General features: G+C 40.6%; 2 protein-coding genes and 2 long non-coding RNA genes across 5 annotated transcripts; 1 reads left to right on the forward strand and 3 right to left on the reverse strand.

Annotated features, from left to right (window-relative positions):
* Positions 1–14,616: 14,616 nt before the first annotated feature.
* Positions 14,617–18,555, reverse strand: LOC307045096 (uncharacterized protein). Its single transcript, XM_079690600.1, has 2 exons — positions 17,343–18,555; positions 14,617–17,191 (listed from the first exon to the last, which is right to left on the reverse strand). The coding sequence occupies exons 1-2, from the start codon at positions 17,690–17,692 to the stop codon at positions 15,037–15,039; spliced, it is 2,505 nt and encodes an 834-aa protein (XP_079546726.1). The 5' UTR covers positions 17,693–18,555; the 3' UTR covers positions 14,617–15,036.
* Positions 18,556–22,769: 4,214 nt separating this feature from the next.
* Positions 22,770–30,800, reverse strand: LOC307043165 (uncharacterized protein). Of its 2 annotated transcripts, XM_079687449.1 has the most exons (6): positions 28,367–30,800; positions 27,379–28,004; positions 26,878–27,195; positions 26,368–26,422; positions 25,867–26,020; positions 22,770–23,681 (listed from the first exon to the last, which is right to left on the reverse strand). In XM_079687449.1, the coding sequence occupies exons 1-6, from the start codon at positions 28,557–28,559 to the stop codon at positions 23,555–23,557; spliced, it is 1,473 nt and encodes a 490-aa protein (XP_079543575.1). In that variant the 5' UTR covers positions 28,560–30,800; the 3' UTR covers positions 22,770–23,554. The 2 variants fall into 2 exon arrangements, with proteins under 2 accessions (XP_079543575.1, XP_079543576.1); XM_079687450.1 differs by lacking the exons at positions 22,770–23,681; positions 26,368–26,422 and having other exon boundaries at positions 25,885–26,020.
* An 11,504-nt stretch (positions 30,801–42,304) lies between these two features.
* On the forward strand, positions 42,305–55,450 carry LOC307043166. The gene is made up of 2 exons (XR_013809294.1): positions 42,305–45,615; positions 55,181–55,450. It is a non-coding gene; the product is annotated as an uncharacterized lncRNA (long non-coding RNA).
* An 8,359-nt stretch (positions 55,451–63,809) lies between these two features.
* LOC307044096 lies at positions 63,810–65,098 on the reverse strand. Its single transcript, XR_013809520.1, has 2 exons — positions 64,722–65,098; positions 63,810–63,872 (listed from the first exon to the last, which is right to left on the reverse strand). It is a non-coding gene; the product is annotated as an uncharacterized lncRNA (long non-coding RNA).
* Positions 65,099–72,089: the final 6,991 nt, after the last annotated feature.

Raw genomic sequence — 72,089 nt, forward strand, 5'->3', positions numbered from 1 at the left:
AGGACAGAGGGTGTCGTTTTCTTCTCATACTGATATTCTGAACAAACTGATGTTGTATTAGCTGTAAAATGTCTTTACTGTAGGGTATTTTTATTATTTGTACAGAACTCTGGCTCGACCAAAAATAGTTTATAAATGTGTTAAATAAATAAAACTTGATTTGATTGATTTGATTTGAAAGGGTGTGCGCCAAGGTTCCATATTAGGACCAATAATTTCACCATATACTGTATGTAAATAATCTCTAATAATTTTTCAAATGCTGCTTTCCATTTTTATGCAGATGATACTGTTATTTATTGTTCATCCTCTTCTATAGAGCAAAGTCTTGAGTTCCTCCAGTCTGCCTTTGATGTTATTCCATCCCATTTATCTCAACTCAAGTTAGTATTAAATGCAGAAAACTCCAAACTCATGATATTCTCAAATGGCAAAAAGTTAACTTCTTTTCTCCCCAACATTTGTACTGTTCAAGGGACTGACATTGACATTGAAACGGTCACTACATACACATATCTAGGTTTTATTATTGATCAGAACTTATCTTTCAAGTCACACACTGAAAATGTTGTTTTAATATTAGCTTTCTCCTTTCAGACAAGGAAACATTTGATCTCTGCAACGTTTTTACCAGTATTGGATTCTGGTGATCTGCTTTACATGAATGCCTCTGACCAGTGCCTAAAGAGTTTGGATACTGTGTACCATTGTGCATTATGTTTTATTACATATATATATATATATATATATATTGTGAGTTTGGAATAAATATGCACTTTATGAAAATTATTAGTTGGTTACTGTTAGTAAAAAACAGTAAGGTTAATACTGGATGTTTGTTACACTTGGATATGTTTTCTGTAACACTTGTAACATAATTATTCTCCAGTTTATGCATTTGAGTGACTTGCAGTTAATGCTCGACATTCAATTCAAAACCTTTATTTATCCAGGTAAAATCCCATTGAGATCAATGATCTATTTTTCAAGGGAGACCTGCAGCAGTAGGTTCCACATGAAGACATAAAAACATAAACAACAGAACAACCAAAGGACATCATACAGCAAAAATTACAGGGATTACAATTTACATATCTATCCACATGTACAGGTACCAACAGCATCTGACTGCGGAGCATCCAACCGAGCTTTAAAAACATGTAGTGGTACCAGCTTGGTAATTTTACATTCTTTTTGCAGACTGTTCCAAGTTAGTGGAGCTGCACATCTAAAAGCTTTCTTCCCTAAGACAGTCCTAGCACTTGGCACATTTAATAAAACCACAGCATGAGATCTCAGGCAATAAGTACTTTCAATTTGCCGAGAGATCAGTGAGCAGATATAAGATGGTACTTTATCCAACATGGCTTTGTAAATGAAAATGTACCAGTAACTGAGCCTCAGTACAGTAAGTGATGGCAAAACCGCCTTGGTTTACAGTGTACAGTGATGCGTAAGTGCTTTACAGTTTGTCACAAATCTCAGTGCACTGTGATAGTAAAACCTTATTGTGGTGTAATTATATATCCAAAGCAGTCAGAAGTCAGAAAATCATTAGTGATGTTTAACCACTCAGAAGACAGCCCATCAAAATGAACACATTGGGACCTTTCAGAGAGGTAGTTCATCTTCTACATATAATAACGGACAAAGTAAAGAATGAAGTGTAGGATATGTTTAAATGTTCGGAATTTGACCGTGTATGATGGTCCTCTTGAGTTGCCGTACAGCCAATGGCGTACAGCCATTGCTCCGTTTTCATGTTTTTTTAACATGTTTTTCACAAACATTTTCACACGCTAGGAGCATATGAATAATTCAATTCGGTTCGTCATGATCTGTAGATGTGATTTGCCCCCGAGCAACCCTGGGTAAATTACCGTACAGCCAATCACAATGCGTACAATGCGTGACGTCATTGGTAAGAGACGGCCCCCGAACACATATGGTAACCCGAACACATCTGGTACCGACACCGGCCCACTTCGGTACCACTAGTAAATTGTCAACGGGGGGAGTGGGGGATGTGCTAGTGACTTATCCGACCGGCCCACTTCGGTACCGGCCCATCGGGATTGGTCCCGATGGCCAGTCTGCCACTGCACCCAGCCCAGCCCACGTAAACTGTCAACGGGGGAGCCTCGCTGCGGGGAAACGGTGGACCTAGTGTCCCGATCGGAGTGGTAATAATAATAATAATCCGTGCATTTTATCCATTAATTTCCCCACCATTGTGGTAAAAAAACCCACACGTTTAATCCATGTTGGTGTACTACTACAACCAGTGGTGTAGTGGGGATGTTTTTACTGGGTGGACGGGGTGGTGGGTGGACGGGAGACACTATGGACGCGATCGTGAACTGTCAACGGGGGGGGGGGGGCTTGGGGACCTCTGTGTCACCTGTCAGCGCAACTTACATGATGCCGTTTAGACAATATAATAATAAAGGGCGTTGCCGGCTGTCAGCGAACCGATCCGGCCTTTCTGCGCGACTATCACTCAAATGCGGGACATAGTCTCAATGTGTGGGACGCGGGACAAATAATACAAATGCTGTGTGTGCAGTCCCGCACAGTGCGGGACACCTGGTCACCGTACACACACAGTTCTGCCCCTCACACACACACGCTTCAAATCAAGTTGCATAAATGCTTGAGCTACGTTTTTATTATAATTCCTGTGAAATCTGCCTATTATGTTTTCGTCATTATTACAACAAACACACACTTGCAACTGATAACACTGGCAATGATTTTAGATGTATTAGACTATTAAAAAAAGAAATCATGCTTCAAATAAGTGGGGGTACGGCGTACCCCCGCGTCCAACGCCCACTACACCACTGACTGCAACTACAAAAAGCTAAGGTTTGTTTTCTCATCAGGAAATGCAGACCGGCTCAAACAAAAGATTTTTAAATCATCATCCTCAAGATCATTTAATGTATCATATGTTCGCCGAATTGACATGAAAGCACTAATAAATGTAGTTTCATCCACTTGAGTTTACAACTACAAAAATAATCGATTTGTTTTTATATCACATCCGACGGGAGGAAATTCAGCAGCTCTCACTACCGATTTTTAATCCTAATTTAATCATCATCTTCACCACGATCATTTATGTTTATGTTCGCCGAATTGACATGAAAGCACTGACAAATATGAATATACTGTAGTCAACTTTATTAAAACGTTATTAACGTACCTAAACTCAGTAATTCACCATTTCTACGCATGACAATACACTTTGTCCGTGTTTGGCTCTCTCGCCGCACAGTGAAGCGTTCCTGCATTGACGTCACTTCCGGCTTCCCCCAAAACCTCAAAATGAGTCGAAGGAATTTTCCCGCGATGTTCGAAATTATTGATATTTATCGGAACGGTATCGCTTTTTCTTTTTTAAACTGACGGTTCGAGATTACTAGTAGCTCACTATTTCATTGCACAACAGTTGTTGGGTTCGTGTCACAGGCTCTTTAAGCCCTAGGGTCCCCCCAGTGGACCCCCCCCCACCGTTTTTTTATGAGACTATGTCTCAGGGCTTCTTAACATTTATGAAACTATTAATGTTCCATACCCTTTTAACGATAAGAAACTCAGCTAACTAACAATATGAACCATTTTTAGCTAAAAGAAACACAAGAGTAATACCAAGTCTTTGAATTAGCATGGAGCGAAAAAATGCTAACTAATGCTTACGGACTTTTGCACAGCACTCACGATAGCAATGCGTTTATTACTTATCGTCACTGCACAAACAAGATATCCGATTAAAGCTGAGACTCCACAGATTCTACACATGTAATGTCATCACTGTAGGACCCCGAATTGCGGAGCTATCAGCCAGAAAAGAGAAAGTAAACAACATCCGGTTTCAAAAATATTCCAATAATTACGTTTTACCTTTTTTTTTATTTGTGATCAAAAGTTGTGTTCACCAGAATAAAAACGCCGCTCAAGGTTAATCCAATGTCTTTGTGTCACGTAAAATGTGTTACTGATAATCCACCATCATATTTATGGCAATATACTTAGTATAAAGTTTTGCCGTCCAGGCTGCGTCTATCGTTATTCCAACCCAGTTTAGATTTAACCACGCCCACTTCCGCATTACGCAAGAATGTAGCTTTAGAGTCATAGACTTCATCTTCGGCAGTTATAGCGGTCGCAGTAAAGCAGGATATTGAATAGTTGTCTTTTACTTTTGTCTTTCCAAAGGATTTGTTGACTGAAAGTAAACGATCCTGTAATCAAAGCCATATCGAAGAGTCCTGAGATTGTATTACTGGTGTTTTATTATCTCAGCTGGTGTAAGTGCAGAATATTGAATATAACCTTGACTATTACTGTTTACTTCATTTATCTGAGAGCATTATTTAATGATACTATTTTATATATATACACACATTTATCAACATATATATATAAACACACACTTATATGTACTCACACATGTATTTATTCATTTATACACACAGATGTATTCATTCATACACACACAGCATTATTTAATGATAGGCCTACTATTTTATATATATATATATATATACACATTTATAAACATATATATATAAACACACAGTTATATGTACTCACACATGTATTTATTCACTTATACACACAGATGTATTCATTCATTTATACACACACGGCATTATTTAATGATACTATTTTATATATATATATATATATATACACACATTTATTCATTTATAAACATATATATATATAAACACACACTTATATGTACTCACACATGTGTTTAATAATTTATACACACAGATGTATTCATTCATTTATACACACACAGCATTATTTAATGATACTGTTTTATATATATATAAATATATATATATATATATATATATATATATATATATATGTATATATATACACATACACACACACATTTATAGACATATATATATAAAATCCTAAAACATTGGTATAGTTATGCTAAAATGTTTATATTCTCTTTAAATGTACTTCATGTGCTTGCATGTTATTCTTTGTAATGCCTTGTCTTTTATCCGGACAATAAGTCTGTTTTTAAGTGGTATAGTTTAGATGATGATGATGATGATGATGATGATGATGATGATGATGATGATGATGATGATGATGATGATGATGATGATGATGATGATGATGATGATGATGTGTAGGTAAGGCATTGATATGAGCAAACACATCCAATGTAATTTGATGTTCATCATAGTATTGAGAGATAGGTCTTATCAGATACCTTCAACTGCGGGTACTCCTCTATATTGTTCTGTGTGCTTCCAGAGCACACTAAAACACGAGGTCTGAAATGAAAGCAAAACAAAAAGAGCCTATAGTTATTCAGCTACTATTCTGATGCTAATACTTTAGTACTTATACTCAGTGGCGGGCCGTGCATTTCACACCTAGGCCTTCAGTGATGTCCTACACAGTCCTACCTGAATTATTCCACCTCTTAATACCATCATTATGACGCCATGGCTCTAGAAACTATACATTTAGACAGAAACGCAGTATAACCGGGCGTTGCATCACCTTAACATAGTCAAGTACAACAGAGTTATATTAATATTTCCGAAGCATTTATAATCAATATATCCGCATTTACAATTAAGAGTGTTAAACTACCAGCTTTAAGATCGCTTGGATACGGTCAAAACTTAAAAATAAAAGGGGCTTTTAAGGCATTAGTCTACAAAGTTTTATTAAGTCCACCAAACCAAGTTTGTTCACTAAACAGCGCATTGTCGCACCCAAAGCAGTTTCATTTAAGAAACGTGACGATAAAGACACAAACTATTCACTGAAAATAAAAGAAAACAAACAAATAATTTGCATTTGTTCATGAGGATATATTTGCGACAGGGGTGAAAGTGTATTCCTAGCACTGAATGTCCACTTTGATAAAGGTTAAACCAAAACAATTCAACAAGTCTCCTTGAGTACTTTTACTGCACAGCTGAGCCAGTGCGCCACACACATCTCTATATCTCTTGCAGAAGCATCAAACATTTATTTTTTATATATTTGTCATTTTAATTACATATATATTAATTCGTTAATATTGATTTAATATTAACGACATAAAATGACAAAAATATATTAAAATAAAATAAAAAATAAAATGCTTTGTACTCACCAAAACAACTGATTATTTGAATACAAAATCCATCCTCCTTTCTTTCCTCAAGAAGACTTCAATGACTCTGTTGTACAGTTTATCTGTGCGTTTCAGTTCCACCAATAAGTCATTTTCTATAGACATGAAGGCTAATGATGAAAGCCTAGTCTGTCCAGTAGAATTTCTGGCATAAGTTTTAATTCGCTTTAAGGCCGAGAATGACCGCTCGACAGAAGCAGTGGACACAGGGATAGTCACTGCCACACATGCCAATGTGTAAAGCTGCCCCATGCTCTCACTCAGATTTTTCTGCTTAAGGAAATCAAGGAGATCAATGGGACTTTTCCCTTCAAAATCAGTCATGGCATACATTACAGTCAGTTCTGTTTTTAGCCGGGACAGATCGAACAGTGTTCCGTGACTCTGTGTTAATTTGGCTAAGGCTGTATGCGGGAATTTTTTCCGGTAAGTCTGAAAGTGCTGGGGGTCCAGGAGGGAGAGAAACATTAATTTTTCGTGGTCTTGAAACCTACTCCGTATCTGGCAAAGAATGTTGTCCAGAATATTGCTGTGGAGTTGTTGGTAGTATGCGCGAAGGTCTCCTTGTGCTGTACGTGGGCCTCTGCGTGCGCTCGGACCACTTGAGATGCGCGCTGTGTCCTCGTAGATCTGACGAAACTGGCACCTCTCTCGCTCAATTGTGTCACAAAACTCGTTCATCCTTGTCAGACAGAATTGTACATCCAATGTTTGTTTCTGTAGTATTCCAAAGAGCACATCTGAATGCTTAAAAATCCCATTGAATGTTTCAAGCAAAAAACAAAACTCAAAATCATCCAGACGTGCATTAAATCCATCAGCGCTAAGCATAGTATCCCCATCATACTCCTCATGATGTTCCAGTATGTGGTCAAACACCTCCTTTAGGGAAACTCTCTTCTCAAAGACTGCATTGACCAATCTCGATGTATATTGCCACCGCGTTGGTGCAACATTAGGAAGACGACGCTTGCAAATGTCATCCAGCAGTTGCGTGCGCTTAGGGGATCTGGAGAAAAATGCTGCAAGGCCATTGAGGCTGGCAAAAAAGACCTTGCATTCTTTAAGCTTTGAGGCCCCTTGAGTCAGTACTCAATTTAGTCGATGTGCATAGCAGTGAATGAATAAGGCCATAGGTGCCCTCTCCTTAACTTTAGCCTGCACCCCGTTTAGTCCAGATGCCATGACCGCTGCGCCATCATAACACTGTGCCACAACTTTATCCAGACTACATTCATATTCCTCCATGAAACGGAAAATAAGAGCGGCAATGTCATCAGCTCGCTTGCCGCTTGTAACATCTTCAAATCTGACAAACCGCTCCTTGACACCTGTGTCCGTCACATAACGCAGGACAAGTGCCAGTTGTGCTACATTACCCACGTCTGTCGTTTCGTCCACCATAACAGCGACAAAGGGTGCTTTTTTAATCTCCATTTTGATCTCTTCTCCCATCACTTCAGCAATAGCATAAATCAGGTCGTTTTGTATTTTGCCTGACGTCCCAGTAAACACTTTGTTTGTGGACAGGTGGTAATGCAAGTCTGTGTTGTTCTCAGCAAGCAAAGAAAGAAGCTCCACGTAGTTTCCTCTGTTTCTGGACTCGGCGCTTTCATCGTGTCCCCTAAATGAAAGTTCCTGTTTACCCAAAAACAGGACACAATCAATCAGTCTTTTCAATATTTCCCTATTTTTGTTCACCCTTTCGTTGTGGAGCTCCGTTTCCCGGCGCACTTGTTCGTTGAGCTGTAGATCCACTCGGGTGTCCCCAAAGGTTTTCAAAAGCACCATTGCTTGTAAGTGCCCAGCCGTGCTTTGGTGTCTCGTTGCTGCCTTGGTTAGACAACTCAAGTTTGCAAATCCAGTGTGGCTCCAAACACCAAATCGATCAGTTGCAAATAGCAGGCATTCCCAGCAGTACAATTTGCAGTGCCTCTCGGAGGCTGTGAGCCAGGGGTACCGCTCGTAGTTAGTGATTTGAAAGTGGCGGACAAACCCTTTCCCCCGCTGTGATAGGCTCGCTAGCGTCGGGGTTGGCCGTTCTCTTCTCACGATGTCTAGCTTTTCTTGAAAAGTTCGTCTTGAAAATGGCGTTGTAATTATATCTGCGACCAAATCGATCTCTTCTCCTCCTTCAGCCATTGTGGGTTGAAAAAAAACAGCTTGTAGAAATCTACACAAATTAGCTCGTTCAAATTCAAGTTCAGTTTGCTAGCTCTACATAGCTCTGCCTCTCAATAGTGCGTATCCAATCAAAAGACGTGCACGTGCTAACGTCATCGTACGCCTGCTAGCTGGCCCGTTGTCGCCAACTCAAAATCTGATTGGTTAACGCCACAGTTTTGTTTCCGTTCACTTTAATCTACAGGCGCCCGCACTGTTGATTCTGAAGGCCTAAGGGCAGATTTCTTGGACCCTGGCAACACATTATGGCTGAAATATGATTGGATAAAAGCTCTAACATAAAGGCCAACCCTCCAAATCTCGTTCTGAGGCTGGAAGCAGCGCAACCAAGAGGAAAGCTATGAAATGAAGAGAATAGACTACAGGGAATAATTTAATACATATTTGTGGAAAAAATATATCAAAATTTAATTTATATTCTGATGATGTTTAGGCCAGCAGAGAAGGCCTTGCTGGCCCTGACGGCCCACCACTGCTTATACTGATGCTAATACTTTAGTACTTATAGGCCTACTTGAGTATTTCTACACTCTGGTACTAAGAGGATAACAGAGTATGTTTTTTATTTTTTTTATTTTTTCACAACAGTTGTTTTTGGATGGAATGAATACCTATAGTGATAATTCCAAGTAATACAATTATTTTTACAGTGAAAAAGGTCAAACGGAACCGATGGTTCCCAAATTATTCAAAGGTGAGTCCGCCGGGACTTTATTTTTCTAAACCTCTCTAAAAAGGTCAAATTTCACTTGTTTTGCATCAATCTTGATACAGGGTACTTATTATATGTTATAGTTTGGATTCCTAAAGCTTTTAGCAGTGGTGTAGTCTACTTTTTTGTAGTGGGTATACTGTAATAATTGTATTCATCCATCCTAGAGCGACGCATCGCGGAGCGACACTTCATGAACACCATCACACTAATGCATAGACTAGTCTTGAGACTGTGTTATCAACATGTCAATGTATTATAAACATTTTTATGTGACTTTGAACTACCAGTGACATTAACAATAAAAAAATAAAAGAATGAACAATGATGGAAAAAGCCCACTTATCTTCTAGGGTTGAACAATTAATCGAAATATTCATCAAAATCTCAATATGGCCTACTGCAATTTTCAAGTAATATACAATAAATATGGTCATGCTACAGATGTCCCGACCATCACATAATAATCTACACTTAAAAAAACATCTTTGTTTCGCATAGATCTGCACAAATATCACACAATAATCATTTTCAACATATTTTTCAATGCATTAAATATTTATTCAAACTTGTTCAGCCCTATTATCTTCCATAAATCATTGTCAAACTATGTACTCTATCAGCTTAAATGAACAAGCAAACATCCTTGAAGTGCAACAAGAGAAATTAGCTTCAAACAAGAAACCAATTAACAAATATGCTTCACCTCAATAAATGAGGGTTGAAAAAGCACTTAACATGTCCATACTGGGTTCACTGTGTTAGTCCACAAGCCCTGAAAAAAGGATGGAACACTTCTAGACATAGTCTGGTAGTCTACAGAGCTTTCCAGATATGTTTGTACTCAGGCATCTGAGGTGTGCATTGCCTCCTTGTTTGCGTGGCAGAGCGATGGCTTCTCAGCCATGTTGTGACATACTTCCTTGGCTCAAAAAGTGTTACAGGGGGCCCATTGATGCTGATCATCATCAAATGACTTACATTTGACAACAACAGTGTCGATCTCTTGTCTGTGCATATATTGTTCATGAGACTGAAGCCCCTTTCACACTCAGCAGTGCTGCAAGGGATGGTCTTCATGCATTGTATGAGTGGCTTTAAGCTTTCAGGCTCACTGTCTGGGTGCTCAAGGAAATCTCTCATACCATTAACTGCTTGCTCTTCACCAAGATTGAACCGCCTACAGAGTCGTTTCACTTGTGCCTCACCATGCCGTATGCCAGGGGTTGATGGCCAGTTGCCTGTATCCAGAACACTGAGATCATGAAGCATTTCACCATCAAATGAGAGGCGCTTCTCCAAGTTGTTGATCAGACTTTGTAGGAATTGTTTTGCATTGATTGGTGGGAGCTTTGCATTTGACTCCAAGGGAACAGATCCTAAATGTCCCAACGCTTGTGCAGTCAGTGCCTCCTCTAATTTCTCTCCTTGGGTATCTTTGAAAGATGCCAGCACTCTGATGGTGCGCTTTAGAAGATGGTCTGCTCTCAAGAGTGTGACAGAATGGGCCTGGAGTTGCTGAGACAGGTTTGCAAGTTCAGACAGTGCATCAAACATGAGTCCGAGGTCACACAGGAATTCCTTGCTTTGCATTCGACGTGCCAGGCCTCTATAAGTTTGTCTCTCTTTGCTGCTTCTTGTTTGGTCGCCTGCAGCATTTTCAAAGTGTCTATTGAGTGCTTCATATGATGTCCACACAACCTTTACAGAACGGAAACTGCTGGCCACCCATCGCGTACTTAAAACTCTGCCAATTTTCAGGACTTGCGAGCCCACTTCTTGTGCTGCTACCAGAAGCTCTCTTGAATTTTTATTTGACTGACTGTAGAGATTGTGGATCTTCTCTAGGAACACTTTGAAGTGGTTGACTGCCTGAACCTCATCCACAGCATCAGATACAGCCAGTTCCAAACGGTGGTTCATGCAGTGCCATGTGAAGAGGTTAGGGTACCTTGCTGTCAGCCTGGTTGCCACACCAGAGTTCTTGCCTAACATGACACTGGCTCCATCAGAAACAAATGAGACCCAGTTATTTTGAAGCCACTCTTCAGTGAAGCCTGCAGTGTCCAAACAGTTCAGCAGAGCTTCTTCTATATCCTTTGCCCTTTGGCTCTCCAGCTCAACCAGCTCCAGGAACAAAAATTCAGGAGTAGCTCTATCCACTGAGGCTTTCAAGTTGACAATCATTGCAGATTTGTGGCTGATAGATGTAGCCTCGTCAATGAGAACAGACAACTTGCTTGAAGACGTCAAAATACTGTGAACTATTTTTTTCTGCATCTCTTTTGCTATGTGTTCTACAATTTTTGTGGAACTGTACCTTGAGTGCAGACTAGTGCCCATGTTGGCACCATTTTTCTCCTGAAGCTCAATGAGACTATCATGGTCAGTAAAAGGTCGGTTCATCTTCGCAAGATAGTATGCTGTTCTGAATACAGAATCTGTCTCTGCAAACACAGTCTCTGACACAGCTCTCACCAAATTTCCCACTAAATCCTGTCCACCCTTCTCCGTGAGCTCCTGGGCTATTTTGTGTGCTCTGGACGTCTCATGTCGTCTAATCTTGTTTCTCAAAGAGGCCAGAGATGTTGATCTGCTTGAATCTGAGGACTGGATCTTAAAGTGCACCCACTCCTCAGACATAGACACTCGTTGTTCTGTGAGGACACCTGTTGATTTTGTAGCGCTGCAAAGAGCACAACCTGGAAATAAACAAAACCATGATACAAGTTTGTACCAATAACATCTGCAGAAAAGATCCAAGATTTACTCAAAAGTATTTAATAAACTGCTGACAATATTTACATCATGGCTAACAAATGCATGAAAAGCAGATAAAAGGAGAAAAATGTTCCACTTTTTCAATAGCTAATTATTTGACAACTACTGATAACTAACATATAGTAATATAATGGTGCAAATGTTTTAAATGCACTTTTAACATGACCATGAATTAACTCTCATTTGCATAGTCATATACTTTATGAATTTCTGTTGTTTAGATCAGCTTTCCTTTGCATGTGTGCTGACATTTACCTAACTTTCTGTCCCTCCTCTCTAACCAAGGATGCCTGTTCTTAAATTCAATAGCCTGACTTTCAGTCCACAAGGCTGGCCAGGAGCTCTCATCTGTGTCCGAAACAAGGAGATAATATAAACATTGTGTTCTGTACAAAGCTACACACACACACACACACACACACACACACACACACACACACACACACACACACACACACACACACACACACACACACACACACACACACACACACACACACACACACACACACACACACACACACACACACACACACACACACACACACACACACACACACACGTACACACAGACACACACATAATACAGAGAGGATAGTGTGGGTGGGTGTATGTATCTCACTCTCTTTCTCTTCCATTGATCCACCACACTAACGTTGATCAAGTTAGCTAGCAAGTTAGCTAGTTAGCTACAGTTACGTTAATGATAACCATGCTAATTTCACTTACCGGGTACATTTGCGGTAGCGCCGGGCTCGTTCTCTGTCACCTTTAGGACAGCCGCCTGACCTGGCTCTTCTTCTGTAGTGGTAATAGGGGAAAACTTTGGAAAACATTGAAATATTGTCGTCTGTTTTCGTTTCATGTTTACTTCCTGTTTAGCGCTCCGCAAACTTGAATGGTGGACGGATCCAATTCTGATAATTTTAGAGAAACGTGGGGTTTGTCAGAGCCGAATAGAGTATGTTGCTTTTGCCTAGCAACAGGCCACAGGCGACGGAAGCCCCAGACGTCCAAAAGTATTAACACAGAAGGGGCGAAAGCGTGAAAGCGCAGTCACAAAATGATGTTGTTACGTATCATCGCTCATTTTTAAGAGGGTATACGGAAATCACTGGCATTTTCTAGTGGGTATACGGCGTATACCAGCGTATCACGTAGACTACACCACTGGCTTTTAGTCTACTAACCCATCATTCAAGGCTGGTTTTCACTATAAGTAATGTTTTTTTTTTAGGCGGACATTATAATTTACATGTTCTTACTATGTTCCATCTGAATTTACTTTAAAATAAAAACATCTAGATTGATTCTGAGACTTCTACATCCAACTCACAGATGTAACCTTGCTTTGAGAGAAAAGATTATTAATTTACCCCTTTTAGAAGTGAAAGATATAGTCTTTGCTGTGTTAGTGGCATTTTGGAGCCTGAAACCTGAAAAACAGGCTCAGGGCTTAAGAGGTTTTAAACCTGATGTTCATAAGCTTCTTAGTTTTTGCAACGTTCTGTAAATATACACAACTTTATAATAAAATGCACACATTTACCTTTTTCTAGACTAGACACAGGTATGATCCTAAATTAAAAACATATGAGGTTATCATGAGGTTGTTAACATCAAAGTTTATCAGTGGATGTTTGCTGGAACTATTTGTTAACTGCTTCTTTCCTGACGGAAACACAGCGTGACTCCGGTCAGGTAGAGACCGGTCTCAAGTCAGCACCGCTGCAGACTCGCTGTTTGCGGGCTTGATAGCCCACTCCCTCTCCACACCGCTCCACACTCGTTGCTTTGGAACAGCCCTCAATATGGCGGACCCTCCGCGTGAACAGGCAAACGGAGGGTTAGGCTGTAGAAGAAATAGAATACAATGAAATATGTTTGGAGTTTTATTTGAGTTATTAATTTAAATGTTTTGTCTAAGAGATGCTGATTTGAAACCGTTGTTACATACAGTTACGCCATTTCCTGTTTCTGCCAGAGAGAGAATAAAATGAAATTTGTAAGTAAGCCATCTGTATGTAAAAAAAACACCTGTATGTAAATTTTAAATAAGCCATCTGTATGTCAAATATGTCTTGTATGTCTTAAATGATATGATGAATTGGAAATGTAAACAAGACGAAAGTCTTTTTCTGGTCTGCATCCCCTTAACAATTGTATGTTTTGAGCTGTAGGCTACTGTACTGTACCCAATATACAAGCTGTTAATAAACTTTTCAATCAATCAATCAATCAAGAGGGGAGTTTGTCCTAAAGCTTGCCGCTGTATTTGAGTCATTCTATAATTAGGGGTACATTTCACATCAACCAAAAAGTCAAGAAATTACTGTTTTTTTAAATAAATAATCTAGTTGTTTTCATAAAATACTCTCTCAACGTGCTAAATTCATCAACTGCCAAGCTTAAGCTTTGATGACTTTTAAAACATTTTAATGAAAATAAACATTCAATGCATTATTTTGTCAACTGTGTTACAGACAAATGATATGTCATATAAAACATGAATGAAGTACTACACATTTGATAAAACATTTGTTTGAAAGTTTTTAAGTCTATTCACTAGGGTTTTGGAGATGTTCTGTCTAACTGATCTGAAAATATGAAATTTAAGCTTAATGATGGACATTCTGTGAGGTGCTATCATCAAGGATGAATCCTTTTTCGACGTAAATCCATGTTAAATTGACTTTAGAGTTATTCACCATCCTTATGTAAAACTTCCCTTTCTAGAGAAATACCCCATAATTTGTCTTACAAATAAACCAACATTTCAAATATTTATTACACAAAAAAACACACGGAACACAGTTGACAGACACAGTAACACAGTTGATGAAGTAACACAGGTGACAGGACGCATTAAGAGAACAACAGAAACCTTTCTTAAAGATAACATTTTTATTTTGATCACAAAAGTGATGAATTAAGAAGATTAAAAAACATCACAATACTTAAACTCATCTCATAGCTACTGTGAACATAGTTAAAAAAATTATTTAATACATCTTTTCACATCCCTAACTTCTGTCCTTAACTCAAGTAGAATCCAAACATCTTCAACTTTAACATATTCTACATTTAAAAAACTTTTTTTTCCTTTTATTAATCTCATGCACAAAACATTTATAACTCATCCTCTTGTATTTCATTTTTATGTTTCGTGTTTCTTTTGTTTTAAGACAGTTCACATCGCTGAGATCTTTGACCATATGTCTCTGTTGATCTCCACATGTCGTGAGGTCACAGAAGTTGGTGGAGGAATAATTCTGATCATGTCCTCATGTAAATACCACAGAACATCCTCCCGCTTAGGCCAGAAAAAGCGATTGACTCCAATCCGGTGCATACATTTAACCTCAACATGACTTTCATTCACCTCTTGTATTATTCCAGGATAAATGTTGTCATCATAATTTAAGATACACCACTGGCCGATGATGTCTGTGTTTTGCCAATGTATTTGGGCCTCATGCAGACTCTCATCCTCCTGTGTGGGTGCTGTTGCCTGAGCCTCAAAGGTGAAGGTTTTCGTGTTGTAACACTGACACTCCAGGGTCTGTCTTGTTGAGCAAAGGCAGCTCACATCCCGGTAACTGATTCGTCCCGGGGTCACTGTTACCACTTGGTGAATGCGCATGGTTGATGGCACCACCGGGAGACGATCTGGCATGCTCTTTGTCGATTCATCTACTCTATCCTCACTGATAAAGAAGAGTTTGACTTTGGTCTGTGCATCCAGCAGTGAGTTGAAGAAGAGCTCAGGGTTGGGGATATCTTTCCCATGGCTAACAAGCCTGTCAGCAGTCCTTTTGAGGAGGCCTCCAACTCCATCTGGAGCACCCTTACCATGGCTTGCCTCAAAAAAGTTCCAGGTGCCTGACTGGAAACCACACTTTTGCAGCTTAGTACAAAACAGATAGAAATTGCCTTTCTGTCTGTATTGTGTGCACGGCCCATCACTAAAGAAATGCACAACAGTCACTTTGGGATAGGAAGCCCTGACCAGGTTGAGTATTGGGGATAGGTGGGTCCATATGGCTGCAGGGCCTTTCTCCTTTGATGGACTGATTGTGCTAAAGCACACATGCTCTTCCACTCCACCAACATGTAGAACTCCAGTGTGGAGAGTTGCCTGCTGCTGGTTTGATGCAAAATGTACAGCTTGGATTTCAGAGGAGTACTTGCAGGCGTAATTTTCGGAGAAATCGACATGAATTAAGCATTCATGATCTGTCATGCTCCTCTTTAGTTCCCGGTAGTAGGTGAATTGCTGCTTTATGTTGAACTGGTGTCTTTTGAAGTGTGTAAGTTGGCGCTGGAAGAGCTCGAGTACATCCTGCAGAGTCGTTTCTGTCTTCTTTTTAATTGTCATTTTGACAGCCATTTTTTCTTTTTCACCTTCCTTGTTCTTCTTCTCTCTGAGAACAGTCTCCGTTTTCCACTGTGTGATAAAAACACTTGCTTGCAAATCTCCCTCACTTGCGACTGGAAAGTCTCTATCTTTGCAGTTAGGACATTCATTGTACATGCAGTCTTTTGACTTTGAGTCACAGCATATTGACTCTGCCATTCCCTCCAAGTCAGTTCTCCCAATGAGTCGGAGAGAATGTAGTTTCTCTGCAAGAAAACAAAGATTTTCATGTACCTTGCAAAGGCAGGTCTCTCTGTCTGCAATGGATGGCTGGACTACCCAGAAGGGCCGCATACGGCAGAACAAAGAATATGAGATCCTGCAGTTGGGGCTCTCAAGGAGGAATCTCCTGTGCAGGTTTCTCATGGTGTCGTTTAAGAACCTTTTCTGTTTTTTTTTCTTCCCTCTTGTTATTGTTTGGGATTTTCCAGCTGTGAGACGGCTATTCTCATCCCTTGTCATGAAGGACAGAACGTTGTTGCCCAGTTTATAGCATAAAGATCTATACTTCAACTTGTTGGGGATGGTGGATATCTCACTGTGGCTCTGTTGTTTTCTTGAAATTGATAGGGTCTCCTGGATTCTTTTTTTGAACTTGTATTTTTTCAAGATCCTTCCTGACACAAGAGCTGCAATTACCTGCCTAGTCTTTTTGTGTGTGGTAGAGGCATACTTTGTACTAATGTTGTCCACTAGGGCATGGTGGAAAACTAATGTTTTGTGCACTTCTGTAGGCACAGAATTCCTTCCTAACAGGCGCCTGGTTTTTGATCTGGGTGACTCTGACACTTGCTGTAGCCTTGTAAATCTTTTTCTATATTTGTCAGTTTTTCTCTTCTGTTGTTTGAGTAATTCATTCAAAGCTTGAACCTCCCTGTATAACTTGGACTCCCTTCTCTTGACTTTCTTCCTTCCAGCAATTCTCTGTCTGAAGTGATACACAAAGCAATGGATCATGTATTATATGCTTACTGAATGGAGTAATGATGACAAGCAGTTACTAGTGTCTTATCATGTATTATCATTTCATAATCAAATCTATTCTTAAACTTGTTTTCTGTGTTTCAATAAATCTTTACCTTGGCATGTCAGGCTGTGGAACATTTTCAGGACTCTGGGGTGGGGTAACCTGATTCTCTATCACTTTCTTTCTCTCTCTGCTCTGGTGTTGGGCTCTTCTCCAGTATGTTCGTTTCCTTCTCTTCTCCCTCTCACTTAAATCTTTTACTGTCTTCACCTTCCCTAGGTTTTTGTTGTCATGCCATGTCTCTCTGTGTTTCTGTAAGTATGCTGCCCGTCTCTGAGGATCAGAATTACGCCGTGCCCTGTACTGGCGCTGCTTCTCTGCAGCAGATAACTTCATCGCTCTAAAACACAAATAACTCGGTTTAAGGATCATGTCAAACCAGTGAATATCAAAATCATCCATACCCCGTGAAGTTTCATTTCAACATTCAATATAAGCATAAACTATGACAATAAACTGCCAACATTGTCAACTGTGTTTATCCCTGTCAACCGTGTTACAGTTGATAGGTAACACAGTTGAGAGGTAACACAGTTGACATTTCCGCCATTTTAGCGTCTTGTGCTAACTGCAGACCTTCAACCGGTCACCACATTACCTTGATAAAATCATGTTTTTATGCACCCTCTCTGTATATTTGTAAATATAATATCTAAAGTAAGTTCACAAAAACATGTTGATAACACAGTTGATGATCAATTAACCCACTCTATGCGTACACTTTAATATTGATGAAATATTGAAGAGGAGAAGTACAAACTTGCCTCACTGTCTTCAGAATTCCCTCCAAAAAGGAAATGACATCACTTGATACTGTAAAGATGACTTTGGAGCAAACCATTGATAATTTATAGGGGTGTTTTTAATGGGTAACACAGTTGACAGAGATTTCTTGGACACGCACAAAATGGGTGATTTTATGTACACAAATGAGCCAAATAGTTTTGAAAACACCTTGTTTATATTCTAATGATTATTTTAATTAAACAATAATGAAAATTATTTACAAAAATATGTATGTTATTGCTTAACTGAAGAGCAAACCCTGACATTTAGCAAATCGGACAGCACCAAAACAGCAAATTCCAGCACTGAATATGCATTTTCTGCTAAATACATTATGTGATCTGTCGGCTTTTTGTATTAAATGAAATAAATATGTGCCCCAATATAAAATTGATCATTGCATTAATTTAATACTTAATAAAATGGATTACCACAACCTATGGACATGACATGTACCCCTAATTATAGAATGACTCATTTACTCCCTCCACCTGACAGGAGGGAGCCTCGTTGAGCTGCGAGTGTGGCTACAGACGGAGTACACTCCGTCACGGAGGGGTAGGGTCGAGGGAGTGGTTTGGGATTGGGCCTTCCCATGGATGTATAATAAGAACTGGATACAGTGTGGGCCTCATTAATTCCTATGAGAGTTGCTCATTGGCGCATGATGATAAAATGGCCCAACTTTTGAGAGAGCGAAACGTCACAGATTACCCGGCATGCCTGAGAAGTACCCGTATGTGCGCTCATAGCGCATGCGCAGCTTTAACCAAAATGCTCGTTCACATCAAGCACGTCTATTTACGCACACGTAACAGCACCGCACATTCATGACAGCATGGTAATTACTTGTTTTTATGATGGATTTGATATTAACGAGGCGGCAGTTAGCAGCTAGCGGCTAGCTAGTATTTATGCTAATGTGCACATCAATCGTTATGTACTTATATTACGCTGTAACAGGATCTAGTGATATCCAAGCAACAGAGCTTCATTTAGCATGAAATGATTATTGCACTATATATATATATATATATACACACAGTGCAATAAGTAGCAACAGGGACGTTAATCTAACGTCGGTAATATTAACTTTATTTAATATAACATTTACGGTACAAGATTTAATCATACAGCCCATGGAGTATAATATTTTACAAATGATGAATTACAGCAAACATGTGCAATATATCCATTATTACAGCTCCGTGGGATGGCAGTGAGACGATATGGGCCCGTTGTTATTGTGCATCCATGGGTAAAGATAAACGCATGTAGTGCTGAACCTGCTGAACACGTAACATGAACGGGCGGCGCGGTCCCGTGGGTTAGATGCGCATTCATAATGCAGAGGGATATAACTCTCAGAATAACGTTATTAGCAAATTTGTACAACTTGAGGAACGAATGTTTTTAATAAGGGCTATACAAGTGTTCATACTGGGTGGTTTATTTAGTTTAAAAAAAATTATCCAACGATTTACAGACCATTCTTTCCCCATGTAAGTCAATGGGAAAAAGTGTATCCGGGCCCAGCAACCTAAAGGAAGTGTAGTACCGCCGTTTGGCCACAACGAATATTCTACTGAGAGTCCGGCGCACTTCCTGGGGGCTTGGGCCTTCCCCTCCTCCGGGACTTGACCTGGAAATCGATCAAGACACACCATTTTGAAGGACGTCCCAATAGCTGAAATGCACACGGAGGAGTCGAGGAGGGGTGAGGGAGGAGGGGTGCGGGAGGAGACGAAAGGGAAGATACACGCAAGCAGACTACGCAGAAGTGTTTTCACTACTCGTGTATAAAAGCCCCGCCCCCACCTTCACAGCTGGTCCGTTTCAACAGAGGAAAACTGACAACTGGAAGATGAGTGGAAAAGCGTCACATAAATGTATAAGTGCTCACAGCCCCGTGGGAATTATTATGTGCAATTCATTTCTAAAAGGCTTTCACATTACGATAATTATAGTTTTATTTAAATGTATGCTACATTTTACACCAAAACGGAACACAAAAGCAGGACCAAATTGACATTGAATTCCTTGACAAACAAGAGAAAGATTAATTCAATAAAATAAATATTTAACCAGAAATGGGCCGGTTCTAAAGGGTTATTCAGTTAAGCCGGATGAGATGGGATACAGCTGTGCACATGTCATCATTAACAGACTTTGTTTAAGAGTGACGTTTGAGTGAACGAGGACATCCCAATTAATACCTGAGGACTCCTCTGTCCTCACGTCACCTCCTCGTGTCTCTTGCTCGCATCTTACGGAGGCGGAGCTAAGATGGAAGGAAGTGACGCGAGTGAGGGAAAGGAGGAGTCGAGGAGGGGTATTGGGATGAGGCTAAGGTCTAGCTGCGGCCGCGGACAGTACACGACACTACACGACACGCCCACCTGACACGACATTACGGTGGCTGAGAAGGGTCTAGCTTTGGCCGCGAAAGTTGTACTTCCAAATATGGTCAGAAGAGAGCACGCCCAACACGTGAGACGCTGACGCAAGGATATTTAAGGAGACATGGGCCCTTTCTCATTTCTCTAACTCCACTCCTCGACTCCCCTCCTCGACTCCCCTCCTCGACTCCTATCCTCGAGACTTAGTCCCGCCCACAGGAGATGCGAGCGGAGGAGCCGAGGAGGGGAGCCGAGGAGAGAGGAAGGGAAGCAGCAGGCGGTTAGATAAATGAGAACTCCTCTCCTCTGAGCGGTCATTTTAAAGAGATGTCCATTAATGATGACAGGAGGCACAGCAGCCCTCTGTCTGATGGACAGACAGGATTTGGGCCCACTGTTTTAATCAGGGCTGAATACAACATTTTGATTGTTTTATTATTGTTTTTTGTTCCTATTTGTAGGGCTTTGTCTTAATATTTCTTTTTGTTTTCAACTATGTTGAAAGATTAGTTTAAGATCAATTTTTTTATTTTGCTAGGAAATTCTGAATGAAATTCTGAATGAAAGGCTGCGTGCGAGACTGGTTTTTCGCTGGGTTAAGTCGTGTGGGTTTTTGAGTGAGATGCGGCACAGCAGCCTGTCAGTTTACTCTTGCTAGGTTAGTTTGGCTATTATCATTTATATTTATCTGCAACAATGGATATCAGGAAGTGGTTCACGAAAGGAATATGGCAACTCAGCGCCAGATGCAGGCACATTAGAAGACATCAGCTACGTTACCAACGAGCTAGCAAGCCAGCCACGGACAAGGGAGGCTGGCAATGAATTATATTTTGAAGAGAAATTGACTCTCAAGCCGGCTCTCTCACAAACTCCTGCTCTGTGCGCAAGCAGACCACTGCACACACTCTCTGCCTCGCTCAATATCTCTCTCTCTCTCTCCCTTTCTCTCCATCGCTCCACCTCTGTGTGTGTGTGTGTGTGTGTGTGTGTGTGTGTGTGTGTGTGTGTGTGTGTGTGTGTGTGTGTGTGTGTGTGTGTGTGTGTGTGCGTGTGTGTGTGTGTGTGCGTGTGCGTGTGCGTGTGCGTGTGCGTGTGTGTGTGTGTGTGATCAATTCCTCACAGCTCTGGTCAAAAACTGGACAAAAGTTAAACATGTACAAACCACAGACTGTCATGGCGAATACAATCGAGTGTGGACGGAGCAGCTACAGCTTAGTTTAGCCTGAGTGATCCATTCAGAAAACACGCATTTTAAAAGGTTTTTCGGTTGCCGTCTTGTCTGCAGACTTGTCAAAGCATTAATTTATGTTTTTTTTACTAACCTTTATCAGTATGTAGTTACTTCAGCATCATTATTGAAACGTGTATTACAATTAAATCGCGGTAAAATGGGTTAATTTTGTCGTAGTTGGTTTCCAGTATTTACATGGAAATAAGCCCCGCCCCCTTTCCAGCGCGTCCTGTTTGAATGACAGGAGTAAACACAGCTAACAGCCGCGGTGAAACTCCAGCGGTTAGAGCAATGCGAATATTCGCAACGCGTCCGTTGTGAATGCAGCATAATGCAGTTGAGAAAACACTGTTCTGTCGCTTTTACAGCAACTTCGAGATTTTAACAGTGTGAGGGGCCCAAAGGCCATGGTGGCCGTAGGACGTACAATTGTTTGTGGGGCATAACGGCCAGAAAGAGGGGCTACGACGGTCATGGCCGCCGTGAAAATCCTACCCTGCTTTAGACATGCACTGTAAAAAAAAAATCCGTTGAAAAACGGACAAAGTGCTGGTAATTTGCTGCCAGGACATTGTCCGTTATTCTACAGACATTTCCGTCAACCCTTTGACGGATATTTCTGTAGATTTACAAGACTTTGTCTGTACCATATACGGACACTTCCGTCAACAATTTAACGGATATTTCTGTAGATTTACAAGACTTTGTCTGTACCATATAGCCTACGGACACTTCTGTCAACCTTATAACGGATATTTCTGTAGATTAACAAGACTTTGTCTGTACCATATACGGACACTTCTGTCAACCTTATAACGGATATTTCTGTAGATTAACAAGACTTTGTCCGTAATATTTACGGACACTTCTGTTAATCCTAATACGGACAATTCCGTATTTTAACAGTCCTTAGTATGTATTTACAGACACTTCCGTTAATCCTAATATCTTTTTTTTTTTAATCTTGGGATAAAAAATATATATATATCCTAATCCTAAATAAATAACAATCATTACACTTTAAAGCAAACTGAATAAAGCACAATATATAGAAATTGAACAAAATGTATAAAACTTTTTCCATAAAAGTGCATTTATTTCCTTTTTGCTAATGTATAAAGTGCATTTAATGATGAAATGAAAAAACTGAACTTTTCTCCCACTGCTGTTGCACCCTACTGGCTCACCTGTCAGTGAGGAAGGAGGAGCCCCCTCCAGGCGGATGTACCGACTCCGTCCTACACCTCCCACTCAACATTCCCCGCTGACAGGCGCTGCCCCAACCTGTAGGAGGACATGCAGTGACAAATATCACCCTCCCAACTTCCCTCCCCCCGAACATGGGGGATTTGAACCCAAAGAATCTGTGGTGGTGGGCAATAATTTTACCCCTCGCTACCTGAGTGCCATACAAATGTTTTTTTTTTAAGACATTTCCATAAAATTGTAAAACCCTAACATGAACATACATTCAAGTATGTAAAATAACAGCAACAATAACCTTTTTCTTAACACCATGATGTTAGAGGTTGGGCTGTGTGTACATGTGCGCCTCAAGATCAAATTAGTAGTTATAAATTCCTCCCACTGTTTGCCACTGCTGTTGCACCCTACTGGCTCACCTGTCAGTGAGGAAGGAGGAGCCCCTTCCAAGAGGATGTAGCAACTCCGTCCTACACCTCCCACTCAACATTCCCCGCTGACAGGCGCTGCCCCAACCTATAGGAGAACATGCAATGACAAATTTTAAAAAAGTAAACTTTTTTTTTTTTAAGTGTGTGTGTGTTGGTATGTTCAGTCCAAAAGTCCAGTCCAAAAAGTTCGGTTTTGAGCTTTGAGGAAAGCTCACATGTGCCAGTCAAATTCCTTCAGCTCAGTCACGAGCTTCGACAGTTTTGGAGGAATGTGATGATGTTTCTTCCCCTTCATCTCAGCCTTGGACCCTCGGTCAGGATTCATTCCAAAGAAAACTCTAAGGAAACAGAAATATGTTTAGCTGCACATGCAACTAAATGAATGAAACTAAAGAGTAACATGCAGACAAAGCTGAGATACTACTTGTAGTGTGGCTCTACAGGAGTGGAGCCGTCTAAAATAGCATACATTTGTTTTCTCCACCATGCCCGTGTGTGTGTTTCCATCTACAGCTAATGTTGCAAAATACTACTACTACAATAACACTTTGCTCCTGTAAGCTGAGCAACTCAGACAACGTGCTGTTAAAGTCTGCTCATCACCAACATACTATACTGGAAATGTCAGCATAACCCGTGCACCTGTGACTTGTGTGGATATACTGTACGTGCAATGAACGATCTCAGGGCACCGTTAACTCAGTGCATGAGTAGCACAGCTAGTAGTAGTCGCTAGTAGTCACGAGTGCTGAAAGAAGTTGTGACGATTGATAACAAACTTTTATTCTGAAATGTATGTCTAAAATTAATGAACAATGAGCAACTGCATGGTCTATTTTGTGACCAAAAAAAATATAATTTACATGAGCCGTCAAAAATGGCCGGCGAGTCTGTTGTAAACAGTCCTGTCCGGGAAGATTGTTTCAATGACAGTGGGACCTCTTTCTGGTCCGTCTGAACCCGTTCTGGATCACCACTCCTCGGTGGTGGTAATAGGTTTGCATTTGAGAATACAAACATTATGCACCTTTACAATATGAATTAACAAAACTATTATTTTGTGCTGACAAACTAGGCTATATAGTGTATTTAGTGACTTTTCCTGTCATAATCACCACTGTGACATAGCCTACAGCAGCCTACTGTAGCAGCCTCTATATTTTATATGTAAAATGTCTTGGTATTTGCTACATTTATCGTGGAGTTGTGTGTTTGTTAAACATACATATACAATTTAGAGGTGACAGTGTGCGGTGTTATAGTTTGTTAAATGCACAGGTGAACATTTGACAGGAGGAGTTACTAAATCCACAATGGTTTTGGTTATTGGCTACATACTATAGGTGGATCATGTTTGTTTGTATTCTCATAATGCAGACCAATCCACATAATCACGATAGGCGAGTTGTGATCCAGTGCACAAAGACGGAGGTCCAGATTTCATTGCAGCAGCTTCACAGGCAGCCAAGGTAAAGAGGGTTGATTTATTTGCATCGATTATGATTGTACACAGTCTATATACATTTTAGTCACAAAATAGATAACATAGTTGCTCAATTTTGATTTCACACATACAACCACTGCATTAAAACTGCATCTAAATTTGCTACTTTCAATATCGCAGTCTACTTGTCAGATTTCAGTCAATCTTAAGTGTGACACAACCACTAAGCTCATCTGCAACAAGAGCACAGGCGTCAAACGTTGAGTGGAGTGGTAACTGTGACACTTGGTGCAAATGTACACGTTACACAACAAGTATTAACATTGGGGCATGAATCCTGGTATGGATTTTGTTATATTAGTCACAAAAGCAGCTCACATAGAATAGCCTAAATGTGTGTCTTTGGTTAAAGAGATAGCTCAGAGATAGTTGTTAGGAATATTGTACATGTTTTCCCAATCACCCAGTGTCAGAGCCTAATAAATGCCAAATGCCTTAGGACAGACCTTTTCTATGTACTTGGTGTAGTCTGAAGTTATATGAAAGAGCATGGGCCTTCAACAGGAAGCTGCAAACTGTGCTGCCTGTGTTATAGGAAAATGTATTAAGTATTGAGGGTTTAAGTGATTATATGTTTGCTAATACACATTAACATGAAACAAACAATAGAAAAGATCATGTGTAAGCAAACAAACTTTACACAACACTGGTGATAGTGCTGTCAAACAGGTCTATGAACTCTATGAAAAAGTTGAATCTGCAATACAATTTTAGGCAGTATTTGGGTCCCTGGTTCATCTCTCTCAGCTAAGGGGTCCTTGGACTGAACAACATTGAAGACCCCTGTCAAAGAGCAATGAATATCTTGGCTCGATTGTAGAGTGTCAATGGGATCAAAACATATAATATTATATTTAATAATCATGATCCCATAAGCATCCTGGAATTGAGCACAACTATGCTAGTAATCTAAGGGACGATGAGTGGATGCCTTTTTACATTGTTTGTCTGGTGGGAAGCCCTCAGTCTCAGAATTTGAATACCCCAGCTTATACATTTCAAAACAATGAGCTGCTTACCTTTGCATGAATTCCAGGGTAAGAGACATCTCCTTTGGATATTCAATGTTGCAGACATAAAACAAGCAGAAAGCATAGCTCAGGGCCACAATGGGGGAGGTGATGTGGTCATTCACAACTTCCTGATCAACAGCAATCTGGAATAGATGGTCACCTTAAACATAGATCACAAAAACAATATGTATTAGTAATTTTAAAAAATAATAACGTACACACGTGCCAAATCTTCCATACTCAGCCCAAACACAGGTTATGGTAAGAACAAGCAACACATACTTTGAAAAGGTATTCTGCATTTAGTTTGTCAGACTTTACATACAAGTGTACTTAAATTTAAAGATTTTGGCCCTAATCAACATAGTTCTGAGTACCATTTACAAAACAAAATCAACCAACTCTATACCTTTTCATCACAACAAATCGTCTCATCAGTAAACCTAAGAACAAATGGAGAACATATCTCCAAGCTTGCTGGGATGCAAAAATGATTCAACTACAAACCTCTGATTAGGATGCATGGGGTACAGGGGAGGCTGAGTTCAGCATCTGCGGAGTCCTGTTTTCGGAAAATAAAACAACAAAGATACACATATGAATGTGTTGATTTTATGTTTCCAATGTACGCAAACACACAGTCAGGCAGGCAAATAGACCATCTGCCAGCGTCTATATCAGAGGCAACCATAGACAATAATGTTAATAGTAGTTATAAAAAAATATTGTTTACACAAACATAATCGATTAATGTTAGAATCAGAATCCTTTTCGGTCAGGGGGGGAAAGTCTGTCCTTACAAGACCTTGTTCTATTAGGGGACAGCATTTGGTCCTCCAAGACAGAGGAGCTCTGCCGGGATGGAAGTGTATAATTATATGAGGGATTCTCTCCTGGTCGGGAAAATAAATCAAGGATTTTACTGATTTCCTTTTATCTTCGTTTCCAGGAGAGATGGTTTACCAATTTCGATATTATCAGCAGCGCAAAGTGGGGTTTAAAATCCATAAAATGTACCTCATTTTTGCAGAAAAGGTGATCAGGGTTTTCCTTGAAGTATCTCACAATGCCACAGATCAGCTGTACTGGACCTTCACCCATCTTCATCCCTTTGGTGTCAAGGAAGTTGTTGATACCCGGTTCTTTTTTGGAAAGCTCCTGTGCCAGCTTGTTTTGTACCGAAAAGCCAAGGAGTCTAGATGCATGATCAAACAGGTGAGCAGCTTCAAATAGAAATGGCCACTCTTCCTTTAGGACCTTTACATTGGTTCCGTCGTTGATGGTTTCACGCTGGATGGGATATGTTTCAGCCATCAGTTTTCGAACAGATGACTCCTAAAGATATGAGGCAACAGTTAATCAAACTAATAAATTCAATCAATAATAAAACAAATTATCAATATAATATACGATATGATATACCAAAAATAAATGAAACTCAAATATTAGCCTCTCCATTACTCAATCAAAAAGTAATCCATACATACACAAGAACATAATGGATGGTTGGAGCCCTACCTGAGGATCATGGGTTTTGAAGGCACTTTTCAATTCATTTCGTTTTGACAGCAGTTCTGCTCTACTCTCAGTTCCCTTGACAGCAACATCCCACTCCACACATCCATAACGATCGGAATTTCTTGACTTTTTCTTCCGCTGAACTTCACACTCTCCACCCTCTGCTTGCCTCTTTCCTGGAGTTGATGTTCTCTTAATATTTTCAACTCTGTTTTCTAGCTGGGTAAAGAGAGGACCACAACCATCTTTTGCAAACGGCATATTTCCAAAGGGCTCTGTCTGTTTGAAAGATAGAGGATATTGTCCTACAATGTTCTTGGCGATTTCCATCAGCTTGGATCTACCAGGTCTTCCAGGGTGTTTATGGAGGTAATCATCAACAACGATCCGAACCATCTGTTGTCTTTCTTTCGACTTTACCCATTTCTTTTCACCCAACACATCCATGAGCTTTGAGGGCATTTTGTGCCATGGTATGGAATATGGCTCACAGGATGGGGAGTGGGCAGATGGGGTATGGGCAGGTGGTGCTTCAGGTGGTGTTGGGGACAGATCATCACTCTGTGGCAGAGGTGTAGATGTAGGGCCAGGGCCAGGGCTTCTGAACTGTGGTGCAGCTTGTGAATCTATGGAGGACATACCCCATAAATTAACCACATCACCAATGCTACTAATTAATTAATACACTGGTTTTCAGTGTCCGTTGGAGACCACCAGGGGTACAAATGGACCCTTAAGGGTCTGTGAATTTGTACAGACAGTATACAGGGTTGGGCAATATATTGATATATCATATGAGATTATTGAATAGGATTTTGGGTATCATATTGTGATACCTGTTGTGTTTTCCTGATTTTAAAGAATGAACTGAACTTACCCTACTGTTAACATTACATAGTCATAAATACATAATGGTGATATTTGATTTTGTCGGTGTTTTCCACCCCTCAGTACTGTGCAGATTAGGGTTAAAAATAAAAAAACTTACCTCCTTGGAAAGCTTTAACGAGTCTTCTGCACTGAATGAGTGGCAGAGTGTCCTGAATGTCCGGGGCCTCCACAAGGATCAGGTCATCTTCACATTGAACTCCTAATTCCACCAGTCTAGCCATGAGTGCATCCATCTTATCACTACTGAGCGATGGTATGGCTTTCTTAACCAACTCTTTCACAAGCTCCATGTTGGCATGTGTTTAAGAGGAATGAGCAACCTCGCACCTCTCTGGTAAGAAGAAAGTGGATAATAATCATTAAGTTTGTCCAGATTTTGGCAGCTGAACATATCAGACATATGTTCATCAACTTCATAGACTCCAAGCTCAGGAACCCAGCTGGCAGTTTTCCCCCGAAGCAAAAGTAGGACACTCATTTCATTTTTTATAATAATGCTCGCTATTTGTCCTAACTGTAGTTGTCCTTTAGCATATCTCAGTAAGACAAGCATACCATTTCCATATGGCGTGCCTTTAACCTGGACCTTCTCTGTGACAACTGAGTTACTCGAGTCAAGTCCAAATTCTTCAACTGCTGTCCTTATGCTTTGGTCATAGAGCTCAGGATAGAACCTGGTGGAGTCTGAAACTTGAACCTGGGGGCTAAATAAACTACCGCAAGACTGATAGGCCTGAAACAACTGATGTCTATCAGCAAGTGACTTAGTTACATTTCTGAAGTTTTTACTTGCCCTAATACACCTTTTAAAATAAGAATGTTTCGATTCAAAGCGCATCGTCCAAGTATGTATGAGTGGGCCAAACTGTAAACTCAAGTGAGCATAGTGAAGCAGATAGTGGTGTTTCGGTCTAAGTTTAACTCGTGGGAATAACTGTTGCCTCGATTCCACATACAGTTCGATCAGATCCTTCATATAAGCAATCTGCGACTCTGAAAGGCGAGGTGCACAGACAAATTCAACTAGCTCCCTCAGAAGAAGTACCAGTTCCCATACTGCATTGTCAGCATCTTTAATACGGTCATGCACTAAAATAGGCAAGAATCTCAAAAGCCACCTGTTTTGGGCTGCATGGCCTCCAAGCTTTGCTCCTTTAATGGGAATAGCGTTTAACTTGTTGCTGCTTTCACCAGGAAATGATTTGAGTCTGGCATTAAGGACCTCATAACTGAACCACTTTTCTGTTTTGATTAAGAACTGCAAACACATTGCTAAATCATAGTCAACCACACCCTCAAACAGGTCATGTGCAAGACAGGGCGGCAGTCCAGGCTGACAGACGTGAAAGTGAGACAGTTTGTTGAAAACACTGTCACCTTTAATACCGTGATGCGTTTTCATTTCAGGGTTACTTTCCAGTAACTGCACAGACTCATTATAATCAGCGGGATTTCGATGAGTGAAAACCGTGAGAGGGTTAGAATGAAATTCATTTCTTGTCGCTAAACAGTATCTACACATATATTCAGCTGAGCTGAAATTTTCTGTAAACCCACCAATCGTGTGAGAGCCCAGATTATCTCCCATTATGCATGCAACAGTACCTTTATAGATCTTTCCTTCAAAAGATATGCCCCTTTCCTCAAGCTCACACAAGTCTGACACAAGCTTACTGAAAATTGTATCCACTGTAAAATCTTTGCAATCTTTCTCTATACAGAGTAGTGCCAACTGTATTTGATCAACAGTTGATCGCTGGTGTGGATGGAAATTTGCCAGAGTGAAGTAGACAGCTAATACCTTGTGCTTTTGCTTGGCAGATCCAAGTGGATTAGCCACCTCAAATGCATCCTGAAATAGCATCACCTTTAAAGACTCTGGATCTGAGGAAAACATGGCATTCGATTTCATGGCCCACCCATCAGTGACATCACTGAGTACATCATCTTCAACATGAGGATTAGAACTGTGCTGAGCTGCACCTCCCTGTTTCAGAATTGCTCTGAGGGTTTCCAGTATTGGAATGTAATGATAGTGCCTCTTCTGACCTGTTTTATTGTGCCCAAGATTGACTTCAACAGGCTGAACATAGTTATAGTGCGCCTTGTAATATTGCTGCCTTCTGTGTTGCGTAGTTAAAGGACCATTTTCATACAATGCCTTGTGCATAGGGCTCTGCTCGTATGCACTCTTCCCAAGACATATTAATGTCTCTGTTGGAACACCATACTGCTCAAGTTCACGAGCTAACACATCCATGGTATATTCCTGTTGAATATCATTTAGAGTTTTCATTTCATTTGCTATCTCTGTAATTGTGGAGGCTGGGACCAAATACTTTGCCTGCAACCCCAAGTAAAACTGAGCAAGACTCTCTGTGTAGGTGTCTTTCTCTTGATCACTCCCAAAATTGTCACTGTGTTCTGCATCAACAGCATTAGGCTCAGGCTCTACATGTGATCCTTCACCTGGCAAAGACCGTTCTGCGAGTTCACAAATATGAACAGGGGCTATCTTGGTCACATCCCACCCTTTGTGGTATCTGGAGATATGCGCTGAAAAGGATGACTTTACAATAAACGTCTTAGAACATCCATCAAAGGGACACATTACAGTCAGACCCTCATGAATGTGACCACTCAAATGAGACACAAGACTTTTAAGATCTGCATATTCAGTGCTGCAAAAATTGAATGAGCACTTCAACTGTACAGACACACTACGGTTCCAAGTTTGTCTGCTCCTGTCTGAGTGTGTTCGTGCCATATGCACAGCAAGGCTATTGTATGTGGTAAGCTTCCTTCCACAGTCCTTATGGCCACATAAAAAAAACACATTACTAATATTTCTGTGTGATCTGCAGTGTTTCAGGTAATCGGTCGAAAACCGACAGTTAAAGCCACAAATGTTACAAGCCAACATGTTGAGTAGACTGAATTTGCCAGGTGAAGGATAGACAGAATCAATAGGCAAACTAAACTCAAGTCAATAAAGCATGAAGGTTAGACAGCTAGTTGATTTCCGGATGCGGAAACGTTTCTTGCATATGTGTGTGCGTGCAAATTATCGGATACAGTAGGCGGGCTCTAGACTGGATCACACTATAGAAATTCACAACAGAAGCTTCCTACAGGTGCTGCGCAAAGCACGTTGAAGCTATGTTAATAACAATACTACTTTTAATCCAAATGTAACCACAACATAACACACACACCTTCAAATGTCAACGAAGCCTATCGAATATATATTAGTCGATATGATACTATTATAGCTGTATTGACCGCAGTGTTTGGGGGGAAAACACTGTACCAATGGAAGCTAACGGGAAGCTAACGTTAGCCCGAGGCCTTTTACAATACTACTTTTAATCCCGATGTAACCACAACATAACACACACACCTTCAAATGTCAACGAAGCCTATCGAATATATATTAGTCGATATGATACTATTATAGCTGTATTGACCGCAGTGTTTGGGCGGAAAACACTGTGCCAATGGAAGCTAACATTAGCCCGCTGCCTTTTACAATACTACTTTTAATCCAAATGTAACCACAACATAACACACACACCTTCAAATGTCAACAAAGCCTATCGAATATATATTAGTCGACATGATACTATTATAGCTGTATTGACCGCGGTGTTTGGGGGGAAAACACTGTGCCAATGGAAGCTAACGTTAGCCAGGTTGGAAAGATACTAATAAAACAACAACACACAAACCTGCGAAAATAAACTAACCATAAATACAAACTTTACCTATCAATTCAATGAACTGGCCAACTTTTGCACGGGGGGATACTGCTTAAGGACTATATTCTAACTGGGGCCAGTTAGAAGAGAGTTACCTGCCAGACGTACACGTAATAAAACAAATATTTAACATTAACACAAATGTTATGTTTACCATAAATGTCCTTTTTGATTAAGAAATGAGGTTCCATTCCCAAATTAAACACAATGAACCAACCTACCGAGCAGACTTTCAGGTTCACTTTCAGTGCGGGATTCCTGTAATGGCGGCCACAGATATTTTTTAGCGCGCAAAAGCACCCACAATGCAATGCGCAACCAGTGTTGCCAGATTCTGTGAGGGACACAAACAAGCCACAAGGTCTAGAGAAAATAAGCCCAAAAGAAGTGAAGTGGGCCACATGAGAACTTTAAACCTATACAGCAACTATTAGAAAATAGCAGATCACAACGTGCCGCGACGCGACGCGTTGTGAGCTTGTAGACCTGCTATTTTCAAATAAAATCTTGGGGGAAACTTATAATAAGCAGACCTGGCAACGCTGTTTTCAACGGCAAAAGTAATGTAAAAGTCGATTACAGTACTTAAACAGTCAAATTTTACACCACATTGGCCATCATTTTACGGATTTTTCGAGTGTGTAAATATGTATAATTATATTATTATTTTAAGTGTGGTTTAAAGTTAAATGATAGTTATTGGGTAGAGCCAAGTAACCCAGGTGGATGCAATCAGGTAATTAGGACAGAGCCTCTGTTTTTAGATGGGGTTTGTGGCCATCCTGGCCTGACATTTAAACTCGCTGAAGGGCTTTCTGTTCGAACCACAGTGAAATCTAGAGGTTGTTTTGTGCATAAAGAGTAGAGCTGGCTGAATCAGATGGAGTTAAACTTTTTTATTTATTTTTTTCAACAAGATATCAAGACACAAAATGTGCTCTACCAAATGGTGGCCCTGGCAGTTAAAGGGTTACCTTCTGAAAGTGAGGAAGTATGACCAGCTTTGTCCCATAGGATTATACAGGCCAGTCCATTGCTGCTTGTTTAAGGAGTTAACTATTTCCGATATTAAAGTAACTTAAATTGTATTCTATTTTATTCGCCTATAGACAAACAACACAACACCTTCCAGTGTCCATTTTGTGAAAGGACCGGGTAACTCCCTGGTCTGATGGCTCATTTGCAGAGCCACCAGAGGTCACTTGTGAAATATGGAGGTAAGTACAGATGGAGCGATTCATTTCGGACAGTTTGAAACGCGAGGGCCGTGATTGGTACGTGATCTGCCCTCGCTCAAGGGAAAACCTCCAGCTTGACTTGAGACCGCCCCCGTGATAGATAAATGTATTTATAATGAAGCCAGCTGCAATGGATCATTGATCCACCAGGAGGTGCAGTGGTGTTCCACACTGGAGCTCATGTGAAATAAAGTCAGATACAGTACGCTGGATGTACAGCGGAACTTTGTTAAGATCCATATGTCACGGATATCATACTCTGTGCTAAATAAGAACATGTAATCATTTACAAAACATCAACATGTTGTTATTTAACAAAATAATTTTGTTATTCGAAAAAAACGAACGGGAGGAAATGCAGCCCGGCTCTCGATTTGTAATCCTAATTTAATCATCATCTTCACCACGATCATTTATGTTTATGTTCGCCGAATTGACATGAAAACACTGACACATATGAATATACTGTATTCAACTTCATTAAAAACGTTATTAACGTGCCTAAACTCAGTAATTCACCAAACATATGTATATTTTAATGGAGTTTCGTCGGTCGATCAGGATCCCAAAGTGTAGCGGAGGGATCCTCATCTGGATGAAGGGTGTTATTTTCCCCATAAAGAACAAGTCGCTGCAAATTATTCCGCTTATTACATGGCCACATTCTCAACAAAGTAACGACATGACTCCCAATATTAATTGAAATGCTTTTATGGATTTAGATTTTTTTTTTATTGATTTAAAAAATAGTTGTATGTATTGATTTAAAAAATAGTTGTATGTATTGATTTAAATTGACATGCATCCGCTAAGAAAAATAGTCCGTTGTTACCGTTTTTTAAACAGTCTGAATGAAACGGCAGCTCTCAGCTGTGTATTTACACAACTAATGGCACATCAACCACAGCTCTCTCCCCCCCTCCCCCCTTGATCTTTCTTCTCCAGCAGCTAAATTAACGGTAGGTTACTCTGAGTGACAAGCTTACAGTTAGACACAACACTGTCATTGCAAGTGACCCTCAGTTAGTTGACTTTTATGTTCAACTGCTAAATTCGTTACTGATAAAAAAAGGGCTTCTACTGTACCTAATTACCTTAACACTAGAACCGCCAGAGGTTTTTGTATAGGCCTACCTAAACCCTTCAAATCCCGCTATTAGAATGCAATTTTTAACAACATATGGTGCTACATAACACACTTTCAGGAAAAGTCAGGGACTGGGAGACTTTAATATTTTATTGAAAAAAAGTTACATTGCACACACACAACAACACATCACACAAATTGACCCGATTGGCGGTTCTAGTATTAAATAAACTCACTAATTAATGAAACCAGTTCAATACGCATTATTCTTATTCTTATCATTCTTTATGAGCGCAGAAATAGTCATAAAATCAGATCTGTTTTTTAAATGAAATCTGACGGCAGGCAGTTAGCTCTGATCACCTATGACAAATGCGCCGCACCTAATCGCTGGCCATTCAGCCACAGACACTGTTCGAAATGGGGGGGAGCTAGGAGGAGCTTGGCTCCCCCAAAGAGGGAGGGAGCTCCCCTGAAGGCTGACTTTGAGATAAATAGGGGGAGCCCAAAACAGTCGTGCATATTTGTGTCACACAGATTAGAAATGTTGAGTTTCTGTAAATAACAGTTCTTGAAATAAATAATAGTTATTGTTCATTACAGTTTCTGAATATTTGTTTTATATTTGTGAATATGTCTGGGTGTTGCCATCTGTATGTGTCGGCGCTGCATTCTTACTTACGTTGCTATGATTATGGCGGTGATGCCGGCGCGGTATTTGAAATGTTCATATTGATATTTTTTTAACTCTGGCTGTGTAATAAAAAAATATGGCAAAACGAAAACAGCCAAGCGTCACAGCTTTTGGATTCACAAGCAAAGAAGCGAAGGAGTCTAAAAATGACAACGTGAACGGAAAACCACTTTTAGTTGGCCGGCTGTAAGCGGCGTTAGGGTCGAGTTTGACAGCTCCACACCGAGGGAGAGGCCTGCCGATGCGGAGCCTGAAGAGGCTTCAACAACGGCCACATCCGCCGGCATAGTGACACCGTCTGTATTAGTAGAAGAGTGTTTTTATAGCAATTGATCGCATCCGCGCTGCTGCGCCAGTCAACAGAGCGTGCGTGTGACATATTTAGTAGCAGGATGTGCTCTGAAAAATAGGGCTCCCCGAAAGCAAATGGGTAATTCGAAAACTGACAGAGCTGCCTCTATACAAATCAAACTGTAGAAGGTGTGAAAGCACCTATTGTTTTAAATAATGGTCGGAATGTGACCTGTGAGCCTTCTGAATTACCGTGGGACAGCACATTCTAAACTAAAATGTTCAATCAATAAAGTAACATCTTATCTTATATTAATAATATCTTCATATTAATAATAATAATAAATCATACAGTATGTGTCCGAAAGGGAGCAGGAGGAAGCAAACACAAAAATATACTGCATATTAAAGCAAACGATTGTAAAGGTTAAAGTATGAGCATAACAAATAAAGAAGTGTAATGTAAACATTTACATTATAATTATGATTATTTAATATATAAAGACTATATGTTATTGAATTACAAGATTAGATATACTTTAGTTGATCTAAAATATTGATGTGTTAAAATGCTCTTCAAAACACAACTGAAAGTCCATGAAACTTGTCTTTCTGTATTTGTGAATGAAGCGCCATCTCCTGGTTAAAACCTGAAATTGAAAATCTGGCAACGCCCTCTTGGAAAATAGTGGGAGGGCTTAACATTCCTCTATACTGGTCTTTGGCTGGTGGTAGGCAGGAAGCTGTAAGCTGGAGTCCGAAATTCAGTGCTCCATCTGTAAATCTATCATTATATATGATCATTGTATACTTCATCACATTACATGTTACTTGTTAGATGTGTTTAATGCCTCACTCATTATGGATACATGTGTTATTTCTGTGCCCCAGGACATCCTTGGTGTAAATTCATTCTGAATTAGAAATTGAACATTAAAAATTAGATTTATATTCAGGTTATGAATTGTTAATAATGCTCGAATAGTATCCTTATTTGGGGTAGGCACAATATGAGCATAATCATACATTCAATCTGCAAAAATTCAGTTTATAGGCAAAAATATTATTGTTGGTGACATGATTATTTATTGCTCTCGCAAAAACACCTTGTTTCAAATAGCATATTTACAAGAAATTCATTTTGGTTTGTTTCTAGAATCCTTTTAACCACTTTCTGTCTCTTTTTTAGGTTATAATGTTTATAAATGCCATCTCAAATGTGTGGCCAGCAGCCATTATCACTGTGGCTTTTGCCCAACAATCATTGGGAGAAAGGAGATGTTCTTTAGTCACTTTAAAAACTGCTGCACCGAACATCCAACTACGTTGACGGCGGCCCCAGCAACCACAACGACTCCTCCAGTGATGGCCCAGACGGCCGCTCCAGTGAAGGCCCCGACGGCCGCTCCAGTGATAGCTCCGGCTGCTGCAGCAACATGGCACAATATTTCCACAGCCCCCAAAATTGATGTCAAAGCGCTAAACATGTTGTTTTTGTCGCCTACCACTAAAAAGGAAAAACCTACAAATGCACATACAAAGGCACCACTCATCCAAAACATCGGACATCACAGCAAATCGCCACCTAAAATCATAGTGCATAGATAAAAAAAAAGGGGACCTTTTGCAGTTTCCAGGACCTTTAAGGGTCCTGTGCACTGTATTCATGTCCACATCTATCTTGGGTATCACCTGTCAGTTGGAAACGTGCAACAGGGCATATGACTATGCACGGAGAAGTGGGCTAGTCGGGTTTGACTGTGTCCATGTCCAGTCCTTGACGTACAGCCCTCTGGCCACCAATTCACCTATTGTTCACGACGAAGGGATTCTCACAGACATGGTAGTGGGTTACTACTCCTAAAACACATACTACATAGAACTTATGGTACATGCAACATTTGTTTTGTGTGGTACTGTGTCATTCTGAATCAAGCCTGGATCGTTTTTGGAGGAGTTAAACCGTGCATATCAAAATAATGGTTGACTGTCTGATGCCCCTGGACACTGATGAGGACCACTCCTATAACAGGAGGCCTTACAGCTTCCTTCCTAAAGAGTCGGTTAGTGAATGGACACATAAAAGTGTACAACCCCTGATGCATGTTGAAGTATTATTTGCATTATTTGAAGTATTAAAGTAACGTATTATGGCAGAGAGTTTGATACAGCGTATTTCTGGTATATTCATTTTAATGTCACCTTATATCAGTGATGCAAATTAGTCGCTTTTCAGCGCCTCCCGCTTTTTTAACGCTGATTTGGGTGACTTGTGTAATTCGTGGAGAACCGAAGGGTTTTCGTTTTAGGAGTTTGGGGGGGGGGGGGTCAGTCCGACTAACGGACAACTTTTCACTTCAAAAAAGAAGAAGAAATCTAGACCGCAAAATAATTAAACAAGCGAGTGCCTGTTTTTCCTGGCCAAGGGCAGGTTCCTTGAACACAACACGAGCGTAACGTGTCTTCACGTGGTATATGTCTCGTCGGAAAGGAATTTAGACTAGAGTGCTGACGGAGAGCACCGGAACGCCGCTCCAGCTCTTCAAATATTGCAGTACCCATAAGGAGCCGTGGCTGTCTTTAGTTGTAAGCACAGTGGCAATCTTTTGTTATTAGCATCTGGTTAGCTAGCTATGCTAACGAATTTAAAGAGCTTTTCTACAACCAGGTGGAAAAGAGCTCTCTCCTGAGAGGCTCAAATAACCTCAGCTCAGTGAGGTTAAGCCACACCTTGATATGATCATTATAGTTATTAATGAGACATTAGAGTCTAAATGAAAAACAGGTATAAAATACTATATGAGAGTAACAAAAAAGTTCTTCAAAATAACAAGAATAGAGTTTAAAAGGGGAGTGATTTGTAAAATATCCAAAAAGAAGAATCTGCTTACAGTTCTGTTTCATATGGGTGTTGAGATGTATCCATAGATCTCTTCATGTTGCTCTCAAAGTGCACCAGATTGATGCTTTTAACTTCAATATTTAAAAAAAAATCTTCCCGGGGGAGCATGCCCCACTAGAGGAGGTGAGGTCCCACACCACTTAAATCATGTTCACATGGATAGGATACTGAATACATTTGCACACATCTTGTGTCCATATCTTTCTGCCACAACCATGAACGTGTGTGCGTGCATGCGCGAGTCATAGTAAGATATCTGGATTAAGAGGTAGCTTTTTCTTTGCACAGCATGAAAGAAAGGCCAAATTAATGGGCAGTTCAATCATTTGTACGGCCCTCGGAGGATGTTGTAAAAATTGAAAGGAAAAAGGTTCCCCAACCCTGCTGTAAATAATAATAAAAACCCTTGATTTATAACTTAACATCTCTGTCTCCTATTAATCTGAGTATATTATAAAGAATAGCCAGTTAATTGAAGTATTATAGCGCAGGCCTTTGCCAGATGGTATATTACGCTGTTTTTTTTCTGCTTCGAATAGTTCTCTCTTTTTTCACCATACGTGTGTTTGCATCCCTGTTATATAGAATGTGTGTTAAACGTGAATGGACGAGTCTATTTTTTCCTCTTAATTATAGAGAGGTTTTTTATATATATAGTTTGTTAATTAGTGTTTCATATCCAGCATGCATTAGTTAAGAAACGATAAGGATGTTGGTGTGTTGCAATGTATGTGTGTTTCTTGCAAGACTCATAAAGAGGCCTGGAGGCGATTGGGTCCCACAGTTAAAGAGACAATGGTCGGTCTGAATTCTCAATGGATGTATTCATCTTGAATTAGCTGACTTCGGAGGGGAGAGGAAGTTCAGAGATGGCCTTAGGATATAAAGAACAGTTGACCTTTGTTTGCCAACTAATCCTATGGAGAACATACAAATATAAAGCTTTCATAGAGGAAAACATGTGACATTCGTATGGTGGGCTGCATGATAAATGTGCGTGTTAAAGATGTTAAAAGGGGAATGAGTGTGCGTTCTGTCAAAGAGTCCTCTGTCATGACTCCAAAGCATTGATTTGGGGGATCTGCCTGAGGGCAGAGGGACAGAAACACACACACACACACACACACACACACACACACACACACACACACACACACACACACACACACACACACACACACACACACACACACACACACACACACACACACACACACACACACACACACACACACACACACACACACACACACACACACACACACACACACACACACGCACAAGAGATGAAGCAACAGATGGAATCGACAAACTGCTGACTCACTGCCTGGGGTCCCGCCCAGGAGTGAAACCGGCCAATGGAATACTGCCAACTCACTGGCTAGCTCGCTCAGAAGTGAACTCGCCAATAACAAATAGCTAGGGAGGAGCAAGCGATAAAACTCCTCCCCACCTGTTATACATTTTGTTTATTTTTGATGTTCGACGCTCTTGTTCTGACTGGCCGTTCCTGAGAAGTGTCTCACGCGGGGGTAAAACCTGAGCCCGGAGTACTCTGCATTTTGAAGCTGCTGTTGCGGAGTGCTTCATGATTATGTGTTGTATCTTTTACCATTAAAAGCAAACGTTATTGTTTAACCCAGGGGTTTTCAAAGTGTGGGTAGGTGAGCCTCCCCTCAGAGAACATAAGAACAGCCGCGCCCCCCCTCCCAATTATTATTGCTGTTATTATTATTATTATTATTATTGTTGTTGTTGCTATAATGCAGGGGTATTCAATTGCATTTCAAAGAGGTCCAGTAAGAGAAAATGTAATTAAATGCTCTGTTTTCGCTGTCTACCTTCCGCCATTTGAAATTACTCCGACTGTTTTTCTCCTCTCATCTCGTCTCTGTTTGTGTGTGTTTGAATCTATCGTGCTGACTGCACCGATTTGATTGGCTGAGTAGCGTCACCTCCTTAAAACATTAAACAATAACTTTTTTAAACCTTTTTATTTTTTATGTTTTAAACATATTGTATAAAACTCCCCCATTACTTGGACTATTCCTTGCACCCCTCTAGAATAAGCCCGAATGGTCTCAACCATATTGCATCAGTAGCGTGCACTTGTTATTATAACAAGATCGCAAGGACACTGGTAGCGATCGGAACATTGAGTGTTGTTCAGTTTGTGTGTTGTGGAACATGCGTGTCCGTGCATGAAAATATACCACACACCCAATTACAATTGCATGTTCAATTCACTACCCTGGAAGTTAATACAGTTGTTAAAGTTGGAACAGCCTGTGGACAGCCGTTCTTCCTTGCATGTCAGTCGCCGACACCTTCTTACAGAGGACAGGCACATCTAGCTGCAGCACGACCCGTATATTTCCGCACGCCGTGTTCTCAAGACATATTTTTTTTTAACATTTTCAACATGGTGGATAAATCCTTATATTCTCCCGGCAACACACTGAACGTCAACTTTGCCTCCTTATTACACTCACCCCTACTTTAGATGGAACAATGAGTCTGCGTCTTTGATGCACACAGGAATAAACGCAGATCATACTCTGGCTGCAGCCTTTACCGGTACTTGCTTTTGATCAAAGTCAATGTGGAAAACCTGCACTCACACAGATAGGTGGAGGTGAAGGGAATGAGCACTTTTACAGCCTTTTTGGCGAGGTGGGGGAACTCGGTCTCCAAAGACAGCCACAAGTGGGCAAGTGTCACTTTACTCGTCTTTTTCTCGTTCTTTTGTGTCTCATGCTGCGCCTCCCCTGAAGCTCTCTGGCGCCCCCCAGGGGAGGCGCGCCTCACACTTTGAAAACCGCTGGTTTAACCCTTATCCTGGTGTTTTGAGTTTTCCTTCTTTTGAGAACCCGCTCATATAGGAATGGCGCGGAGCAGAGGTTCTGCCCCAACAAAGTGAATTTATAATATTACATATATGACTTCTTTATACCATCTTGTCTTATCAGTGATATGGAACTTTGTTCTCATGACCTCACCAAGAACATGAGTGAGGAAGCGCACCAAAGGCTGAAGGACTTGTGAAAGATTCAGAGGAGTTTTTAAATAGGCTTTAAACTCCTGCAGGTCAATATTTGTTTAAGTTGACCAGCTCTGATTTTCCACATGATGTTCTGTTCAATAAATGTTCATTGAGGAAAACGGTATCAGTGTCTTATTTTATATACATCACAGTGAATGCTGAACTTGCCGGACCATATACTGTAGTTGAAAGTACACAATGAAACACTGGCTTGCTTGTATCAAATCAATACAATTCCCACATGCCCTACCCCGGAACCTGCGGTCTTCAGACTCTGGCCCCCCGCACCAACCTGCGATCCTTCGGGGACAGATCCTTCAGTATGGCAGCCCCCACTCTCTGGAACACTCTCCCTGCGGAGATCTGCAACATCCCCAGGCTTGACACTTTCAAAAGGGCCCTCAAGTCCCATCTGTCTGCCAAGGCCTTTGGCCCCAAATCTATTTGTTGTTTGTCTGACTGCCTTTTGTTATGTTTGTTTCTACTCCTGTTCTTCTTTTTAAAGGGACCTTGGGTCTCATGAAAGGCGCTATATAAATCAAAGTATCAAATTATTATTAATACATCATTGGAACGGTAAGAATCTCAGCTACAACACTGACTAAAGCCTTTCCATCTCCAGTATGCCTACATGACAAGCATTTTATAATAAGATAAACATATCTTTGAATTATTGCAAAATTATAAAATAAAATTCACCCCTGCTGTCATTCTGGCTTTCACTGTTCAAATGAGATGTCAACCATCAAAATGGGATAAGGGGTTCCAAGGGGTTCTCAAACGGATAGGTTATTAATTTATTTGCACTTGTTAGAAATTAAAATCAATGTTGATATGGCGTAATTTGAATTAAATACACTATTTGATTTAAATCAGTTTTATTCTGAAAAACCGGAAGTTCTCACTATTAGTTTAACACTTGTATTCTGAAAATGTGTCACTTCCGGTTAGCATTTAGCATCTGGCGGAATCATGAGATTTCAAAGTTTGAACCAAGGTGAAATTACATGTGATGTTGTACACTGAGCACACTGGGATTAGCACTCATGTATTGACGCTGAATAATGTGTAGCAGGGAATGTTTAAATAACGACAGACGCCAGAATGATGCAATTTAGCAACAGAAAAAGGCAGGAATTGCATTGGACCCGCCCCCCGACGACGCCGGCCAATAGGAGAAGACCTCAGATGACAACAGGAAGAGCAAGCCAAGAATTGATCTCTTTGACCCCCTGACCTGAACTGACCGGTCGGATGTGGAGAGCGCCTCCACTCGCACATTTCATTTTTTACACCACCGCATCTTTTGTGTAATTAAATGCTGTTAACTTTTATAAGCTTCCCTTGACTCTTTTCAGTCTCTCCTGCCTTCAGGGTTCTAGAATTGCTTTCAATTTGGCGTCCCTGGGTGGACCTGAAGCAGGATAGAGCTGAGTAGAGGGGAAGGCTGCAAGCTAACTAGCATCACACCAGGCTGCACAAAGGGGAGGACATGCGACAGACTCACTGCTGGAGTTTTTGGCTGGGCCTAAACGAAAGGTGAGACAGTCACCTGTTCAATTAAAAAACTGTATAGTTAAATAACTTACATTAGGTGCAAGCGTTGGTAGTGATCTGTAGATTGATCTGTGGTGATAATGTGGTGATTGCGAGTGGTGTGGAGATTGTATATAGTGTTTCTATTCATCTCTGTTGTATCTTCGGCGCCGCCCGATTAATGTGAATATTACATAGTCTTAAGACCTTCTGGGGAGGCACTAGATTTTATCTGGTTTACACTGGACTGGGTCCATTCATGTTAGTCTATATGTGTTAAACTGGCGTAGTCTGGTTTAATAAAGTATATTGTGTGGAGTTTTTAAGCCGAAAAGTATATTTTTTTGCGATGTTCTAAGCCGAAACGTTTGTGTACAAGTTTGGTATGAGATCAGCTTTTAAGGTCAGCATCTATAGAATTTAGAGCTAAGATAAATGAAGATTGTGTTGTTTTGTATTGTCAAGCAGTGTGGTTTTAATCTGCACATGTTGAGTGTTCCCCTTCCCCCAGTCACATGAGGTTTATGCTATACTGCTAAGCTAGTTAGCTAGCCAGTTGGCATTACTAGATGATGAAGTAGTTTGAGTGAAGATACAACCGGTAATTACTGATTAAATACACAGGGATGGTGTAGATCAGCGGTCGGGAACCTATGGCTCGCGAGCCATATATGGCTCTTCCGGTGATGGCATATGGCTCCCAGACAATTTTGAGTTTAAAAAAAAAAAAAAAAAAATCAGTTTGGAACTGATTTTAAAATACTTGTGATATTTCTTAATAATACTGTGTAATTTTAAAGTAAATAGAAATTAGTTTTGAAGATAAATGTCACGGGTCACGGGTCACCCGTGGGTTGTAACGGAAAAGATGGCGAAAAGAAAAAAAGACGATGATTACCGTGCATTCCAGGTTGCTGCATGGACAGTCAGAGGAATTTGCGTTTGTGGAGAGAGCAGGATCTGCGGTATGTCTAATATGCAATGATAAAATTGCATCGATGAAACGGTCAAATATATAGCGGCACTTCGATACGCACCATGCTTCATTTGCATCGAAATATCCAGCGGGGGACAGCAGGAAAAGGGCATGCGAGGAGCTAGAGCGGAGAGTGCAGACGAGTCAGCAGTAACTACGTGTGTGGACCAAGCAAGGTGACGCGAATTCCGCTAGCTTTGCGGGAGCTTTGGCAATAGTAAGGGATGGAAAGCCATTCACAGATGACGAGTATGCCAAAACATTCATGCTTGATGTGGCCAATGAACTGTTTGATGACTTCCCAAATAAAGACAAGATAATCAAACGAATAAAAGACATGCTCCTGTCAGCAAGAACTGTGCACGATCGTAGCATCATGAGGGCAAATCAAGTCGAGGAAACACAAATTAAGGACATAAATGCCGGGACATACTTTTCTCTCGCGTTAGATGAGTCAACAGACGTTAGCCATCTATCTCAGTGCAGTATAATTGCCAGGTATGCTGCAGGTGACACACTGCGTGAGGAAAGCTTGGCTGTTTGGCCAATGAAACAAGAGGAGAGGATTTATTCACGTCTTTTATGGAGTTTGCTAAAGAAAAAAAACTACCGATGGATAAACTTATTTCTGTCTGTACTGATGGTGCACCCTGTATGTTGGGGAAGAACAAAGGATTTGTAGCGCTTCTCCGTGAACATGAAAAGAGAGCCATCCTAAGTTTTCATTGCATCCTGCACCAGGAGGCGCTTTGCGCTCAGACGTGTGGCCAGGAGCTTGGTGAGGTGATGTCGCTGGTCATTCGAGTGGTCAACTTTATTGTTGCCCGAGCTTTAAATGATCGCCAGTTTAAAGCTCTGTTAGAAGAAGTTGGGAATCATTATCCCGGTCTGCTTTTACACAGCAACGTGCGTTGGTTGTCAAGGGGGAAGGTGCTCAGCCGTTTTGCAGCTTGCCTGAGTGAAATCCGGACTTTTCTTGAAATGAAAGGCGTCAAGCATCCCGAGCTAGACAACACTGACTGGCTCCTGCAGTTTCACTATCTCGTTGACATAACTGGCCATCTGAACCAGCTCAATGTGAAAATGCAAGGTATTGGAAATACAATCTCATCCCTTCAACAAGCAGTGTTTGCATTTGAAAGCAAGCTGGAAGTCTTTCTCAGGGACATTGAAACAGGTCGTCTTCTGCACTTTGAAAGACTGCAACAATTTAGAGATGCATGCTTAGCAAGTGACTCCACTCAACATCTGGATCTCCAGCAGCTAGCTGGCTTTACGTCCAATCTCCTGCAGTCATTCAAAGCACGTTTTGGAGAATTTCGTGCGCGCACTGGTCTTTTCAAGTTCATCACTCATCCACATGAGTGTGCAGTGGACAAAATCGACCTGACATGCATCCCCGGGAGACTTTGAGCTGGAAGTTGCTGACCTGAAGGCATCAGACATGTGGATGAGTAAGTTCAAGTCACTTAATGGAGAGTTGGAAAGTCTTGCGCGACAGCGAGCAGAGCTGGCGAGGGAACACAAGTGGACAAAAATGAAAAATCTTCAACCTGAAGACCAGCTGATTCTTAAAACTTGGAACGAGCTTCCTGTGACATACCACACAATGCAGCGTGTGAGTATTGCCGTATTGACCATGTTTGGCTCTACATATGCATGTGAGCAGTCATTCTCGCATATGAGGAACATTAAGACCAACCTACGCTCACGTTTAACTGATGGAAGCCTCAACGCCTGCATGAAGCTCAACCTCACCACGTATGAACCAGACTACAAGGCCATCAGCAAAACCATGCAGCACCAGAAGTCGCATTAAAAGTAAGACATATTTAATTTATTATATTTTTAAAATACTATATGGCTCTCAATGAAATATATTTAGAAATATTTGGCTTTTATGGCTCTCCCAGTCAAAAAGGTTCCTGACCCCTGGTGTAGATGAACGTTGAGAGTAGATAGTTGTTTTGTTTTTCATGCTTTTCAAAGAAAGTCATTTGAACTTTATTATTTTGGGGAAATAAACAGGAAGTAGGTTTATGAACCAGAAGTACTAGTTGATACATTTGAGAGGAGTTAAAAATAAAACAGCTCCCCTAGCGGACATAATAAGTATTACAGTTAATACATTCTTCACCACACAAATAAAGATTACATGTGGTTTCTTTGAATTTAAGTATTGTAGTTGATACATTTTATGACCTTTGCATAATTTCATAAACTTGAGTATACACTGTACACGGTTTATTTGGGTTTTGAAGTATTATTTGAATTATTTGAAGTATTAAAGTAACGTGTTATGGCAGGAAAGTTCACTCTGGTATATTCATTTTAATGTCACCTTATATATTCGTGGGTGTTAAATTTGAAAGTATATTTTTACTGTTTAAATAATAGAGAGGCTTTTCATATATTCCTGAAACAATGTCCCACTAATAATAAATTAAAGCAATAGTCTTTTCTTCCACTTTTCATGTGTAGTCAAAAGGGTGGTTTTATGACCTTTGACATCTGCTTTGCAGTTCCCAGCAAGGAAGGGGCCCTGAGTCTCTAGCTTCCTCTGCTAATTGCTAAAACCCGTATTGATTAGCCCAAAGGGAAATGTGCCTCAGATACAAGACAGTTGAAGCCTTGTAGAATTAATGATTTATCTCCTACAGACCCCAAAAGAGGCCTTGAGACTTGGGTCACCCAGCAGTAAATGAGATAAAGGTCCTTTTGAGCTTATCAATAAAATGTATTCATTCCTAGTAAGCTGACTTTGGGGTGAAGGGAAGTTCAGGGAAGCCATTAAGCGATAAGAACAATTAACTTCTGTTAAAGATACATGATACGATGTTTGTGTGTGTTGAAGATGTTTAGGGGGAATGAGTATGTGTCCTGTCAAAGAGTCCTCTGTCATGACTCCAAATCATTGATTGGGGGATCTGCCTAAGGGCAGAGGGACAGAACACACACACACACACACACACACACACACACACACACACACACACACACACACACACACACACACACACACACACACACACACACACACACACACACACTGAAGCAAACGATGGAATCAACAAACTGACTTACTACCTGGGATCCCGCCCAGAAGGGAAGCCGACCAATGGAACACTGCCAACTCACTGTCTAGCTCGCTCAGAAGTGAACTCTGTGTATAAATGTTGTGATCATTTTGAAGATCGGCGCTCTTGTTTCTGACTGGCCGTTCCTGAGACATGTCTCACACGGTGGTAGAACCTGAGCCCGGACTACTCTGCAGAGTGCTTCGTGATTCGGTGATGTATTTGTATGTTTTACCATTAAAGCAGATTATTGTTTAACTTGCATTCTGGTGTTTCTTAATCCCTTCCTTTTTACGAATTTACCCAGCTTACCAAACGACACGCGGAGACGAGGTTGGTTTTAAACATCCTCCAAATCTCCAACAGTTTGCACCATATTCCTATTTTCATATTACTAAGTCAAAACCATACACTGTTCATTTTTATTTATTTATTCAGATTTAAAAAAATTGCATAATTTTAATTTAATTTGTCTAATTTGATTTTGATTATCCAATTTCAGTTTTACAACATTTTAATTTATTTTTCCAATTTCTATTTTAAAAATTACCAGATTTTAAAGTTAAGTTCAGATGACATAGGATATCTTTGTACAGAATACAAAGGTACTATTCAGAGGATTAGTAATTCATTTTTGATAACTTAATAATATTATCCAAGTACTTAAACATGTCGCCAAAAGAGACCAAGTTGAGACCAGTCGCAGAGCCAGGCTCAACTACAGATATCAAGGAAAGGGTAAAAATCAGATCAGATTTAACAGTTCCAAGTAAAAGACAGAAGACATGGAACCAAATGGAGAAACTGTTAGAACAGTGGCAAACGAGAGGATTGATTCCAGCAGATGATCAACCTGGACCAACGGAAGCCCATAGAAAAGCTGTAGTTGAACATGAGAATGCTGAATATCTACAACAGGAAAAAGCATGGATCAAAGCCGGATCTTGGTATGGACCTGAAAACATTGCTATGAACAGAGCTGAAAAAAGAAAAGCTATGGTTGCAATTCTGGTATTCCATCTGGAAGATGCCAGCCAAGGATTGACAAACAGCTTACATGTGGTAGAACTCAGCAGAAGAATGGAAGAGGAGACCAACAGAAGAATGGAAGAACTCAGCAGAAGAATGGAAGCAGAACTCTGCAGAAGAGAGGAAGAATCCAACAGAAGAATGGAAGAACTCGGCAGAATAATGGAAAAGGAACTCAACAGAAGAATGGAAGAGCAGCTCAACAGAGGAATGGAAGAGAGACGAAAAGCAGATGAAGCACACAATGACATTATTGAAGAGAGACGAAAGGCAGTTGAAGCCCATAATGACATTGTTGCAGAAAGACAAAAGGAGGAAGATAAATACCAACAACTTCTGGCGGAAAGACGACAAGAAGATGTAAGATTCCAGGACATGATGGCAGATAGACAACGGAGAGAACAAGAAGAACGAAGAACCGGTGCATATACCTCCATGCCATTGATAGCGGCTGGAAGAGGAGGATTTCAATACCAACCATGGACTCACAGGGACATGGAAGCATTAGTGTCAAAGCTACCTCCACTCACGAAAGGAGGTCAGAAGTGGGTGAATGATCTGGAGAGATACACAGCCCAAGACCACCTGTGCTTGGGAGACATGAGGGCCCTGCTCGGACGGATTGAAGGACGACTTGAAGTGAGAGCGATAGATTCCGAGACCAATTGCACAAATTACCCAGATGACACTCCATTCAATTACATCAGGTGGAATTATTGGGCTGCTATTCGTCACATCTACCCGACAACACGCAGTTTTCATGCTCTCAGCAGCTTGAAGAAGGAGCCGGGGGAAGACATGCATGCATTCTTGAAGAAATGTGAAGAAGTGTGGGAGGCTTGCACGGGTGAAAGACATGATCTTTCTCCAGCTATTGAAATGGTGTGGAAGAACTCTCTCATTAAAGCCCTTCCCCTAGCAGTGCAGGCACGTCTGGAAGAAGTGGTGGGATTGGACAATAAACCCGCTGAACAATGGAGACAACATCTCATTCACCACGATATCAGACACCAGGCGGAAAAAACAGGACTTGAAGAGGACGATAAAATCCAAGCAAGGAGACTCGTGAAGTTACAAATAGCTGAGAAAGATACTGAAGCTAATCAGATGGCCCTACTAGCAGAGAAGGCAGGGTGGACACCTCCAACAGTTCAAACTCAGGAAGAACCAGAGAATCAAATGCAGAACCAACAAAGCGGAGGAGGAAGTGTATGTCCACAAAACCAAGTCCAGCAGATACCTGTTTATCTTCCTACGCAAGTACAGCCACAAGCGCCACAGTATCTTCAACAGCAGACACCTGTGTACCTTCCTAGGCAAGTACAGCCACAAGCACCACAGTATCTTCAACAGCAGACACCTGTGTATCTTCCTACGCAAGTACAGCCGCAAACACCGCAGTATCTTCCCACACAATTCCAGCAACAGAAAATACCTTTGTATCTTCCTACACAAGTACAGCCGCCAGCTCAGGTATACACTCCCATACAGCATCAACAAAAGGGACAATGGAGAGGAAAGCAACGCTCAAGAGGAAGAAGAGATAGCGGCTGCTTCATATGCGGTGATTGTAGACATTTGGCCAGAGATTGCCCCACTCAGCAATATCCACCACAAGGTATAACCTCAAAATACAGAGGAGAACCCGTGTTAGATACGAGAAAAATTGAGGCGGAAGCATATGCCAGGGCCATGACGAATATTTCTGTTGGACCAGGGGATTGGGTAAATGTAAAAATCCACAAGATGAACTTGTTGCAACCTGTATGGGGTGGACCGTGGGAAGTTGTAGAACGCACTGCAGATGCACTCCGGATCAAAGTTAAAAAAAGGAACATGTTGGCACCCACTTACACAGTATGTAGCCGTACCGCCACATTTCCAGAAACGGCACGGCAGTTAGAACTGATTTTGGAAAACTGGTTCAAAACAATAAGGAATCGAAATTTTTTACAACGACAGCACCAGGAGATGAGTAAACTCAAGAATCCGTTGAGTGTAAATACATAAAGAAAAACACATTTTTACACTCAAACTGTTTGCACATCGTAGACAAGGAATGTAGACAATATAAATAAATGTTCACCAAAAGTAATAGGTATAATGGAAAGTAGACATAGCCCTACACTTGAGTCAAATTATATTGCTGTGATCTGATTGGTGTGCTCTGCAGGTTTACTATTGTTCTAAGTAACAGTGGGATTTAGAATATTGGAGAAAATATGGAGATGTTCTTTCGTAGTGTGTGGGATATGTGATGCTTGAAACATGTAGGTGTTTCAATTTATGGGAGAAAATGGTTTCCTGAAAGAGTTATGTTGGGTAAATATGTAACAATGGGTGAAACCATTTTTAGAGGGAGTTTTTGTAATATCATTAGTAGACATTAATTGTGTTGTTTAGATGGCATTTAACAACTAAGACGGATAGTATGATTAGAAAAAGACAGAGTGGAAAGGGTTGGATTTATTTAACCTCAGTGTGCTAGACTTCTTATAGGTAATGCGTCCAGAGACCTGGACTCCCCCTGAGTCAGAAAGGCTACGACCACGTCCGTACCAGACAGAGAACCAGAGCTGAAACAACAACAACAACAACAGAACTGCAGCCAGAACTATCTCCACCTGAGGCATCCAGAACCAAACGGCTTGCTGACATACAGAGATACTCTCATCAGTCCCTCAGACCGGGCATGAAGTTCCAAGCTGAGCCACGAGATTTGGCAAGTGCAAAGTGTGAAACTTGAGAGCAGAATCCGCCCTCCATAAAAACAGTGAAGAGACTGTAAAGGAGGAGATGACATGCAAAGCAGTGCAAGAACAGTGGCATGATGTGGGCTGCAGATGTAACTGGGCCAAAGGCTGCCTAAAAGAGTTACAGCGGATGGATTCAAGAGTTGATGGACTGAAGAGAAGATAGAATCAGAGGAGTTGGCATGGTCGATTAGAAGTGAGGAGGCCGTGGTCACGGCTTGAGACAACCAGAGGAGGAGAAGAGGAGAACGGGAATGAGTGAGTTTACACATAAATACACTTATTCACAAACGCACATAAAAGAGACTACATTTAAATAACTTGAATTGACTTGATAAGTACGTGAAGACAATACATTTATTAACCATGAATTAATCAATTGGTAAATTAAAAATAGCAGTAAAGAGGTAAAGTAAAATGAGAAAATCACACTGAGGGAGACATGATGGAAATATTCACTCCACTTTAAGCAGTGGGTGTTTTGGAGTACAGAGTAGAACCATATTCTTCAATCTTTTCATCATGTAAACAAATTATTCTTTTAGAGATTTTTATTCACGTGTGAATAAAGTAGTGATCTCATTTGTTACAATATTGATCACCATTAAAAGGATAGTTTTAGGAACCGATCTATAAGACACATCTGTATTTGTATGGATCATGTTAAAGGAAGAGCTAGTGCCAAGCCAAATATAGTATTCCAATCTAAAGTGTTGATTTCTCCATTGTAGCATAGGTATTACCATAGGAGGGCTTTCAGATGGAAATATGAAATGACTTCTGTTTTAAAATCCTTGAAAAAGGAGGGAGTAATTGTCACATGTTCGGACACCCAAGGTTCCACACACTGCTAAAGAGTTTAACATTGTTTTTTAAGTAGACCAGAAATGAAGATAGATGAGCTATGAAATACATAGCAGAGCTACACAGATCCTAGTAATGGTTTGACTCAAGATAATAGTTATCTACACAAGTTTCTGAATTAGATCTATTAGACATTGTAATACTAATTAGGTGTAAATGAATTGCAGTAGTAGTAGTAGTTCTATAAGGAAGTGAGTTTTGTACCAAGTTTCAGGAAAGATGGGAGGCAGAAGTCCAAATGGAAAGTTAGAACCACCTTGAAAATCATAGTTGAAATCGTGAATGAATAAGGAATGGCGCTCCACATATGACATATTTGTGTAGATAACGGGAACCCGCCTATGCTGAAATACCTCTGAAAAGACTCTGCAGAGCACGACATGGCCAAAAGACCGAGACCAAATTACCTTTGACCCTGACTGACAGTGTGACAAAAGCACTGTCAATGACTGACTCTGGGGTGTACCTGACCAAACCTGACGTGACAACCAGACAGTGTGAGTGTGAATGAATGCCGGCATGTGATCAGTGTAACTGCATGATTCTAAAACAATAACTAACCAAGCATGTTTTTGGACTAACATATTATTTTGGAGCTCCAAGGGAAACGAGAGGTTTCCTAAAAATTCCATAAAAAGGGGAAACCGGACATGTGACCCGTTTCTAATCTACTTGATGATATTTTATTCCCACAGGAGTTGGCGGTTTGCAAATGTAAAACTCAAACTAAAATCTGAAGATTCTGTTTCTTTTGGGCCTGAAAGACGGAGAGAAACACTTATTTTCACTGAAGTGTTTACTGTGGAAATAATAATAATGGATTTAAAATTGTAAACAATGTTCGTTATGTCCCTAACCAATATTTACCTGAACGTTTTTTCCCCCTCCCAATTACAGGATTTTGTTACACATGAGTTCATGTGTAAAAAGGGGGGAGTGTGTATAATGTATAATGTCAACATGGTTGTAAATGTAATATTCACAATTTAAATTGTTCTTTAAGGATTGAAAGAAACTTTCCGCCCCAACCCAGATGTTCAAACTGAGCATTGAAGATAGTTTTAGGATTAACCTGCTCCATATCTAGGGATAATATACTGTTTGGTGAATGTTGACATGTTTCTAATATTGATTGAGTTATAACCGGTAACACAGATGCAGAATCAGTGGCCAAGGGGCTACTGTGAGAGATGTAATTCCAGAATGGAATACAGAAGAAGTTGACCTGTGATAATGAAACAATTTTGTAATATTTCAACAGATATTAAAGTACCTGAGGTTTGAAATATAGAAAGAACATATTACAGTTAAGCTAAAACATAGTAATGTAATGAGACAGAATTTAATTTAGACAATATCTTGTAACTAGCCTGGTAAAAGAAGTAAAGGCCATAGACTTTATTGTTTAGGTCATTATGGGGATATACATTTCATTTAAATTCATAATAGAAAGATATTTGATGGCAGTATGTTGGATTTCTGTATTCATTTTTCAGCTTGATAATAGATAGGTAGAAGCAGTATTGCCAGGTGCAATCGATGGGATTTCTGCACACGATCCAAGCAGAGAATGACGTACCTTACAGGACAGACACGCTCAGGAAATCATTCACTCTGACATCATCATGACTTTAGTTGTTTTTGAATCATAATGAAATTGTATTACATAACGTTAGTGTGTTTTTACCACAAACAGGAATAGTTAATTGTTATATTAGATTTGAGAAAGATTACAAGGATTTTATTTAGTTCACCATGAAGATGTTTTTTGTTTGTAACATATGCCAAGTAGTAAGATTCAAATATCAGCAGGTTCTGAATTATTATTCCTCTGTCCCAGAACCAACAAGAATGTGGATGGAGAGAACTATATCTACTGGAGCCAGCAGAGATTCGTAAATTGCACCAGAGACACAGTAAAAGGATGACACAAACAGTTAGATAAAAACAGACCGATAGAATGGCGCTAGACTTGTTTAAATAAAGAGTAATATTTAGCTATTTTTAGATAGTTTAATCCTTCTTATACTTAGTAAAAGAACAAGTGCCTTTACACCAGATACAGTATGAAGATGATTTATGATGTGAAAGGAGGGCGTTAGACGTTTTCCATACCAAGCTAATTGCTGCTATTTTGTGAAGTGACATTAAAGGTTTAAGATAGAAGTTATGCACAAATGAAAAACTTTATATTTATGATGAATATGTATTCTTATGTGTATTTTTTACTTTTATGAGTTATGTAATATGCAATGTTCGGATGATGAACTCATTGATTTCAAAATTATTTACATACCTTAAATGGTATGTAAGGAGGGATTGTTAGAAATTAAAATCAATGTTGATATGGCGTAATTTGAATTAAATACACTATTTGATTTAAATCAGTTTTATTCTGAAAAACCGGAAGTTCTCACTATTAGCTTAACACTTTTATTCTGAAAATTCGTCACTTCCGATTAGCATTTAGCATCTGGCGGAATCATACGATTTCAAACCTTGAACCAAGGTGAAATGACATGTGATGTTGCACACTGAGCACACTGGGATTAGCACTCATTTATTGAAGCTGAATAATGTGTAGCAGGTGTTGGGGCAGAATCTCTGCTCCGCGCCGTTCCTATATGAGCGGGTTCTCAAAAGAAGGAAAAATTCAAAGCACCCAGGATAAGGGTTAAACAATAATCTGCTTTAATGGTGCAAACATACAAATACATCACCGAATCACGAAGCACTCTGCAGAGTACTCCGGGCTCAGGTTCTACCACCGTATGAGACACGTCTCAGGAACGGCAAGTCAAAAACAAGAGCGCCAATCTTCAAAATCATCACAACATTTATACACAGAGTTCACTTCTGAGCGAGCTAGACAGTGAGTTGGCAGTGTTCCATTGGTCGGCTTCCCTTCTGGGCGGGATCCCAGGTAGTAAGTCAGTTTGTTGATTCCATGTTGCTTCTGTGTGTGTGTGTGTGTGTGTGTGTGTGTGTGTGTGTGTGTGTGTGTGTGTGTGTGTGTGTGTGTGTGTGTGTGTGTGTGTGTGTGTGTGTGTGTGTGTGTGTGTGTGTGTGTGTGTGTGTGTGTGTGTGTGTGTGTGTGTGTGTTTCTGTCCCTCTGCCCTTAGGCAGATCCCCCAATCAATGATTTGGAGTCATGACAGAGGACTCTTTGACAGGACACATACTCATTCCCCCTAAACATCTTCAGCACACACATCCTATCATGTATCTTTAACAGAAGTTAATTGTTCTTATCGCTTAATGGCTTCCCTGAACTTCCCTTCACCCCAAAGTCAGCTTACGAGGAATGAATACATTTTATTGATAAGCTCAAAAGGACCTTTATCTCATTTACTGCTGGGTGACCCGTCTCAAGGCCTGCAGGATGTGTAGGAGATAAACATTAATTCTACAAGACTTTAACTGCCTTATATCTGAAAATGTATCCGGGAATTCCCCTGTTAATTGCAAGGACTATTGATAATTAGCAGAGAGACCCTAGGGGCCTCTTCTTGGTATCTGCTAGGCAGAAGTCACTCAATGCAGAAATCACAAGTTTAACACACATTCTATATAAGGTGACATTAAAATGAATATACCAGATTGAACTTTACTGCCATAACACGTTACTTTAATACTTCAAATAATTCAAATAATACTTCACAGGAAATGTTTAAATAACCACAGACGCCAGAATGATGCAATTTAGCTACAGAAAAAGGCAGGAATTGCATTGGACCCGCCCCCCGACGACGCCGGCCAATAGGAGAAGACCTCAGATGACAACAGGAAGAGCAAGCCAAGAATTGATCTCTTCTACCCCCTGACCTGTACTGACCGGTCGTTGGATGTGGAGAGCGCCTCCACTCGCACATTTCATTTTGTACACCACCGCATCTTTTGTGTAATTAAATGCTGTTAACTTTTATAAGCTTCCCTTGGCTCTTTTCAGTCTCTCCTGCCTTCAGGGTTCTAGAATTGCTTTCACACTAATAGTTGCTTAAAATGCTACAATAACATTTGCAATTTAATCTGCCATGTATGGTCTCTCAGCCACCGTAGTGTTGTGTCAGGTGGGCGTGTCGTGTAGGGGGCGTGTCGTGCAGTGTCGTCAATTCGCTTTTAATCTGCCATGTATGGTCTCTCAGCCACCGTAGTGTTGTGTCAGGTGGGCGTGTCGTGTAGGGGGCGTGTCGTGCAGTGTCGTCAATTCGCTTTTAATCTGCCATGTACGGTAGTGCCTCTCAGCCACCGTAGTGTCGTCAGGTGGGCGTGTCGTGTACTGTCCGCGGCCGCAGCTAGACCCTTCTCGTTGGTATGACAACATCCGGAACTACCATAAATGATAACTGCCGTAAATTATTTCCAGTATTATTAAAGTAACGAATTACAGTCATTAAAATGCAATAAATAAAAAGTCATTAAAGAGATAAGAAGGAGAAAAGGCGTGTTTAGTTATGTGTTGAATGTACAATGTCAAAATCCTCTGTTATGTGCGATATCGGACATCGGTGAAAGGAGGGTGGAAGATTACGCCACAGCCGCCATTGAAGAGGAGGAGCCAAATGAGATATATAGTCAGGTGACGGAGCGTTGTTGGGGCAAAACCACACACACACACACAAACAGTGGCATAACAATGGACTCCAGTGAACACTATTACGGGCAATATAGAGCACGCACAAGAGCGCGAGCACACACACACACACACACACACACACACACACACACACACACACACACACACACACACACTACACATATGTAAAATATTATTTGACCAACAATGTGGGATTTATTGCAGCAATTACCATAACATAATAATTCAAATACCACAAACATGATATTGACCAACACAGATTATGAACGGCGGCAGCAGCAATAACCATAAAATAATCATTAAAATACCACAAACATGATATTAACCAGTATACAGATTATGCACGGCTGCAGCAAATAACCAAAAATGATTAATAATGCATGTTTTACCTATTTGAAGACCTCAAATGTGGACTTCCGTTCAGGGGTGTTGTCGATTAATCTTTTCCTCAGTGGCTGGATGTCCATCCGATCAAGAATGTCACTGTGTACGTGCATTACGGCCAGGTGTGTCAGTCGTCTCTGTGTCATGTTGCTCCGAAGCCAGGTTTTGAGGTGGCGAAGGGTGGAGAAGGAACGCTCAGAGGAAGCAGCAGAGAGAGGTAGACATAAGAGGTTTCTCAATACTCAAATTTCCCCTCCTCGACTCCTCGGTCCTCCGGTAGTGACCTGGAAATGAATTTCAGCGCGCCATTTTGAAGGACATCTAATTTCTCTAAATGCACTTTGAGGACTGAGCATTGAGCATCGAGGAGGCTCTCTGGAGGAGCTCTAACCGAGGAGACACTGATGCATCCTCCACGGCTCCTCCACGGATGCATTTCCGGGAACGGTGGAGGCGTGGCGCACGGCCGGACTTATCTCAGCCAATGACGGCTCTGCATGCATCCCCTGGATATTATAGTATTAACTGCTTTCATCGCGACGCGATGTTTACAGTGAGAACAGCTGTGAGGTCCGTGCAGAAAGCAGAGCAGTGTGTAAAATATATATCACTCAGTATAACAGGCCTACATTACTTTCTGTATTTGTATGTTGTAGTTAAGTAGATATCTAACAAAGAGTCGACATTTTTCTAAGACCATTTAGTGCTTCACATAATAAAATACACAACGGCTGTAGCCTGATTATGCTTTAGGAGCAGTAGGTGTGTGTGGTACAGTGTGTAGGTGTGCGTTGTACAGTGCGTTGGTGCGGCGGACAGACAGGCCTCAGTTGGTTTGGTGTCCTATGCTTACTTTTAATACTTGTACAACTTTTGGCCCGTAATTTCAATTCCCCATTTCAGCGACCAGAGAGAGGGGGGGGGGCATATCCAGTCTCTGATTGTGCTACGTTATTATGAGTGCTCTCATACTTGTTTAATTCTTAAATTGTAGCCTATATATTTATATAAATATATGTGTGTGTGTGTGTGTGTATATGTCCGCATCTGTAGCCTGTTATTGTCTCATTATACCGCACTGTCAATGAATCAAAAGTAAATATATAAGTCGTCATGAACACATCTGTCCATCAGAGTGCTGCTGTGCCTCTTGTCATCATTAATGGACGTCTCTTTAAAATGACCGCTCAGAGGAGAGGAGTTCTCATTTCTCTAACCGCCTGCTGCTTCCACTCCTCTCTCCTCGGTTCCCCTCCTCAGTCCTCCGCTCGCATCTCCTGTTAGCGGCACCAAGTCTCGAGGAGAGGAGTCGAGGATAGGAGTCGAGGAGGGAAAATTTGAGTATTGAGAAACCTCTATAGACAAAGTTCGATCAACTTTTCCACTTCTTTCAGGAGTTCCCTGGTTTGAGGATGCAGTGCTCCGATGAAACCTGCAACGTCTTGAGCTGTCTTGAGTCCTTTTGTCTTGGAGAGGTTACCCAGCAATGTGAGCTGCATATGTAGACGAGATTTATCAAACTGATCGGGCACCTGTGCAGCAGTGATCTCTCTCATGCCTGAGTATTCTCCATTTGCGGCATTGATGACAGTTTGCTCTCTCAGGGCAGCGACTTGTAGGCCTTCTTGGTCGAATCGGCGATCCAGCTCGGTTGTCACAAGATCCAAGGCCTCATAGAACTCACGCCACCACTGCTGCTCTCCTACATCAGTCACGATGGCCTCTGTCTTCTCCGTATCTCTTAATCGGGCAGGGGTTTTGTTGGTTCGTGGAGGAAGGGGCATTTTCAGGTTGTTTCTTTCTGCACAAGCAGCCACTTTGGCAGTCATCTCCTGGATAAATCCATCTTCTCAAGTCCATGCATGCGCTGTCGTAGCGCACTCACACACTCCAGTGCCCCCTTCACACTTGCCTTCTCACTTTGGAGAGCTCTGACTACGGTCTTGCATGGTCCAAAAAGAGCCTCACAGCACAAAAGGCCAAAGTATGTTTTGGCTTTTGTGGCTTGTTTGTATAGACCAGATACTTTTGCCCGAGTATCCCCCCTGACTGTCTTGTCTTGCTCAAGCATCTTCAGTGTCTGCAAAAGGGCTGTATATGAGGAGACAACCCCTGAAATCGCCCTTGTGCGTACGGCCCACCGAGTCGGGCATAATGACAGCAAGTTGCAAACCGCCTCATCATCACCAAAGATGGACTGGAACAGCATCTAGCGCTTTGATGTCTCCCCGATCACCACTGAGACACTCCGTACAAAGTTTAATGTGTCTGCAACAACACAAACTTCCCTCGCCACTTCGTGTAATACCAGATCAAGAGCATGGTTACTACAGTGCACGTATTTTTTCATTTCAAACCTTTATTTACCCAGGTGTATCCCATTGAGATCATTGATCTCTTTTTCAAGGGAGACCTGCTCAAGTAGGTTCCACATGAAACATAAAAACAGAACAACAAAAAGGACATCTTACAGAATAATTACAGGGATTAGAATTTACAATAACTATCAACATGAGCAGGTACCAACAGCTTCCGATTAAGTAGCATCCAACCGAGCTTTAAAAACATTTAGTGGCACCAGATTGCTCAGTTTCCATTTCAATTGCAGACTATTCCAAGACAGAGGAGCTGCGCATCTAAAAGCTATCTTCCCTAAGACAGTCCTAGCAGTTGGCACATTTAATAAAACTACAGCATGCGATCTCAGGCAGTAGCCACTTACAATTCGCCGTGAGATCAGGGAGCAGATGTAGGATGGAAGTTTCCCTAACATGGCTTTATACTGTATATAAAAATGTACCAGTGACTGAGCCTCCGTACAGTTAGCGAAGGCAAACCAGCCCTTGCATACAGGGTACAGTGATGGGTTAATGCTTTACAGTTTGTCACAAATCTTAGTGCACTGTGATATGCAGCATCTAACTTGACCAGGCAATTGGCAGGTGCATTCATATAGATCAAATCACCATAGTCCAGCACAGGTAAAAAGGTCACAGTGACTAGCCTTTTCCTGGCTTCAAGCGAGAAACAGAACTTGTTCCTGTAGAAGAAACCTAGCCTAACCCTCAGTTTTTTAAGCAGGTTATTGACATGAAGTTTAAAAGTGAGACAATCATCAAACCAGATACCAAGGTATTTGTAACAGGTAACCACTTCAATTTGTATTCCTTGCGTAGTTACAATATCTACAACAGGCTCTGGTGTCTTTTTAGCTTTTGAAAAGAGCATTACCTTGGTTTTATCAACATTTAAAAGAAGCTTTAGTTCAGAGAGCTGAGTCTGAATAATATTAAAAACTGCTTCCAATTCAACAACAGCCTCCTTAATGGAGGGACCTGCACGGTATCGTCCGCATAAAAATGTAAGTTTGCTCCATTGACATTTTCACCTAAACTATTGATGTAGATGGAGAATAAAAGTGGACCTAAAACAGAACCTTGAGGAACACCATTAGTAATGTTTAACCACTCAGAAGACAGCCCATCTAAATGAACACATTGGGACCTTTCAGAGAGGTAGTTCACAAACCACCCCACTGCATGGCTGGATATGCCAACACTGAGTAGCCTCTGCTTTAAGATGCGATGATCGACGGTGTCAAGCGCTTTGGAAAGGTCAATAAATAGAGCTGCACAACTCTGCTTATTATCTAAAAAACTTGCTACATCATTCACCACTTTCATTGTCGCAGTGATGGTGCTGTGTTGCTTTCTGAAGCCTGACTGATGTTTAGACAGGATGTCATTTGTACATAAAAACACCTTTACCAGTTCACTCACTAGGCGTTCAAGAACTGATAATTTAGAGAGGGGGCTATAATTATTTAATAAAGTGGCCTCCCCACCTTTTAGTAGAACCAGGACATACGCTGACTTCCATAATTTTGGAATTGTGTTTGAGCTGAGGGAGAGGTTAAAAAGAGTAGTGAGAGGTGGAGCAGACTGTGGTGTTCACAGAAGCAGAGTTAGTGACAGATGACACCGGTGGATTTCGATTTTATGACTTTCCAAAATGTTCCAGGATTATTCAGATTCTTTGTGGTAACTGACAGATAATACTTAGACTTAGCACTTTTGATTTGCGATGTGAAGCTATTTCTTAACGCTTAAAGCGTAGCCCATTCTACCTCTGAGCCTGATTTCCTAGCCTTTGCCCAGGCCTTGTTTCTCTCATGTAGGAGACTAGATAATTCAGCAGAAAACCAAGGATTGTCTCGTCCCTTCACTCTAAATGTACGCAGGGGTGCATGCAGTGGTCAAGTTGTAAAAAAAAAGCCAGGGGGATGGTGGATCTGCATGCCCCCCCCCCCCCCCCCCCCCCCGGAGATTAAAAACAAAAACTAACCTGCAATTCAGGGTAGTTGAGTAGACTGGATATATGTTTGGTGCTGACTGCCTTAAGGGCCCTTAATTTGATCTGATGACAGCGCATTTGGTGGGAGACCAACGTTGTACCCTTTTGATTAGTGTTTAAGCACAAAGATAATTATTATATTCTATTACTGTAAAACAACTTGCATGCTATGGATATATTACGTGTCAGATAGTCCTGTCATTGATCTTGACCAAGGCACCTCAGAATTAGAGTTGGTCCCATGGCTACCACTGCTCCTACATAGTTAGGGTAAATGCAGAGGACACATTTTCCCACTGGGTGCAAGTCCAACTTCAACTTCAACTTCACACTCACAATACCTATAAATCTACTGGGAATTCATCCATTAAATGTTGAAACAAAACCTCACAAAACATTGAACATGAATCCTCTCTAGTCAAGTCCATTTTAATTCAAGTGCAAGAACATGGATTAAACAAATATACTATTTACAAAATCTGAAAATAATACATATAATATGATATACAAATACAAATAAACAGTTTTATTCAATGGCTACCAACCCAATTCTCCCCTATACTGTAGTATCTCATAGGATCTTCCAAAGAGTTTCATAATCATGTTTTTTAATGACAACTTTCCGGGCTCTTGCTCTCAGATCATTAGCCAAGCTATGACTTTGAAGCCAAGACTTGACATAAACTTCTGGTTTGAACATTTGTAGTGGAGGGCCAACACACTTGATGAAAAGCAAGGCTGACATACTTTTTACCTCTAGCGTGCTTCTAGTTGTGGTTAAAATGTTCATCTGACTGAACCCACGCTCACACTCAGCTGTGGAGATGACCAGTGTGTTCACTGCTTGAAGGAGGGGTTTTAGCTCTTCTGTTGCTTATGGTGTCATTTCATCAACAGTTTTGAGTTTCACCATATCAACATATTCCCTCATTCCTCTCTGAATTTGTCTGCCATCATCAAGCTTGAAAAAGGAGCAGAGTTCCTGTATTTCCTTTTCGGCATAACGAACACCACACACATCTGGCCAGTTTGATGGCTGCAGCACTTTGACATTGTCAAGAAAGCTCTGGTACTCTTCTTTGCTTCTCTGTTTTCCAGGCAGTGATCCCATTCTTGTCTCAATTTTAGCAGCCAAAGCATGAAAAAAATGTTGGTGGTTTATTTCTCTGCTGTGTCTTAAATTATTTGTTAGTGGCACCCCTTTGAATAGCTTCAAACCGATTGCAGTCTGAGCCACTTCTGCCGCTGGTCCAGGCTGCTCTGCCATGGACTTCAACACACGGACCTGCCGACTGAGTATTGCTACAGCCTTGGGGAGCGTCATGTTTCTGTCTTGAAGAGAGAGAGAGAATTCAGACAACTCTTCTAAAGCATCATACATGATTCCAAGATTGTGCACAAAGGTGACATTAGAAAGGCGATCTATTAAACCACTGAACATGCATTTCTCTGTTGAACTTTATTTAGGATCAACTGAGGCATTGGAAAAGTGCTTGTGGATTGCAGGGTACTGCTGCCATACAGCTTTAATGGTCCTGTAACTGGATACCACCCATCTAGTGCTGAGAATTCTCCCTATGTTCAGACACTGTAAAGCAAGTTCCTCACAACATTCAATGAGCTCACGGCGGTTTTTGGCCGATGCATGATAGAGACTGTACACTTTGTCAAAGAAAAACTGGAAGTCATTCATCCCTACAGTTTCTTCAACAGCATCTCCAACACTCAGCTCAAGACGGTGGTTCATGCAGTGCCACACCATTACGTTTGGAAACTTTTCTACGATTTTGGTTGCAACACCTGCTTTACTTCCAAGCATTACAGAAGCTCCATCTGATTTAAAGCAAACAAAGCGTTCACTCAGAATAGCTTCAGAGAAGCCATGATGTGACAGATTTTTCATTAGAGCTTGATAGATTTCACCTGCATTGGTAGCAGAAAGCTCAACTAGATCCAAGAAGAATGTTAGGGGCTCTTCACTCATCCCTAAGCTCGCTCTAATATAAATGATCAATACTGATTTTTTACTGTCAGTTGTAGCTTCATCTATCATAACAGAAAGTTTTGTTCCACTTTGAAGGACCTTTCCAACTACTCTCTTTCGCATTTCATTTGCTATGTGTTGGCTGATTGTTGCACAGGAATAGTCTGAATGTAAAGTTCTTCCCATGTCTAGTCCATTCAAGACTTGCAGATCAATATCGGACGGTAGAAATGTGAAAGGCCTTCCAGATTTCACAATCTTGTAAACTGTACGAAATACCCTATCAGCAGTTAAGAAGTGATCCCTTTGCATTTCAGAAGTCAATGTTTCCAATGTCTTTTCTTTTGCTTTTTCCATGGTTTTCTCAGCTGCTTGGTGATAGTCTGACATTTTATGCTTGTGTATTTTCTTACGAAGAGACTGCAGCTGTGCTGCTCGGTTTGTACCATAGGCTGTAACCTTAACGTTGGACCACTCCTCAGCAATATGCAACTGGCTGCTCCCACCTGTACTTGGCCCAACCACTTTCATTTTCTGGCAGGTTAGGCAGCCAAGTGTTTTGCTTTGACATATTAGCCATGGATAATACTTTTTTTTTCTCCCTGAACTTGGTAGATGTCCAGCATTCAGGGATATCTTGCTCATTATCTCCCTGGTTATTTTGGTCAGAATCATCGACACTATCTCGCCCTGCTTCTGCCTCCTCCTCTCTTCTTTTTTCTACCACAAAAACATAAAATCTATGTTAAAACCCCACTTGGTAAGATACATTTCCCCTCTTCGAAAAAGAAAAGTGTCTATTTAGAATTATCAAACCTGTTCCTTCTGCAGCTCTAGGCTCCTCTGCTTCTGCCTCCTCCTCTCTTCTTTTTTCTACCACAAAAACATAAAATCTGTTAAAACCCCCCCTTGGTAGGATTAGCTACATTTCCCCCTCTTCGAAAAAGAAAAGTGTCTATTTAGAAATATCAAACCTGTTCCTTCTCCAGCTCTAGTCTCCTCTGCTCTCCTTCCTGCTTCCTCGCCATGATTATCCTCTATATGAAGAAAACAACGGCATTATGGTTTTGTTAGAATGAGCAGACAGTGAAGTAGGCCTACTGTCAAGTTGTGTTTTTTTTTCATATAAAATAAGAGCGATGACATTCAACCACCAGAAGCCGCTATCACACGATTCGGAGGCATGCATCACATTTAAAGCTTTTTAAGTAATACATTTTGGTCGTTCACAGTGACTAAAGGTGCAATTTTCATACTTAATTTATATTATATGATCTCACTAAAATGAATGGAAAGCTTATCAAACAAAGTGCTTAAATCACTAGTGGATACATGATCATCGAATTGATACACAAAATCAGCCTAAAGATCCTCCAGGAACCTGAATTCAAATGGGTTCTTTCGGAACCAGTTTTCATACTGAAGAATCCCAAACTTGGACTATCTACCATCCTTAACTGAACTTCACCGGCTGTTTCAGGAACCGTCAACGACACCTGTTCTTCTCTGTGTTCTTCTGCCCCTGTCGTCTCTGCTTGTACACTAGCTTGCTCTGCCTCATCCTAAATTACATTTAATTTGTTTCCCCGACTGAACATGTCTAGGCTAGTTAAGTGTGTTGCTTATGCGGTCGCCTAAGCAGTAAAGAGCTGTGGGAAACCCTGCGAGATATTCCATGTGAAAAAGAAATCAAATCTGACATTAACTTTGTGAATATAAGAAAGGTCTAACCTGACGTTGGTTACTATAGCAGCTAGTACTAGCTGCCTGGCGTTAGGCTAGTTAACAAGAAAAAAAACGTAAGCTCCCAAACTATAACTCTGTTGTTATCGCCTCTGCCCAGAGATTACACATTTGGTGACATATCAAAAGTATTCTTGACTTACCTTCAGTGGTACTTTTTGTCCTCTTAAAGCCGAAGTAGTCCCTCAGGTCAAGCTGTCCTTGTCGCTTACTGGCCATGATGCTTGCACAGGCTGCGCTGCTATCGTTGACGCTGACTGACTTGACATCAATTTCGTGATCGTGATATGTGCACGAGCCCCTCGTCAACAGTATTTTAGCGGCTAAAATAATGTGGACGAGGGGCACGTGACGTGCACATATAAAATGTAGAATGTTGAAAATTAAACATTGGCAATATTTCCACATTAATTGATCAAATAACAGGGGATGGGAAGGGGGGATGGCCGTTTCATAAGGGGGATGGTTTTGACCATTTTAATACCTAAGGGGGATGCCATCCCCCCCCATCCCCCCTCAACTCGACTACTGGGTGCATGTCTATCTATAATTTCCATAAAACCAAGATAAAAATAAGACCATCCCGTTTCTACATCAGCACACAGATAGATTTTACCCCAATCAAAATCAAACAGATCATGTACAAAACCCTGCTCCACAAAATGTTTTTTGTCTCTCTTACTGATAATGCGAGGTTTACCCTTTAGGACTTTTGTGTCCCTAATTTTGGCTACAACACAGTGATCACTCAGATCATTTGCAAATACTCCCACAGATGAGTATTTATGGGGAACATTAGTTAAAATGAGATCAATTAGGGAGGATTTATATGGGGACTTAATGTTAGGGCGAGTAGGACTGTCTATAATCTGAGTAACATTCAGAGAAATACAAAGGTTTTTAAAAATCCTCTGACACAGAAGTTAACCAGTCCCAATTAAAATAACCAAGCAGCACTATTTCCTTGTAGTCAAGTTGAGATAAAAGTTTTGCCAAAGAAGATAAAGAGTCTTTGACAGCTGAGGGGGGTCTGTAGCAGCCCACCACCATGACCTGTTGAGTCTTTGCTACTTCGATATTTCAAGCTAAAAATTCTAGTTGTTTACTAATAGATTTGGAAACCATCTTGGTAACACAAAACTTATTTTTCACATAAATGGCAACGCCACCACCTTTTTTAGGACGGTCGGTACGATATACAGATGTAGCGATTCATTTCAGACAGTTTGAAACGCGAGGGCCGTGATTGGTACGTGATCTGCCCTCGCTCAAGGGAAAACCTCCAGCTTGACTTGAGACCGCCCCCGTGATAGATAAATGTAATTATAATGAAGCCAGCTGCAATGGATCATTGATCCACCAGGGGGTGCAGTGGGGTTCCACACTGGAGCTCATGTGAAATAAAGTGAGATACAGTATGCTGGTTGTACAGCGGAACTTTGTTAAGATCCATATGTCACGGATATCATACTACTGTGCTAAATAAGAGACATGTAATCATTTACAAAACATCACCATGTTGTTATTTAACAAAATAATTTTGTTATTCCAAAAAAACGAACGGGAGGAAATGCAGCCCGGCTCTCTCCCCCTCCCCCCCTGATCTTTCTTCTCCAGCAGCTAAATGAACAGTAGGTTACTCTGAGTGACCATAGACTGTATGTGACAAGCTTACAATTAGTGACGTAACAACACCATAAAAGCTGGTGGGTTGAAAGCAATACGGGAGGTAAAAATAACTAGAATAATTGTGATTTATTTATTGTGGCTTTTATGTTTTTAGGTATAAAATGTTATGTAATTCAGGCTTATTGTTCACCCTTCTCTAAAAGCCTTCAACAATGACAATATTCATTGTAATTTAATAAATCTTTCCAACACACATTGTAAAAAATAGCCTACTGTAAGTTAAGAAATCATTTCAATATGTACATCTTCTGATGTAACAATAATAACATTATAAATAGTAACATAGCTGAACATGGTATTGCACATTTAGCTTTGAGTGTTACTGACCTGAGATGTTTTTATTACATGAATTAAGGTGACTGAGGCTTTTTAACATACAGGGATGCAAACTCATCAGTTATGAAAAAGGTGACAAGGATCCGAGCACCCGGCTCCCCCACCCCACGGAATGACAGAGGATTTTAGCAGTCAGAACAACTAAAGCAGCAGTGTTAATAATAACAGAAACGCCAAAGAGTCACATCTAATAGAAATATATAAAAGCATTTATTTTAAATTGTGGAGCAGTCAGTTTATAATTTTGGCAGCACTGTTGAGCATTTTGAAAATGTATTTTCGTGCCTCTGTGCAAGGCTTAAGTCTTTTTATCTTTATAGCCACATGGTGTAAAGTAACTAAGTTCATAAACTCAACAAGTACTATACTTGGGCACAATTTTGAGATACTTGTACTTTATTTAAGTATTTCAAAGTTTTGCTACTTTGTTCTTCTACTCCACTACAGTTCAGAGGTGCATGGTGTACTTTGACTCCACTACATGTATTTAATACCTTTAGTTACTTCACAGATCTGGATTAATTAAGTGAAATATAATCAAGTGTTAAATCAGACTTTAGTTCCACCTGGAGTAAATCCACAAGCTACCCTGCAGTATACAAAGTCATTCAAACTAGCTGCACCTTTACCAGCTTTGAGAACACTTTCATGATCAATCATTATAAAACATATCATATCTATTATTCCGAAATGGACCAATCTGCACAATGACTACTTTTACTGTCGCTACTTTCACTATATTTTGATGATAAGACTTTTCTACTTTTACTTGAGGAACATTTTGAATGCAGGACTTTTACTGTAACAGAGTATTCCTACACTCTGGGACTATTACTTTTACTCAAGTACAAGATCTGAGTACTTCTACTTTTACTCAAGTACAAGACCTGAGTACTTCTACTTTTACTCTAGTACAAGATCTGTGTGCTTCTACTTTTACTCAAGTACAAGATCTGTGTGCTTCTACTTTTACTCAAGTACAAGACCTGAGTGCTTCTACTTTTACTCAAGTACAATATTTGAGTACTTCTACTTTTACTCTAGTACAAGATCTGTGTGCTTCTACTTTTACTCAAGTACAAGATTTGAGTACTTCTACTTTTACTCTAGTACAAGATCTGTGTGCTTCTACTTTTACTCAAGTACAAGATCTGAGTACTTCTACTTTTACTCAAGTACAAGACCTGAGTAGGCCTACTTCTACTTTTACTCAAGTACAAGATCTGAGTATTTCTACTTTTACTCAAGTACAATATATATATACTTCTACCACCTCTGTTTATAGCCTATGAAAAAAACTATTAGAAATAGAAGGCTAAAGCTAACGTTAGCAGATAGTGACAATGTATGCTAGCTAGTTAGCTCAACTATTCCTTAAATAATATTGCCACAGAAAAACTTTTCAGTTCACATCACGCTCTGCCGCTCCGACAGGGAGCTCTGCTCTGAACACCTGAACGGCCCGTTCTAACAGCTGTTCACCAGCGGTCCAGTCTGTACCACAGTGACTCCGGACGCACAGTTAATATTAACGAACGCACCCCTAGGTAATGTAGCTGCTGAAGCTAGACCATCATCTCGGAGCGGCAGAGCCTTATTATACATTCATGAGCAGAGCCGACAGGCAGGAAGACTCGAGCACACAGCTCGTACTTCATTATAATATATAAAAAAAGAACACCATGCGTGTCATGATGGCAGATAACAGCTCACGGCCACAGATTACTCCGGGTCCCAGCCGCCCCCATACCCCAAAAATATTTATATTGCAGATCTACATGAATCACACAAACGACTTATTTTGGATTCAAAACGGCGAATTTCGCAGAAAGGTGACAAGTTTGCATCACTGAACATAGACAGAGCACAACTGAAACATAACATCTGATATGTAACAACATAATACACTTTTCAGGGATGCTTGGGATTTGAAGAATGAGGGACACGGCTTAGAACGGGCGTGTCGCCTGGCAGGACAGGAGAGTGTGTGCACCAGTCTGCCTTGATCTATGAATTCATGTCCAAGTGACAGTCACTGCTGCCCACAGCTGTTTTATAGAAGGAAATTCCTTCACTTCATGAAAGTGTTTTAACCACACACACCTCTACACACACATGACGGGTGTTATTTTCCCCATAAAGAACAAGTCGCTGCAAATTATCCCGCTTATTACACGGCCACATTCTCAACAAAGTAACGACATGACTCCCAATATTAATTGAAATGCTTTTATGGATTTAGAATTTTTTTTTATTGATTTAAAAAATAGTTCTATGTATTGATTTAAAAAATAGTTGTATGTATTGATTTAAATTGACATGCATCCGCTAAGAAAAATTGTCCGTTGTTACAGTTTTTTAAACAGTCTGAATGAAACGGCAGCTCTCAGCTGTGTATTTACACAATTAATGGCCCATCAACCACAGCTCTCTCCCCCCTTGATCTTTCTTCTCCAGCAGCTAAATTAACGGTAGGTTACTCTGAGTGACAAGCTTACAGTTAGACACAACACTGTCATTGCAAGTGACCCTCAGTTAGTTGACTTTTATGTTCAACTGCTAAATTCGTTCCTGATAAAAAAGGGCTTCTACTGTACCTAATTACCTTAATACTAGAACCGCCAGAGGTTTTTGCATAGGCCTACCTAAACCTGTCAAATCCCGCTATTAGAATGCAATTTTTAACAACATAGGGTGCTACATAACACACTTTCAGGAAAAGTCACGGACTGGGAGACTTTAATATTTTATTGAAAAAAAGTTATATTGCACACACACAACACACATCACACAAATTGACCCGATTGGCGGTTCTAGTGTTAAATAAACTCACAAATTAATGAAACCAGTTCAATACGCATTATTCTTATTCTTATCATTCTTTATGAGCGCAGAAATAGTCTTAAAATCAGATCTGTTTTTTAAATGAAATCTGACGGCAGGCAGTTAGCTCTGATCCCCTACGATAAATGCGCTGCACCTAATCGCTGGCCATTCAGCCACAGACACTGTTCGAAATGGGGGGGAGCTAGGGGGAGCTTGAGTCCCCCGAAGAGGGAGGGAGCTCCCCTGAAGGCTGACTTTGAGATAAATAGGGGGAGCCCAAAACAATCGTGCATATTTGTGTCACACAGATTAGAAATGTTGCGTTTCTGTAAATAACAGTTCTTGAAATAAATAATAGTTATTGTTCATTACAGTTTCTGAATATTTGTTTTATATTTGTGAATATGTCTGGGTGTTGCCATCTGTACGTGGCGGCGCTGCATTCTTACATACGTTGCTATGGTTATGGCGGTGATGCCGGCACGGTATTTGAAATGTTCATATTGATATTTTTTTAACTCTGGCGGTGTAATAAAAAAATATGGCAAAACGAAAACAGCCAAGCGTCACAGCTTTTGGATTCACAAGCAAAGACGCGAAGGAGTCTAAAAATGACAACGTGAACGGAAAACAACTTTTAGTTGGCCGGCTGTAAGCGGCGTTAGGGTCGAGCTTGACAGCTCCACACCGAGGGAGAGGCCTGCCGATGCGGAGCCTGAAGAGGCTTCAACAACGGCCATATCTGCCAGCATAGTGACACCGTCTGTATTAGTAGAAGAGTGTTTTTATAGCAATTGATCGCATCCGCGCTGCTGCGCCAGTCAACAGAGCGTGCGTGTGACATATTTAGTAGCAGGATGTGCTCTGAAAAATAGGGCTCCCCGAAAGCAAATGGGTAATTCGAAAACTGACAGAGCTCCCTCTATACAAATCAAACTGTAGACGGTGTGAAAGCACCTATTGTTTTAAATAATGTTCGGAATGTGACCTGTGAGCCTTTTGAATTACCGTGGGACAGCACATTCTAAACTAAAATGTTCAATCAAAAAAGTAACATCTTATCTTATCTTAATAATATCTTCATATTAATAATAATAATAAATCATACAGTATGTGTCCGAAAGGGAGCAGGAGGAAGCAAACACAAAATTATACTGCATATTAAAGCAAACGATTGTAAAGGTTAAAGTATGAGCATAACAAATAAAGAAGTGTAATGTAAACATTTACATTATGATTATTTAATATATAAAGACTATATATTATTGAATTACAAGATTAGATATACTTTAGTTGATCTTAAATATTGATGTGTTCAAATGCTCTTCAAAACACAACTGAAAGTCCATGAAACGTGTCTTTCTGTATTTGTGAATGAAGCGCCATCTCCAGTTTAAAACCTGAAATTGAAAATCTGGCAACGCCCTCTTGGAAAATAGTGGGAGGGCTTAACATTCCTCTATACTGGTCTTTGGCAGGTCGTAGGCAGGAAGCTGTAAACTGGAGTCCGAAATTCAGTGCTACATCTGTACACTATGACCATTTAAAGACCCAGTGAAGTGCATGTTTTTGCACCAAAATGAAATGGCAGTTTCATTCCTTACAGATCATTGTGCCTGTTCATGGCAAAAATATTTTTTAATAATTCATATTTAATGAATTAATGAATTATTAATTTTGCCGTCTGAGCCTAACGGAAGTTACAGACGATAGTGGCTGTGACGTTACAAGATGTACCCAGTTGCGATTGTAAACATGGCGGAGACTTTGGAAAGTGATACTAGTGTGAGAGAAATTATTGATTTGGACAGCTTTTCGGACAGGATAGATGAGGAAAGTGATCAATTTGGTGCACTTTGAGGGCAACATTAAGAGATTTATGGATACAGCTCTCAACACTCATATGAAACATATATTTCAATAATCAAAAAACATTGGAAGGATTTCTTAACCTATTTTATACAACTAATATTACATAGATAGAAATATTTGTTTACATAGATGACCAAACCCACTGAGATAACTTAGGCTACAGTTTACCTCCCTGAGCTGACGTTATCTCTCTCAGTCCCACAGGAGAGCACTCTCCCTCTCCTTATTGTTGAAACAGCTAATCTCCGTTAGCTCCGAGCTAGCACCAGATGCTAACGACAACCCTGTAACTCTCTCAGTCTCTCTTTCTCTCTCTCTCGAATCGACCAGTGGCCTTTATTTATCATGATCAATCAAAGAATCTACGAAACAATGACACCAGCCAGGCTCACCTTCATCTTTTGGGAACAGAAACATCGCCACTTCGGCAGACTTGACATTACTACAGCCAGCGGCAATGCATCGTTTCCCCGGTGTTTTTCATCCCTCTTTCTTCACTGTCGCCTCCATTGTCAGGTTTTCTCGATTGGCAATCACTTCCAGTCGACTCCGACACACTTTCCAGGAAAATACTAGCTCAAAAACGTTGAGAAATTCGACTTTGAAAAAGAGAAAAAATGAACGGTGGTGAATGTAAACATTGCGGCGGCGTCCATCTCGTGAAGTCACGCAGTAGATCGCAAGCCACGCCCACGAAGGCGAAGGTCGACTGCAGATTTCCCCGGCAAATTCAAAACTCGTCAAATTCGTTGCTATTCCAACATCTTTTGATATGGGTTCCAATGGAC

This window comes from Notothenia rossii (genome assembly GCF_949606895.1).
Source record: "Notothenia rossii genome assembly, chromosome: 6".
In the NCBI taxonomy this organism is placed as follows: domain Eukaryota; kingdom Metazoa; phylum Chordata; class Actinopteri; order Perciformes; family Nototheniidae; genus Notothenia; species Notothenia rossii.

Coding starts and splice junctions, on each gene's coding strand:
- LOC307045096 (XM_079690600.1), bottom strand. CDS start 17,692: ATGGATGATTTTGATATTCACTGGTTTGACATGATCCTTAAACCGAGT. Junction 17,192..17,342: donor CCACAGCCTGACATGCCAAG/GTAAAGATTTAT, acceptor GTATCACTTCAG/ACAGAGAATTGCTGGAAGGA.
- LOC307043165 (XM_079687449.1), bottom strand. CDS start 28,559: ATGGAGCTTGTGAAAGAGTTGGTTAAGAAAGCCATACCATCGCTCAGT. Junction 26,423..26,877: donor ACCTTTTCTGCAAAAATGAG/GTACATTTTATG, acceptor TTCCGAAAACAG/GACTCCGCAGATGCTGAACT. Junction 26,021..26,367: donor CCCATGCATCCTAATCAGAG/GTTTGTAGTTGA, acceptor TCTATGTTTAAG/GTGACCATCTATTCCAGATT.